The following is a 55,190-nucleotide window of genomic DNA, read 5'->3' as shown; positions in this document are numbered from 1 at the left end:
CCCCCCCCCCCCACACTTGAGAAAGTGGTAAAAGCGCAACCAACTTCACTCTCCAATATTGCACAGTTACCTATCGCAATTTCATAGTTCCGGATGTTGGTGACTTGTGGCAATCTTTTTTTGTGCGCACTGCTAAATATTTTACAGGCCATGGACATCAAGCCAGAGGGCTTGCAAAGGATTACAGCAGTTGATTTCAATGGTTTTCCCTCTAGTAGAGTTTAGTGCGTGACTTGACAACATCCGCTTGAATGCCTGAAAAAAAAAAAAGACAAAATATGCATAAGTATTAGAAAAATCCGAAAGCCGTAAGCAATAGTATGTAGATATTTTATGTGTTGATCACAACATGAAAAGCAGCATATGAGATCAGAGAGCAAATTGGATACGTGTATTGAAGGGCTCAGTATATTCAGGCATTTACTAGTAGCAACTATCAAAGTCAGTGAATATGTTCAGGAAAGTAAATGGTCTCTAGCAATATAACTGAGCAGTTAATTGCGCCCAATCTCTGCGTTTGCAGAGATTGCAGCTACATGTTGTATGCAGCCCCTGTGGAACGTAACCTGCTACAATCAAAGCTAGGCTTCTCCATGGACTTTATCAATGAAGGACTCAGGGAAAGGACAAGTCTGCCTGCACTGCTTTTTGCGGACGACACTGCACTCCTGGCAAACACAACACAAGAGCTGCAGGCACTGGTCGCAGTCTGCGCAGATGGCATGGCGCAGCTACAGCCCAACTTCAGTTCCAAAAACTCGACTGTGAAGAGATTCACAGGCTCTGCCATTACCGAACACCGATCGAAGCTGCCTGTGACCTCCAGCTACCGGTCCCTCGGTGTGCAGACTGGGGACGGACCAAACTACACAGATCAGCATGAAATACACATGAGACTGTCCTCAACATGGGCCAGACATATCCTCCGGAGGCATTGCCTCAGGAGATGTAACCAATTCCTCGTGGTACAGGAGCTGTGGAAGATGGTGCATGTACCCGAGCTAAGATTCGCAAATGCTGTGGCATGTTTGAGTGCACGGACGCATGAATGGCTTGAAACGCACGCAACGCACAGTGGGCAGGCTGGCGCCGCTATGCTATGGCAATGTTGCTAGTGAGGCGATCCAGGGGGACCTTGGGTGGTTGACCTTTAAGGCCTGAGAAGCATGCAACAAGGTGGCGTATGAGGGCGGACTCCGCCTGATGCAGCCTTACCGCTGGGCCCAGACGGTTTTCGATTATGTGCGCTGCAGCGGGTATGCACCAAGTGGACGAAGCGTCTGTAACACCTATGCAAACGATACGGCTTTTTTCGTCCACCCTGTGAATGAAGCAAGTGAGCGCATCTGGGCCCAGGCCATCAACAACCAAGTCAGACAGAAAGAGTGCAAGATGTGGTGGCTAAGAATAGAGGCCATGCTTGAGCTGTACAGGAGCTGCACACAGGAGATCCGAGCGGAGAGACTTTACGACAACGGCGTGGGCAGCACGCTCCTCTTCGAGGCGCGGGGGGGGGGAGTGCTCTTCGTACTCTTGCTCACTGCCAGCGCTTCAACATAAAGCCTGCTGAGCAAAGTGCGCCGGGTTTGTGGTGATCGTGAGGTAACTGCGGAGCACCTTTTCCTGCGCTGTGCTGGTCTCTCGCCGCAGCCGAGAGAGGGTGCCATGCTTCCACAAAAGCTCGGCTTTGTGGACGAAGCAAATACCGAGGTGCAAGAACGAAGCGGCAGCTCTCCGAGTGCCCCCTACCTTTCTATGTTGAACTATAGCTACAGCCCCACTTTTCTTCTCTCTTTTCTTGTGCATGGTCTGGGCACATGTACTGTCCACCTGTTCCGAAGGGCATGGCCACATCATCATCATCAACATAAAGCAATCGCTCGTGCGAGTGCACTAAAGTGCATGGAGCATTGTTCATTGATGTTATCACAAGCGGATTAGAAAAGCAGAAGAAAAAACAGCCACATGCCGCCGGTGGGATCCCACCGGCGGCATGTGGCTGTTTTTTCTTCTGCTTTTCTAATCAATTAGCTTTAAGCGATAACATATTCAACAACATTATAAATTGATCAACACCACAAATTAAATAAAATAAATAAAAAATCCCCTGTGCCCCTTGGTTTCTGTGGCTGTTGGCTTCTCTCATATTTATAACGAGCCCCTCATTCCCCTTTCCTTGTTTACCTCATTGAAGCAATTTCCGTACTCCCAGAATGCATTTCACCACTTTGAGTCAGTTGCTTCTTTCCTTATCCCTATTTTGCCACACGATGGCCGAGTTTGGGGCAGTTCTAGCTCGCAAACCATATTCACTTTCGGTTTCAGAGCCACAGGCCTGTGCTGCACACCTGCTCTTTTGTTCCCTCTTTATTCCCCCGTGGATAGGGACCAGAAAGATTTTTGTCTGAAGACCTCAAGTTGGAGCTGTTACTATGTTGTCTATGACATCCTTGACAATGGCGGAATTATATTTCTAGGATATAGTGCTAGTGTAGTATATTTGAGGAAGGTAACTGTAAATTGTGAGGTTTAATTACCGGAAGTGCCAAATGGACATTGATGGATGGCATGGTCTAAGGCTCTGAATTAATTTTGACTATGAGAGGTTCTTAAACATGCACCCATAATGCACAGCACGTAAGCATTTTTAACATTCGCTGCAATGAGATTGCAGCCGCTGCAACCGAATGCCCATGACCTTGGGATCAGTAGTTGAATGTCAAAGCCACTGAGCTACTGCGACGGTAAGTAATGGCCCCGTCAGTAGTAGGGAGAAATATTTTTTTCTGTAGCGACCCTAAACAGCATATTATTATTCAGTAAAAATGAAAGCAGGTATCGGAAGTGTTTTGTTTTCTTGAACTTTGCATGCACTACAGTGCTTAATGAGCAGTTTTAAAGCCACGTGTGTGTAGAATGTGCTGTCTGCATTTTTTTTTTTCAAAGTAGTGCCCCAGGATTCTGTACATTTCTTTTTTAATGAAACTGTGTAACAGTGAAGTTGAGTACTGCTTCCGCCTGTGCTTATGTACACTGTGTGTGTGCCATACTTCTATCAAAGCAGCTCAGCAAATGAAGAGGCAATAGCTGCTTGCACTTAACCTGATGGACAGTGAGCGAAGCAGTGGGTTTACTGCCTCTTGCATTTTGTACAAAAGGCTATAAGATTTCACCAGTAGGAGTGCATTACCTCTTTAAATATATCCAAATTAAATGTCTCATTGTTAGATATATGTCACTGTTCCGTGCAATGAGTATGAAAAAGGGTTACCAGCAGTACAACAACTTCAGGCATTTGGTGACAGTAAAACTAATCATTTGTGAAACACCTAAGGGCATGCTCGCCAGACTTCTCAGAGGTCATGACTTTGCAAGCTGGCTTAACCATTGCATAGCCCACAAGGCTAGCTGTCTGCTAATGCGATGCATCACTTCAATAGGCCTCGGTGACTGCTCGAAAGACGTAAAATGAGCTGCCAAAAAATAACTAAACATAAAATGCCCAGCCCACACCGGGGCAGTGTTCAAAAAACAATGCGAAACAAAGAGCTCCATCTGTGTTCCTCCCTTCCCCACAAAACATTTTTTCACAAAGCACGGCAAACCTCGCCAGTTTTATTGGAGACAATAAAACATGGATAATGAGTGCCAAGAACAACCACAATGAAGTGAAAAATTCCCAAGAGCAAAGCTTATATAATACACCCATGAATCGACTGATCCTCCAAATGTTGATAAAATGAAATCTCAAAACACACTCCAGAACTTCTCACTGCATTGCATCATGTTTAATACAAACATATCACCAAACAACTGCAGGAATCTTAATATCAGTGGCAAAATCCCAATGCACTGCAAGGGCAAGTTCTGTAATTGTAGACTAGCACTGAAAGTAAATGTGGCAAATCCTGTTCAGTAATGCTGAAAAGTGCCATAAGAAAGATTAACGTGCCAAACATAACGTTAAATGCTAGAATAACAATGCTACTTCAAGAATATTGTGCAACCACATCACCTAAGCTATGCTGTTCTTGGAAAAGAGATCAGACATACTGGGCACACAATTGGCAGCACAGAAATATGCCGTTTACATCTAAAGGAGACAGAAATTTGACAAACCAAAACACAAACAGTGGCACAGAGCATTTCTTATATTTGTACATATACGCTACAGACTACTCCTACAGCGTACAGAAAAAAAACAAGCCATTTTCCTTATGAAACAATGCTCGAGCACCAACATGGAAAGCACAGTGCACAAGCGGAGTTCTCTACTTCTGGTATGTCCATGAGCAGCTGCACTGACATCATTTGATGAAATCACAAAGCCCTGTCGAGACAGATGCATTCAGAATGTGACAGTTTGAAGAATGGTCCAGCCCGCTTTGTTTCCCTGAATGCTCTTTCTGGCAGAAGTGCCCGCACTTGCACCACAGTGACACAATAATTAGGCAAATTTTAGCAATTCTCCTGAAAGCCTTGTTCCCACAGAACATGATGCTGTGTGTGCCAAAATTTCAAACTCAATGATGCGCACAAAGTTTAGTAGGGTTTCTTTCCTTGTGGAGGGACGGCACCCGACGAGGACCTACGAGCTCGTGTACTTCGCAGGCATACAATTACGCAATTTTTTTGGGGGAAGGATCATATTGATGTGGGAACAAACTGGTCAGTGCAAGCACTGGCATAACGGTGACAAGGAACGCCATAGCAAGTGTCGGCATAAGGCACCAGAGCTTCATGCAAATGTGTGCATTTCTTTTTTGTGAGCTTTCAATTCGCTTCTCTCTCGGAACGTCTCTTCACAGTAGGTACACTTATACGGCTTTACACCTTTGTGCGTTTTCAAATGTCTCTGCAGGTTTCCACCTAGTCCAAAGGCCATGGGGCACAGCTGACAGCGGAACGGCTTCTCACCTGTGTGGGTGCGACGGTGTACAATCTGGGCACTTCTGGTTGCGAAAGCTTTGTTGCAAATGTCACACTTAAACGGACGGCTGCCCGTGTGGGTGCGGAAGTGCTTTTCCAGGCTCTCATTTAGTGCAAAGCTCTTCCCGCACAAGTGGCACTTGTATGGACGGTCCCCGGTGTGGGTACGGAGATGTACCAATAAGTGGCCTTTTTGTGCAAACCTGTTACTGCAGACGCAACACTGGTGTGGCCTCTCAGCAGGGTGGGTGCGGTAGTGAACCGACAATTCAGGTCTTGTCATGAAGCCCTTGCTGCAGTAGGTGCACTTATGCGGCATCTCACCCCCACAGACATCACCAGTTGTAGCACGGTGGCATGTGCTGGTTGTTCCACTCTGTAAATTCTGTCCAGGCGGTGCACTATGCTCCTGATGTGTGGTGGCCATGCCTGCATTGAGAAAAGCAAAGTAGTTACTTTTACATGTGGGATCCCATATGACACAGCTCTTTAGCAGCTACGGCTATTAGCACGAGAACACACATTGCAATTTTATACAAATGCCACGCCGGCATATTCGCGTCTGGCTCATAAGGCCAATCTAAAGAAAATTCAGTTTTGAAACAAGACGCTCCACATCAAGGTGCGCCTACAGTTAAAGCCAAGATTTCAACCTCAAAATAAGTGAATTACAAAAATGACCTGACATTGGAACAAAGTTAACAGCCATAGCAGGTGCGACAAGCTTGCACCATAGCCAACTTTATGAAAGGAAATATGTAAGTCTGCCGTGGTGAAGACTGTTTAAAAAAGCAAAAAGTATGAATGCTTCAATGAACATACTTCCAATCTCCGCAGAAGCACGAAGGTATGCGGACTGTCCCACGTCTTGCGGTTGCATAACTGGTGCATGCTCGATCTCCACTGAAGGTGGCCAGTCAGAAAACAGCTGAGTCTGTTCCTGCTTCACAACCGGTACTTTCATACAAAAGAAACAGAGAAGAAGGAGAGAAAGAAGAGAGACAAAAGTGAGCCGTGTGGAAAATTAATACACTGCTAATCACTATGATAAGACAGCTCATTCTGTGAAAAGCCATAGTGATGCCATGCTGATACAGCTATATTTCTCTTTGTAAATATCAGAGTATTCTTTTTTTTTTTTAATGCCAGTACTTGCCATATGGCATAAGATGGGGACTTGCATTACGCTACAAATAATCATGGAGGCTATTCTCATGGAACAACCCGATCGAACTATTACTCGTTGTCAGTATACAGGATGTTTCACCTAGGAATTTACATAAGTTTTATAAACAGGACTTTCGACTTAAACGAGGCCCTTTTTAGGCACAGCACTGTCAGCGGTGAAATGCACCAGAAAGCAACCAAGAGGTGCTATCTAGCAGGCTAGTTAACTAATACTGAATAGTTCTTTTTAACTATTACTATTGGGCTCCTAAATTATTGACAGGTGTGTAGCCCGCCATAAGTGATATCAATATGAGTTACTGATATTTCGAAAGCGTGATTACTCCTGGCACTGCGGCCCAACAAATTTTGGCTATTTCAAGACAAGTTACGTCCACTGAAGAAGTTGCGTATTTTGGTGCAGTGTAGCCAAAATTTGTTGGGCCACAGCCTTGAGGTAACTGTGCTTTTGAAATTATAAAAACTGGTCTGCATATCATTTACAGTGGGCTACACTCCTTACAATAAATAAGGAGCCTAACAGTAATAGTTAAAGTGAACTACTCAGTATTAGTTAACCAGACTGCTTGTTAGCACGCCCTAGCTGCATTCTGATGTACTACACCACTGCCAATGCTATGCCGAAAAAAAAGCTTTTCTAACTCAAATTGTGCAAAGTCTTAGGTGAAACACCCTGCATATGTGGTGCATGTCGTAATTTTTTATACAGCACTTCAGTCGCATACAAGCCAAGAATAAGGCGACTGGTAATGTTCACCGAAAGAGGCCCTTCAGTCAGTGGTCTCGACCTGTTTGACTTAACGCCATAGTTAATCCTTGGCTAATCCCCTAGCACCTGCCAGCCCCCTGCAATGCCATGCTACCAAGTGCAAGGAAGTCAACCATGACATCATGAGAGCCAGTCAACGCCAAAGGCTGGAGGGCCTCTTTTGAGCAGCAGCGCTGCGTTCTAGAGTTGTATCTGAATGTTGTCTCTCTACACTCTGAACGCACCTGTCTTATGAAGTTATATATAGCAACACTTCTTACACTCTATCAACAAGAAGCTGCTAGTGCCATATTTTATGAAGATTGCATATTTTCAGAGACATTCCTCGAGGTAGCAATCCGACTCATGTGTTTCCACACCTTAGCAGTACGTCAAACACTGCGTCTCACTTTGAATGATCACATCAGCAATACATAAGCAAGTCATGACTCTACACATTCCAGGTCATTTGGCACCACAGCTACAATATAGGGAATTAAGCAGGCACACTTATAAACAGCTGTGCCAGCGTGCATAATGTCACATTTGTGAGGTTGACCTCAGAAAGAACACGCACATTTAAGGCCATTCAACACACAGACAAGATCCAAAAACAGTGAAACCAAACAGAGATTGTGTGGCAGAGGAGCACTATCATCATCAAGAAATATACAACTCTCACTGTGGTCGATCAAAAAGCCCCATGCACAGTTACATATGTCTGCACAGTCAGACTGCGGTCCAAGATGTATTTACACTGCCCATATTTCATATCTGAGTCATCTTGCTATGCCCTTGGCTTCACACAGCTCGATGCACCTGACTTTGTGAGCAAACAGCAGACATTTGGCCACTGGGCACAGTGCGCACAAAAAAAAAGATTACCACAAGCAAGGCTCCGGAGGTATGGGGAAAAGGTCACACAAGGTGCTCCAGTCATGCGAGCACCAGTGGTGAGATTGGCAGGCCGTTCCCATTACAGTGGCACAGGGGAGGCTGGTAGAGAGGAGCCGCTCAACAGCATGCATTGCATCAATGCTGCTGTGTGCTGGTTGTTTGCCAACAGTCTGTGATCTCGCATCCTTGTCAGGAGAAGTGTATCCACATGAATGTCAGACTATCACTGACGGCATTCGACACTCATGAAAGACTTGTCTGGGGCAGCACGAATGATTGTATTTATACACTTACATACTTACACCCCCACCACCCCAGAAAGCGGTAAAGGCACAGTCAACTTCACTCCCAGTGTCCAATATTGCACCGTTACTTATCGCGATTTTATCGTTCCGGATGTTGGTGACTTGTGGCAATCTTTTTTTGAGCGCACTACTAAATATTTTACAGGCCATGGACATCAAGGCTTGCAAAAATTTACAGAAGTTGATTTCAATGATTTTCCCTCTAGTAGAGTTTAGTTCATGACTTGGCAACATCCGCTTGAATGCCTGAAAAAAAAAAAAGACAATGTGCATAAGTACTAGAATAATCCCAGTGCCATAAGCAACAGCATGTAGATATTTTATGTGTTAATCACAACATGAAAAGCACCATATGAGATCAGAGAGCAAATCACATATGTGTATTGAAAGGCTCAGTATATTCAGGCATTTAGTAGCAACTATTGAAGTGAGTGAATATGTTCAGGAAAGTAAATGGTCTCTAGCAATATAACTGAGCAGTAAATTGCGCCTAGTCTCTGTGTTTGCAACTTTTCAGCATAAATGGTTAGTTTGATATGAATGAAGAGAAGACCTCAGAGACAGTTGAGAGGTCAAAAGTAAAATGTGCCCATGTTCATGTATTCCAACACGTTGAAACTTTCAAATCTGGAAGCAGGAGCAAGGTTTTGTCACGATGACCTCATCGCATAGACTATGCCCTGGAGAGGAGCGACAGCAAAAGCTACTGCACAGTGCACTGGTACACATCGCCATAGCCACTTGCCTCATATGCCCCCTGATTGCAGCACACCCTACACTGGTGCCTCCCCACATTCCATCGGTGCCTCGAGGAAAAATTCCTGTTTAAAGCAGGTGAAAAGTGGAGCTCTCAAATCAGACATGGGATGTAACGTTTAACGACGCGGACGTTTTAACAGCTAGAAATTTCCCCATACTGTCATCACTGTGCAACACACTAAAATGTGCAAATAAAATAGATGGTCCAAAAGTTATGCACAATCAACTAGGGCAGTAATGGTAAGCTCTAGGAAATAAAATATTGTCGTAGCTCAGAGCATTGATCCTATACCACCTGACTGATGACTCATTTTACTTCTCACTTATTTGAGGAAAGCCACTAGGGATGATCAATGCAACACCTTACTATGCCAATGTGCAGTGATTGAACTCAACAGATGAGGGCATAGCTCTGCAACATCGTTCACAGTAAGCTTATGGAGACAACAAACTGAATTGAAGATATGCTTTTCATGCCTTCAGGTTTCAGTGTGATGACTACGGCATCCAGGGCAAGACAGATTTAGGTAGACCGTCACGTGTTACAAAGTCACTGATAAAGTAATCCAAAAGGACAGGTCCTTCACGAAGTGAGGCATCATGGAGCACACAGGTATTACAAAATAATCTGCGTTAACACTAACTGAAGGACTGGGATACAGAAATATTTGTGCTCGCTGGTTGCCAAGGCTGCCGGCAAGAAAGATGATCTGTGTAGATCTGAGGAGATGATCTGATCTCTATGGAATACTGTTCCGAGATGACAATGAGCTCACTGCGTATCAAGAAGTGCTGCAGCGTCCCACCTCGAGAATTTTGTGACTGTGCATTCACATCATGGACAGAAAGACATGAAGTGCAGTGAATCAGATGGATGACACATTTAGTGATATATCGAAAGAACTAACAAAGCAATGTTTCTGGCTACACAATTTCATTTCCCTAGTGCTTACCGTTATCAAGCTGCAGTGGATTGTGCATTACATTTTGACTGAACTTTATAACTGCATGTTGCTTCTACCAGAGACTCTTCCACGTAAACATTCAAGATGTTTTTAGAAATAGACAAGACAGAAACTGATTGTAAAGTCATCTCAGAGAAGCTCGTGTAAAGAAACAGCGAACAGGTCACATAAAACCAAACATTAAAACCTGATGCATTGGCGAGTGTGAACAAGGGCGTCCGCAAAACTTTTTCCGGGGGTGGGGGGTGGGGGGGGGGGGGCACCCGATGTTCGGGGATGGGGGTGGCGGTAGGTTAGCACTAAAAAGGAACTAGTGCAAAAATAATATCCGTAATTCTAGGGGGGGGGCAACCGCCCCCCCTTCCGGACACCAGAGTGTGAACACATTGACATGCGTGTGTGTGTGTGTGTGTGGGCATGCGTGAAGGTGCTCAAGGTCAATGCATCGTAGCCAAGTAACATGCGCTTCAGAGAATCGTTATTTGGGTAGGTATAAAAACAGAATAAAATGGCACCTTTTTTAAAGCAGCAGTAAAAACAGTGGCAGTACATGAGCTACAATAGTGAAGATAAGGTCCACTTTTCAACAAAAGAAACTAAACTAAGCATCTTTAAGCGCATTTATGTATCTAAGACTTATTGAAACTAGAACACGCAAATGAAAGTTAGTCCACTTAGAAAATTCAAAGCACAAAGTTGAGATTTAAGAGCGTTTAATTCATCGACTGCAAAGAATGGGTGTTACGGATCAAAACCACGCCTTGCACACATGCAGTGGAAGCTTGCATGCAACTTTTGCCCTGCCAGGAGAGCCTGCAACCGCACATTTTGATGGAGTCTTCGTTACACATACATGCTGATGACAAGGAAGGCTGGGGACCACGGCAAGGGGAGCTCCCTAAAGCCCATTTGGTAACCCTTTCGATTTTGGTCGGGTTGAAAATTCACCAAATATCCACCCCCTGCTCTTTTTCCGCCACATTTTTTACCAACGTGTCTGTGGATACCAGTGTATTTTCTTCCTCCTCAGCAGAGGCAGTTTGAACAGCAGTGCTTGTTTTCGCGAGTTTGAAGCAAAATGAAAAGTGTTGCCCCGATTGTTATTAGCTTTAATTTACTTGTACTACTGCTAACCCTTCAGACTTTCCAAGCGACAAGCACACTCTACCCACATAACAATGTTTTGGATTCATCTCTCCAGTATAGTGGAATTAAGTACAGCAATTCAGTCACTAAACACAAGTTGTCTTAAAAAAAAACTGCTTCAAGATTCAGAGACTAAGAAGCGAAAGGAGCGGAACACACATCGACCCTTTTTCGGCTGCCAGGCTCCTTTAGAAATTGACGTCAGTGCCAGGTTTTCCTTTTTGTTACCGGCTCTCTCTATCGTCATCAACACAGCAGATGCTAGAGAGTGGGCATGTTAGTGGGCATCACCTGGTTTTCCTTCAAAGCATACTAGGCTGTAGGCAATTGGCAGAGAGTAGTGCTCCGAGCACTATGACACGTGGCAACAACGAATTTTCCAATACACACGACACAACTCGTGGCACCATTCGCTTGCACACAATCCTCGGTTCCGCTCATGCATGAAAACACAAGAATATCTGTAAGAACAAGGCTAGAGCACAATTAAAATCTGCTGTTTCAGTCGCTGCTGTAGCACAGTGGACTAATGGTTCATTTTTAAATGACAACTTAGTGGTGCGTGACCTCTCTTAACTGATGCGTTTTCTTTTCTTTAAACCAAGCACTAACAGCATGAGAATTCATTTACCACTACAGCTGGGCCTACATTTAGGCTGCATTCTCAGATGCTTTTGAGCAAAATCATTATTTAAAAAAAGTCATAGTTTCAGTATCCCTTTTTTCCTACCTGTAACCAGTAATTACCTGCACACAAATCAATTACTGCTCCCTTCTGGATGTGTTTTGTACTTTAGGTTGCACTACGAGATGTTTCTGAGCGGAATTAGCAGTTTAAGAACCTTAAATACCACCTTGACTAGGCTCTTCCTAGACGACGCTACATCGCCACCTAGGAAGAGAAGGCAATGCACAATGGCGGAACACTAGCATTACATCACCAGTGTACCATATGGCGAGCTCTTCAGACACCTGGAGACACTGGAGATGCCCCAGATATGGCTGAACACCCTCTGTTGCGTCTACGCCAATACCGCAGCTAAGGCCTACAGCTGCGGGCTGAATCCCAGGAGGTGCCAGTGGAGAAGGGGCTGAAGCAAGGCTCTCCACGGTCCACCCTGCTCCACATGTTATATGCAGCACCTGTGGAAAGTAACCTGCTATAATCAAAGCTATGCGTCACCGTGGACATCGCATAATCCACAAGGCTACCTGACTGCTGATGCGATGAATCACTCCGACAGGCCTCTGTGGCTGTTCAAATGACATAGAACGCGCTGCCAAAAAATAACTAAAAATAAAATGCCCAGCTCACACCAGAGCAGTGTTCAAAAAACAAAAAACAATGTGAAACAAAGAGCTCCATCTGTGTTCCCGCCTTTCCAAAAAAACATTTTTTTCACAAAGCACGGCAAACCTCGCCAGTTTTATTGAAGACAATAAAACATGGATAATGAGTGCCAAGAACAACCACAATGAACAGAACAATTCCCAAGAGCAAACTTTATAAGATACACCCATGAATTGACTGATCCTAAAAATGCTGCTAAATATGTTGATAAAATGAAATCTCAAAACACACTCCAGAACTTCTCACTGCATTGCATTATGTTTAATACAAACAAATCACCAAATAACTGCAGGAATGTTCATATCAGTGGCAAAATCCCAATGGATTGACAGGGCAAGTTCTGTAATTGTAGACAAGCACTTAAAATAAATGTTGCAAATCCTGTTTAGTAATGCTGAAAAGTGCTATAAAAGAGATTAACATGCTAAACATAACGTTAAATGCTAGAATAACAATGCTACTTCAAGAATATTATGTAACCTCATCACCAAAGCTATGCTCTTGTAAAAGAGATCAGACATACTGGGAACACAATTAGTAGCACAAAAATTTTAATTTTTGCCGTTTAATTTTTGAAGATGCTGTTTACATCTAAAGGAGACAGAAATTTGACAAACCGAACCACAAACAGCGGCACGATGCATTTCTTACATTTGTACATATACGCTAGAGACTACTCCTACAGCGTACAAAAAAAAAACAAGCCATTTTCCTTATGAAACAATGCTCGAGCACCAACATGGAAAGCACAGTACACAAGCGGAGCTTCCTAGTTCTGGTATGTCCATAAGCAGCTGCACCGACATTATTACATGAAATCGTAAAGCACTGTCGAAACACATGCATTCAGAATGTAACACTTTGAAGAATGGTCTGGCCCCTTTTGGTTCCCGGAGTGCTCTTTCTGCCAGAAGTGCCCGCACTTGCACCACAGTGACACAATAATTAGGCAAATTTTAGCAATTCTCCTGAAAGCCTTGCTCCCACAGAAAATGATGCTGTGTGTGCCAAAATTTCAAACTCAATGATGCGCACGAAGTTTAGTAGGGTTGCTTTCCTTGTGGAGGGACGGCACCTGACGAGGACCTACAAGCTCGTGTACTTCGCAGGCATACAATTACGCAATTTTTTTTGGGAAGGATCATGTTGATGTGGGAACAAACTGGTCAGCGCAAGCACTGGCATAACGGTGACAAGGAACGCCATAACAAGTGTTGGCATAAGGCACCAGAGCTTCATGTAAATGTGTGCATTTCTTTTTTGTGAACATTCAGTTCGCTTCTCTCTCGGAACGCCTCTTCGCAGTTGTTGCACTTGAATGGTTTTGCACCTTTGTGAGTTCGCAAATGTCTCCGCAGGTTTGAACTTTGTATAAAGGCCTTGGGGCACAGCTGGCAGCGGAACGGCATCTCACCTGTGTGGGTGCGACGGTGTGCACTCAGGGTGCTGCTGGTTGTGAAACCTTTGTTGCAAATGTCACACTTGTACGGACGGCTGCCCGTGTGGGTGCGGAAGTGCTTTTCCAGGCTCTCCTTTTGTGAAAAGCTCTTCCCGCACAAGTGGCACTTGTATGGACGGTCGCCGGTGTGGGTACGGAGATGTATCAATAAGTGGCCTTTATGTTTAAACCTGTTGCCGCAGACGCAACACTGGTGTGGCCTCTCAGCAGGGTGGGAGCGGTAGTGAACCGACAATTCAGGTCTTGTCATGAAGCCCTTGCTGCAGTAGGTGCACTTATGCGGCATCTCACCCCAACAGACATCACCAGTTGTAGCACGGTGGCATGTGGGGCTTGTTCCACTCTGTAAATTCTGTCCAGGCGGTGCACTATGCTCCTGATGCGTGGCGGCCATGCCTGCATTGAGAAAACCAGAGTAGTTTCAATTACATGTGGGATCCCATATGACACAGCTCTTCATACTCCGTTTCATACTTAGCTGTCAACGCTGCCAAGGCTACGGTGCCTGTTCGCGCTCCTCGTCCGCATCGTAATCTAGTGCGTCGAAAGTGACAAGAGTAATGAACTCAAAATTAAAGTTATTTTTGGTTAATATTGCAGCATAATAATAATGGTGTTTTATTTTGCAAAAAGATTGCTTTTTCTTTAATGTTCTTCAAAACAGAGTGCCTTAGTTTTCTGGGTTTTTTTCGGCTCCTCCTGTATCAGGTTTTCGCAGCTAGGCCGGCCGGTGATGTCTTCCGCGTTCGTCTTTCGGTTTCCGAGTATGGAGAAAATGGCAACGCTATCGCCTACTCGCTTGTTTTCTTCGCCCACTGCGGCTTCAAAAACATCTCTACTCTGGCTCTTTTGGCGTCATGCAGGTCTCTTTCGCTAAAGGCATTCCATTGAGGACGAAGCGTTCGATGGCCTGTGCAGCGGAATCTCTGCTCAGGGCCTAAAAATGCAGAGCTTTCAACAATCCCCATCTCGCCGCACTAGCTCACTCCCATAACACACCGAATCCGACATCTAATACAAAACATTACTACGACCGGAAGGACTTCAAAGAATTTTCCTTGTGACAACAGCTCAAAGAGGAGACCCCAGTCAGACGCTCCTCACTTTAAAGCCGCCGAGTACACCGATCAATACAAGGTTGCCGCTAGCCGAGGCTGCTCCGAATAATCGACGCCACACTGAATTCTATCACCACACAATGATTCATTGTGTGCCGCATGCTAAAAAGTCGTTCAGTACCCGAGAAAAGCACTTCGCAATCACGTCCGTCGCCAATACACTACACTGCCTTTTCCCTTCGAGACAAGTAAACAGCGCTGTGTTTTTCAAAGTAGGTATTAGAGTTTGACAGTTTCGAGTTTCTACCTAATGAATCTTTTAAGAAAAATAAAAAAAAATTTAAAAAAAACCACCCGAGCCGGGAGTCGAACCTAGGCCCTTTGTAAAATGAACAGAAAGGCGCGCGCTTCGTACCACTCAGCCACGACGCGAGGCGGACGGATACATTTTGCTTGTTTTTTGCAGCGGACTACTTTCGTACCTTTGGCAGCGTTGACAGCTATGTATGAAACGGAGTATAGCAGCTATGGCTATTAGCACGAGAACACACATTCCAATTTTATACAAATGCCACTCCGGCACATTAGTGTCTGGATCATAACACCAATCTAGAAAAAATTCAGTTTTGAAAGAAGACGTTCCGCATCAAGGTGTGCAAACAGTTAAAGCCAACATTTCAACATCAAAATAAGTGAATTACAAAAATATTCTGAGATTGGAACCAAGTTAACGGCCATACCAAGTGCGACAAGCTTGCACCATAGCCAACTTTATGAAAGGAAACATGTAAGTCTGCCGTGGTGAAGACTGTTTAAAAAAGCAAAAAGTATGAATGCTTCTGTAAACATACTTCCAATCTCCGCAGAAGCAGGCAGGTATGCCGACTGTCCCACGTCTTGTGGTTGCATAACCGGTGCATGCTCGATCTCCACAGAAGGTGGCCGGTCAGAAAACAGCCGAGTCTGTTCCTGTTTCACAACCGGTACTTTCATACGTAAGAAACAGAGGAGAAGGAGAGAAAGAAGAGAGACAAAAGTGAGACATGTGGAAAATTGATACACTGCTAATCACTATGATAAGACAGCTCATTTTGTGAAAGCCATAGTGATGCAATGCTGATACAGCTATATTTTTCTCTTTGTAAATATCAGAGTATTCTTTTTTTTTAATGCCAGTACTTGCCATATGGCATAAAATGGGGACTTGCATTACGCTACAAATAGTCATGGAGGCTATTCTCATGGAGGAACCCGATCGAACTATTACTCGTTGTCAGTACACAGGATGTTTCACCTAGGACTTTACATAAGTTTCATAAACAGGACTTTCGACTTAAACGAGGCCCTTTTTAGGCACAGCACTGTCAGTGGTGAAATGCATCAGAAAGCAACCAAGAGGTGTTATCTAGCAGGCTAGTTAACTAATACTGAATAGTTCCTTTTTAGCTATTATTGTTAAGCTTCTAAATTATTAACAGGTGTGTAGCCCACCATAAGTGATATCCATATCAGTTTTTGAAATTTCGGAAACGTGCTTATTCTCGGCGCTGTTTCACGACAAATTTTGGCTATTTCAAGATTAATTACGTCCACTGAAGAAGTTGCGTATTTTGGTGCAGTGTAGCCAAAATTTGTTGGGCCACAGCCCTGAAGTAACTGTGCTTTTGAAATTATAAAAACTGGTCTGCATATCATTTACAGTGGGCTACACTCCTTACAATAAATAAGGAGCCTAACAGTAATAGTTAAAGTGAACTATTCAGTATTAGTTAACCAGACTGCTTGTTAGCACGCCCTAGCTGCATTTTGATGTACTACACCGCTGACAAAGCTATGCCGAAAAAAGCGCTCTTCTAACTCAAATTGTGTAAAGTCTTAGGTGAAACACCCTCTATATGTGGTGCATGTCGTATTTTTTTACAGCACTTCAGTCGCATACAAGCCAAGAATAAGGCGACTAGTAATGTTCACTGAAAGAGGCCCTTCAGTCAATGGTCTCGACCTGTCTGACTTGATGTCACAGTTAATCCTTGGTTAATCCCCTAGCACCTGCCAGCCCCCTGCAGTGTCATGCTACCAAGTGCAAGGAAGTCAACCATGACGTCATGAGAGCCAGTCAGCGCCATAGGCTGGAGGCCCTCTTTTGAGCAGCAGCGCTTCGTTCTAGAGTTGTATCTGAATGTTGTCTCTCTACACTCTGAACACACTTTGTCTTATGAAGTTATATATAGCAACACTTCTTACACTCTATCAACAAGAAGCTGCTAGTGCCATATTTTATGAAGATTGCATATTTTCAGAGACATTCCTCGAGGTAGCAATCCGACTCATGTGTTTCCACACCTTAGCAGTACGTCAAACACTGCGTCTCACTTTGAATGATCACATCAGCAATACATAAGCAAGTCATGACTCTACACATTCCAGGTCATTTGGCACCACAGCTACAATATAGGGAATTAAGCAGGCACACTTATAAACAGCTGTGCCAGCGTGCATAATGTCACATTTGTGAGGTTGACCTCAGAAAGAACACGCACATTTAAGGCCATTCAACACACAGACAAGATCCAAAAACAGTGAAACCAAACAGAGATTGTGCGGCAGAGGAGCACTATCATCATCAAGAAAAATACAAATCGCACTGTGGTCGATCAAAAAGCCCCATGCACAGTCGCACATTTCTTCACACTGAGCCTGGGGTCTGGGATGTATTTACACTGCCCATATCTCACATCTGAGTGATCTTGTTAAGCTCTTGGCTTGACACAGCTCGATGCACCTCACTTTGTGAGCAAACAGCAGACATTTTGCCACTGGGCACAGTGCGCACAAAAAAAGAGATTACCACAAGCAAGGCTCCGGAGGTATGGGGAAAAGGTCACACAAGGTGCTCCTATCACGCGAGCACCAGTGGCGAGATTGGCAGGCCGTTCCCATTATCATATCACCAGGGAGGCCTGGTAGACGGGATCCGCTCAACAGGAAGCATTGCATCAACGCTGCTGTGTGGTGGTTGTTTGCCAACAATCTGGGATCTCGCATCCTTGTCGGGAGAAGCGTATCTACATGAATGTCAGACTATCGCTGATGGCATGGTAGATGCTGAATTCGACACTCATGAAAGACTTGTCTGGGGCAGCACAAATAATTGTATTTATAAACTTACACACTTACACACCCCCGCCCCCCCACCCCATAAAGTGGTAAAGGCGCAGCCAACTTCACTCCCAGTGTCCAATAGCAACGCGATTTCATCGCTCCGGATGTTGGCGACTTGTGGCAATCTTTTTTTGTGTGCACTGCTAAATATTTTACGGGCTATGGGCATCAAGCCAGTGGGCCTGCAAAGGTTTCCAGCAGTTGATTTCAGTAGTTTTCCCTCTAGTACAGTTTAGTTCGTGACATGACAACATCTGCTTGAATGCCTGAAAAAAAAAAAGACAAAATGTGCATAAGTACTAGAAAAATCCCAATGCCAAAAGCAACACTATGTAGATATTTTGCGTTAATCACAACATGGAAAGCACCATGTTATCTTGACAAAAACTGCTTCAAGATTCAGAGACTAAGAAGCGACAGGAGCGGAACACCCATCGACCCATTTTCGGCTGCCAGGCTCCTTTAGAAATTGACGTCAGTGCCAGGTTTTCCTTTTTATTACCGCCTCTGTCTCTCGTCACCAACAAAGCAGATGCTGGAAAGTGGCCATGTTAGTGAGCATCATCTCGCTTTCCTTCAAAGCATACTAGGCTGTAGGCAATTGGCAGAGAGTAGTGCTCCGAGCACTATGACACGTGGCAACAACGAATTTTCCAATACACACGACACAACTCGTGGCACCATTCGCTTGCACACAATCCTTGGTTCCGCTCATGCATGAAAACACAAGAATATCTGTAAGAACAAGGCTAGAGCACAATTAAAATCTGCTGTTTCAGTCGCTGCTGTAGCACAGTGGACTAGTCGTTCATTTTTAAATGACAGCTTAGCGGTCCCTGCCCTCTTTTAACTGATGCGCTTTCTTTTCTTTAAACCAAGCATTAACAGCATGAGAATTCATTCACCACTCCAGCTGGGCTTATTTTTAGGCTCCATTCTCAGATGCTTTTGAGCCAAATCATTGTTTAAAAGATTATTTAAAATCATATTTTCAGTATCCTTTTTTTTCTACCCGTAAACTGCACGCAAATCAATTATTGCTCCCCTCAGGATGTGTTTTACGCTTTAGGATTCATTATGAGATGTTTTGGAGGGGAATTAGCAGTTTAAGAGCCTTAAATAGCACCTTGACTAGGCTCTTCCTAGATGACGCTACGTCACCATCTAGGAAGAGAAGGCGATGCAGAATGGCGGAACAGTGGCGTTACATCACCAGTGTACCATATGGTGAGCTCTTGAGACACCTGGAGACACTGGAGATGCCCCAAATACGGCTGAACACTCTTTGTTTCCTTTATGTCAATACCGCAGCTAAGGCCTACATCTGCGGGGCTGAATCCCAGGAGGTGCCAGTGCAGAAGGGGCTGAAACAAGGCTCGCTACTGTCCACCCTGCTCCACATGTTATATGCAGCACCTGTGGAAAGTAACCTGCTACAATCAAAGCTATGCGTTACCGTGGACATCGCATAATCCACAAGGCTAGCTGACAGCTAGTGCGATGCATCACTTCAATAGGCCTCGGTGACTGCTCATAAGACGTAAAATGAGCTGCCAAAAAATAAAAAGAAAATGCTCAGCTCACACCAGTGCAGTGTTCAAAAAAACAATTTGAAACAAAGAGCTCCATCTGTGTTCTCCCCTTTCCAACAAAACATTTTTTTCACAAAGCACGGCAAACATCACCAATTTTATTGGAGACAATAAAACATGGTTAATGAGTGCCAAGAACAACCACAATGAACAGAAAAATTCCCAAGAGCAAAGCTTATAAGATACACCCATGAATTGACTGATCCTCCAAATGTTGATAAAATGAAATCTCAAAACACACTCCAGAACTTCTCACTGCATTGCATTATGTTTAATACAAATATATCACCAAATAACTGCAGGAATGTTCATATCACTGGCAAAATCCCAATGCACTGAAAGGGCAAGTTCTGTAATTGTAGACTAGCACTGAAAGTAAATGTGGCAAATCCTCTTTAGTAATGCTGAAAAGAGCTATAAAAGAGATAAACACGCCATACATAACATTACATGCTAGAATAACAATGCCACTTCAAGAATATTATGCAACCATATCACCTAAGCTATGCTCTTGGAAAAGAGATCAGACGTACTGGGGACATAATTGGCAGCACAGAAATATGCCGTTTACATCTAAAGGAGACAGAATTTTGACAAACCAAAACACAAACAGTGGCACGGTGCATTTCTCATACTTGTACATATACACTAGAGACTACTCCTACAGCGTACAAAAAAAAAACAAGCCATTTTCCTTATGAAACAATGCTCGAGCACCAACATGGAAAGCACAGTGCACAAGCGGAGTTCTCTACTTCTGGTGTGTCCATTATCAGCTGCATCGACATTACATGAAATCACAAAGCACTATGGAGACACATGCGTTCAGAATGTGACAGTTTGAAGAATGGTCCAGCCCCCTTTGGTTCCCTGAATGCTCTTCCTGGCAGAAGTGCCCGCACTTGCACCACAGTGACACAATAATTAGGCAAATTTTAGCAATTCTCCTGAAAGCCTTGCTCCCACAGAAAATGATGCTGTGTGTGCCAAAATTTCAAACTCAATGATGCGCATGAAGTTTAGTAGGGTTTCTTTCCTTGTGGAGGGAAGGCACCCAACGAGGACCTACAAGCTCGAGTACTTCGCAGGCATACAATTCAGCAAGTTTCTTGGGGGAAGGATCATGTTGATGTGGGAACAAACTGGTCAGTGCCAGCACTGGCATAATGGTGACAAGGAACGCCATAACAAGTGTCGGCATAAGGCACCAGAGCTTCATGCAAATGTGTGCATTTCTTTTTTGTGAGCTTTCAATTCACTTCTCTCTCGGAACGCCTCTTCGCAGTTGTTGCACTTGAATGGTTTTGCACCTTTGTGAGTAAGCAAATGTCTCTTCAGGTTTCCACCTTGTATAAAGGCCATGGGGCAAAACTGGCAGCGGAACGGCATCTCACCTGTGTGGGTGCGACGGTGTGCAATCAGGATGCTGCTGGTTGTGAAACCTTTGTCGCAAATGTCACACTTGTACGGACGGCTGCCCGTGTGGGTGCGGAAGTGCTTTTCCAGGCTCTCCTTTTGTGAAAAGCTCTTCCCGCACAAGTGGCACTTGTATGGACGGTCGCCGGTGTGTGTACGGAGATGTAGCAGTAAGTGGCATTTATGTTTAAACCTGTTGCCGCAGACGCAACACTGGTGTGGCCTCTCAGCAGGGTGGGAGCGGTAGTGAATCCACAATTCAGATCTTGTCATGAAGCCCTTGCTGCAGTAGGTGCACTTGTGCGGCATCTCAACCCCACAGGCATCACCAGTTGTAGCACGGCGGCATGTGGGGCTTGTTCCACTCTGTAAATTCTGTCCAGGCGGTGCACTATGCTCCTCATGTGTGGTGGCCCTGCCTGCATTGTGAAAAGCAGAGTAGTTTCAATTACATGTGGGATCCCATGTGACACAGCTCATAAGCAGCTATGGCTATTAGCACGAGAACACACATTCCAATTTTATACAAACGCCACTCCGGCACATTAGTGTCTGGCTCATAACGCCAATCTAAAGAAAATTCAGTTTTGAAAGAAGACGTTCCGCATCAAGGTGTGCAAACAGTTAAAGCCAACATTTCAACATCAAAATAAGTGAATTACAAAAATATTCTGAGATTGGAACCAAGTTAACGGCCGTACCAGGTGCGGCAAGCTTGCACCATAGCCAACTTTATGAAAGGAAACATGCAAGTCTGCCGTGGTGAAGACTGTTTAAAAAAGAAATGCTTCTGTGAACATAATTCCAATCTCCGCAGAAGCAGGCAGGTATGCCGACTGTCCCACGTCTTGCGGTTGCATAACTGGTGCGTGCTCGATATCCACTGAAGGTGGCCGGTCAGAAAACAGCTGAGTCTGTTCCTGTTTCACAGCCGTTACTTTCATACATAAGAAACAGAGGAGAAGGAGAGAGAGAAGAGAGACAAAAGTGAGCAGTCTAGAAAATTTTGTGAAAGCCATAGTGATGCTATGATGATACAGCTATATTTCTGTTTGTAAATATCAGAGTATTCTTTTTTTTTTTTTAATGCCAGTACTTGCCATATGGTGTAAGATGGGAACTTGCAATACGCTACAAATAGTCACGAAGGCTATTCTCATGGAGGAACTCCATCAACCTTTTACTTGTCGTCAGTATACAGGATGTGTCACCAAGGACTTTACATAAGTTTTAAAAACAGAATTTTTTACTTTAAAAAGAGAGGCCTTTTTTAGGCACAGCACAGTCAGCAGTGAAATACATCAGAACACAACCAACAGGTGCTATCTAGCAGGCTGGTTAACTAATGTTGAATAGTTCTTTTTAACTATTACTATTGGGCTCCTAAATTATTGACAGGTATGTAGCCCGCCATAAGCGATATCAATATCAGTTATTGAAATTTCGAAAACGTGATTACTCTCAGCGCTGTGGCTCAAGAAATTTTGGCTATTTCAAGGCAAGTTACGTCCACTGAAAAAGTTGTGTATTTTGGTGCAGTGTAGCCAAAATTTGTTGGGCCATAGCCCCGAGGGTAACTGTGCTTTCGAAATTATAAAAACTGGTCTGGATATCATTTACAGTGGGCTGCACTCCTTTCAATAAATAAGGAGCCTAACATTAATACTAGTTAAAGTGAACTACTCAGTATTAGCACGCCCTAGCTGCATTCTGATGTACTACACCGCTGCCAATGCTATGCCGAAAAAAAAGCTCTTTTAACTCAAATTGTGTAAAGTCTTAGGTGAAACACCCTGTATATGTGGTGCATGTCGTATTTTTTATACAGCGCTTCAGTCGCATACAAGCCAAGAATAAGGCGACTAGTAATGTTCACCGAAAGAGGCCCTTCAGTCAGTGGTCTCGACCTGTTTGACATAATGTCATAGTTAATCCTTGGTTAATCCCCTAGCACCTGCCAGCCCCCTGCAATGTCATGCTACCAAGTGCAAGGAAGTCAACCATGACATCATGAGAGCCAATCAGCGCCATAGGCTGGAGGGCCTCTTTTGAGCAGCAGCGCTTCGTTCTAGAGTTGTATCTGAATGTTGTCTCTCTACACTCTGAACACACTTTGTCTTATGAAGTTATATATAGCAACACTTCTTGCACTCTGTCAACAAGAAGCTGCTAGTGCATATTTTATGAAGATTGCATATTTTCAGAGACATTCCTCGAGGCAGCAATCTGACTTATGTGTTTCAACACCTTAGCAGTACATCATACACTGCGTTTCATTTTGAATGATCACATCAGCAATACATGAGCAAGTCACAACTCCACACATTCCAGCTCATCTGACACCACAGCTACTATGTAGGGAATTAAGGAGGCCCACTTATAAACAGCTGTTCCAGCGTGCATAATGTCACATTTGTGAGGTTGATCTCAAAAAGAACACACACATTCAAGGCCATTCAACACACCCACAGAAGGCAAAAGCAGTGAAACCAAACAGAGATTGTGGTTCAGAGGAGCACTATCATCATCAAGAAAAATACAACTTGCACTGTGGTCGATCAAACAGCCCCATGCACAGTCACACATTTCTGCACACTCATACTGGAGTCCGGGATGTATTTACACTGCCCATATTTCACATCTGAGTGATCTTGCTAAGCTCTTGGCTTGACACAGCTTGATGCACCTCACTTTGAGGGCAAACAGCAGACATTTGGCCACTGGGCACAGTGCGCACAAAAAAAAGAGATTACCACAAGCAACGCTCCGGAGGTATGGGGAAATGGTCACACAAGGTGCTCCTATCACGCGAGCACCAGTGGCGAGATTGCCAGGCTGTTCCCATTATCATATCACCAGGGAGGCCTGGTAGACGGGAGCTGCTCAACAGGAAGCATTGCATCAACGCTGCTGTGTTGTGGTTGTTTGCCAACAGTCTGGGATCTCGCATCCTTGTCGGTAGAAGCGTATCTACATGAATGTCAGACCATAGCTGATGGCATGGTAGATGCTGAATTCGACACTCATGAAAAACTTGTCTGGGGCAGCAAAAATAATTGTATTTATACACTTACACACTTACACACTTACACACCCTCCCCACCCCATAAAGTGGTAAAGGCACAGCCAACTTCACTCCCAGTGTCCAATATTGTACAGTCACCTAACGCGATTTCATCGCTCCAGATGTTGGTGACTTGTGGCAAACTTTTTTTGTGTGCATTGCTAAATATTTTACGGGCTATGGGCATCAAGCCAGTGGGTCTGCAAAGGTTTCCAGGAGTTGATTTCAGTAGTTTTCCCTCTAGTACAGTTTAGTTCGTGACATGACGACATCCGCTTGAATGCCTGAAAAAAAAAAAAGACAAAATGTGCATAAGTACTAGAAAAATCCCAATGCCAAAAGCAACACATTGTAGATATTTTATGTTTTAATCACAACATGGAAAGAACCATGTTATCTTAACAAAAACTGCTTCAAGATTCAGAGACTAAGAAGCGACAGGAGGGGAACACCCATCGACCCTTTTTCCGCTGCCAGGCTCCTTTAGAAATTGACGTCAGTGCCAGGTTTTCCTTTTTGTTACCGCCTCCGTCTCTCGTCTCCAACACAGCAGATGCTGGAAAGTGGCCATGTTAGTGAGCATCATCTCGTATTCCTTCAAAGCATACTAGGCTCTAGGCAATTGGCAGAGAGTAGTGCTCCGAGCACTATGACACGTGGCAACAACGAATTTTCCAATACACACGACACAACTTCTGGCACCATTCGCTTGCGCACAATCCTTGGTTCTGCCCATGCGTGAAAACACAAGAATATCTGTAAGAACAAGGCTAGAGCACAATTAAAATCTGCTGTTTCAGTCGCTACTGTAGCACAGTGGACTAGTGGTTCGTTCTTAGACGACAGCTTAGTGGCTCGTGCCCTCTTTTAACTGATGCGCTTTCTTTTCTTTAAACCAAGCCCTAACAGCATGAGAATTCATTCATCACTCCAGCTGGGCTTATTTTTAGGCTGCATTCTCAGATGCTTTTCAGCCAAATCATTGTTTAAAAGATTATTTAAAATCATATCTTCAGTATCCTTTTTTTTTCTACCCGTAACCTGCACCCAAATCAATTACTGTTCCCTTCTGGATGTGTTTTGCACTTTAGGTTGCATTATGAGGTGTTTTTGAGCGGAATTAGCAGTTTAAGAACCTTAAATACCACCTTGACTAGGCTCTTCCTAGATGACGCTACATCACCATCTAGGAAGAGAAGGCGATGTAGAATGGTGGAACACTGGCGTTACATCACCAGTGTACCATATGGCGAGCTCTTCACTGGAGATGCCCCAGATACGGCTGAACACCCTCTGTTGCGTCTACGCCAATACCACAGCTATGGCCTACAGCTGCGGTTCTGAATTTCAGGAGGTGCCAGTGCAGAAGGGGCTGAAGCAAGGCTCTCCATGGTCTACCCCGCTCTAAATGTTATATGCAGCATCTGTGGAAAGTAACCTGCCACCAACAAAGCTACGCTTCGCAGTGGACTTTATCAATGAAAGGCTCAGGGAAAGGAAAAGTCTGTCTGCACTGGTGTTTGCGGACGACACTGCACTCCTGGCAAACACAACGTAAGAACTGCAAGCGCTGGTCACAGTCTGTGCAGATGGCATGGCGAAGCTACAGCTCAACTTTAAAGCCAAAAACTCGACTGTGAAGAGATTCGCAGGCTCTGCCATTACCAAAGACTCATTGAAGCTGCCAGGCAGCAGGTTGCTGTCTGTGACCTCCAGCTACTGGTCACTAGGTGTGCAGTTTGGTTACAGACCAAACTACACAGATCAGCATGAAATACACCTGAGACTATCCTCAACACGGGCCAGATATAACCTCTACAAGCATTGCCTCTGGAGACGTAACCAATTCCTCATGGTACAGGAGCTATGGAAGATGGTGCACGTCCCCGCACTAAGATTCGCAAATGCTGTCACATGTTTGACCGCTCTAAAGCATGAATGGCTTGAACAAACGCAACGCACGGTGGGCAGGCTAGCGTTGCTATGCCACAGCAATGTCGCCAGTGAGGCGATCCAGGGGGACCATGCGAGGTTGAGCTTCGAGGCACGCCAAGCACACGACAAGGTGGCAAACGAGGGCAGATTCCGCCTGATGCAGCTTCACCACTGGGCCCAGAAGGTTTTCGATTATGTGTGCTGCTGCGGGATATGCACCAAGCGGATGAAGCGACTGTAACACCTGTGCAAGCGATACGGCTTTTTCGTCCATCTTGTGAGTGAAGCAAGTGAGTGCATCTGGAAACAGGCCATCAACACCCAGGTCCGCCAGAAAGTGAGCAAGATGTGGAGGCTAACAATAGGGGCCAAGCCCATGCTTGAGGTGTACAGGAGCTGCAAACAGGAGATCTGAGTGGAGAGAGTTTACGACAATGGCATGGGCAGCACCCTCCTCTTCGAGGCGCGAGGGGGGAGGGGGGGCCTCTTTGTACTCTTTTTCAGTGCCAGCGCTTCGACATAAAGCCTGCAGAGCAAAGTGTGCCAGGTTTGTGGTGATCCTGAGGAAACTGCGGAGCACCTTATCCTGCGCTGTGCTGGTCGCCACGCTTCCACAAGTGCTCAGCTTCGTGAACGAAGCAAATACCGAGGTGCAAGAACGAAGCAGCAGCTCTCCGAGTGCCCCCTTTCTTTCTATGTTGAACTATAGCTACAGTCCCAGTTTTTGTCTCTCTTTTCTTGAGCATGGCCTGAGCACATGTACTACCCACCTGTTCCAAAGGGCATGGCCACATCATCATTATCATCATAGAGCAATAACCCGTGCGAGTGCACTAAGTGCATGGAGCATCGTTCATTGAAGTTATGCCAAGCGGCAATGACGAACGGATGGTGGACTTCAGATTGCATGGACGTAAATTCGAACATGGCGCGCACGGAGCGCCTGTCGGAGAGCTCCGAAATGGAACCCCCCAGCTGATCATGACAAAGGATAACAGACGATGAGCAGAGAGGGAGCGGCCTCAAAGGTAGGGCTGCAACGCGGCCGTAAAGCAGCGAAGAGTCAGGCAGCGCTGGCAATGGCAGCTTATGTTTTCGGCCAAAGCGCCGCGTGCCAGTGGGAGAAGCTCGCAGTGACGTCTTCCGCGCGCATCACGGCATCACTCCCGCCGGTGGTATCACTCCCGCTCCGGCTTGCAACCATGCAGCCGCCACCTACTGCACCGACCACACACACCACACACAGCTGAACGGGAAGCAAGTTAACAAGAGCAGCACGACGCGGCAGAAATGGGACGAACTTGTCACGAACAGGGACAAAGACTCCTCTATGGTAGGGCAGGGTCAATGTTCAAAACCCGGCTCCAAACAAAGGGGAGCGAATGCTGATGATGGGAGTGGAAACATAGAGTAATAATGAAGTTACGGGTAAAACAGATGATGATAATGATGGTTGAAAGTTTCAAAATAAACAAAGAGTTTTGAAGCGTTTAAGACGTTTTTTTTTTTCTTCTATCGGCCACTGGGAGACTGCCATAAAGTTAGCCTTCGAGGGTTTTTCTCAGCCACGTTCACAAAGAAGAATCCTCGGTGGCGTAAAAACCGAAACCACAAATTAATGGTGTCTTTTTCTTCCTCCATGCTCTCCTCAGTTCTCTCCTTCCTCCATGCTTCCCTCTATCATCAGCATCCGCTCTCCGGAGGCTATGGCTCTCCTTTAGAGGCGTGCTTGTAACATTGACTCTGCTCTACCATAGAGGGTGAAACGCCCCTACCGTAACAAGTATCCTCGACTGACCTGGGTGATTTAATTCGTGCCATTTCTGTCATGTCGTGCTACGCTTGTTGCCTTGCTTCCCGTTCAGGTGTGTGTGGTGCAGCGGGTGGCGGCTGGTTGCAAGCAGGAGCCCCGCAGCATACCACGGGCGGCATGATGTGTGCGGAGCACGTCGCTGCGAGCCTCTCCCACTGGCACGCGGCGCTTTGCTGAAAACGTACCCAGCGCTGGCTGCATCTCCGCTGCTTTCCGGCGGCGTTGCAGCCCGACCTTTGAGGCCCTCTCTGCTCACCGTCTGTTGCCCTTTGTCATGATCAGCTGGCCGGTTCCACTTCGGAGCTCACCGACAGGCGTTCCGTGCGCGCCATGTTCGAATGCGATCTGATGTCCACCATCTGTACGTCATTGCCGCTCGTCATAACCTCAATGAACGATGCTCCGTGCACTTAGTACACTCGCACCGAGGTTAGGTGAGTTATAACATGGAGGAAGGAAAGAACTCCATGGGTTATAGACCGTTTACAGCGCGCAGTTCTTCCGTTTGAGACCAGATGGCGCCACAGGTGCGCTCGGAACACGGCACCATTACTGGCCTCGTAAGTTGCCGGCGTGTACGCCTCGACGCAGCTGTGGAAATTTCGCGGGTGGTTGCCGAATGTGTTCTTTCTACGATGTGAAAAGGCAGAGGAAACAGGTGCTGTGTTGTGGATTGCAAGAATTGCGACAGAGTTAAAGGTGCGGGATGTGGCCGTTTGCGAGCTTCACGGAACCGAACTGCATAAGTATAATGCCAATGTTCACGCCCGTTCGACACGCACCCTTTCCGAACTGGCGAACGCAACAAACACGTTCGCCAGCGCTAGATAGCTAATAAAGAAAAGTTTCGATCTTGGAAAATCTGCGAGTGTAAGTGCACAACACAGCCGCATGAAGAAGCTGTTCCGCCACCGAAACCATGACGGCGTGCTTTCAGTTGTTGTGCACTGTGCTGAGACCCCATTGATCGTTAGTGATGGTGTGTGGCCATTAGTAAAAGGAGCGCCCGAAGCCGAATTAGGAACGAAAAAAAAAAAGACGATTTGCGCTCCAACATTCTGCTGATGTTTATTATGCACCGCACTGCCGTGAGAGCCGACAACGCTTACCGTCAGTCCGTGTATTACACGCCGTCTTGGTGCTACTGTTCAATTTCGCTCCAATATGTAGCGCGGTTTCCGTGGACCGTATTCGGATTACAGCATTTAGTTTACGGCTGTTGTGCTAGGCGGTTTTCACTTGCTCGCGGTTCATGCGAGACAGTCACTAAAAGTGACTCCGCACGCTCAGAGTGAAGCTGATTAATTACAACCAAAGAGACCACGAGCATTTCCATGTCCGCATATCGAGCGTCGAGCGTACCAAAACTTTTTATATGAGGCTGACGTTATTGTGAAATTCGCCTAGCATGAACGCGCTGCCATGCGCGCGTTATAACAATTATATCGCGGAATCCTTCGAAATGATTGCACGCCAGCTTGTGACGGCTGCTTGATGCATGGTACTGCTACCATGATAGTCAACCTTTGTGTGTCTATTTATATTTGTCGCCTTTCTATGTTTATCCAAACGGTAGGAAATCTTTCAGGTTTCCTAAGCACCGTTAGCAGGTTGTAAACAAATGCATACGATGTGCATGTGAGCGTTTTACAGCAGTGTCTGTACGCAGGTACACGATAGGACAACGACCTGTAAGGCCGCAGGAACATTCAACCTTGCCGTTTTATATACTGACAACAAAAAAAAAACATTAAGCAGAGCCTTCAGCGCATGCAAAGACAAGCATTCAGGCGATCCGTCCGTTCGCTCGAAGAGGCGGAGAGCTCAGCGGCTCTACGCGACATGAAGTCCTAACGCGTTTTCACATCTGAAGAGATCAAATTAGGGTTGTCACGTGTCCTTCCAAGCTTTGGCCAAACCATAGTGCCATCTTCCCTCTCCTTTACAACCGTGTCAGCCGAAACACTGCCTGTCGGAACCGAAACATCAGACGCAGCAGCCTTCGCGACGAGGCGCGCGCCGAGCGGTCAGGAGGCGAGTAATGGCGGCGTGATCACGTGATCAAAGATGGCAGCCCTCATGATACGCCGCTGTAAAGCCTGTATAACCTCCTTGACTCGCACGGGTGATGATGATGATGATGATGTGGCCATGCCCTTTGGAACAGGTGGGCAGTACATGTGCTCGGGCCGTGTACAAGAAAAGAGAGAAGAAAAGTGGGGCTGTAGCGATCGTTCAACATAGAAAGGAAGGGGGCACTCGGAGAGCTGCTGCTTCGTTCTTGCACCTCGGTATTTGCTTCGTTCACGAAGCCGAGCACTTGCGGAAGCGTGGCGCCCTCTCTTGGCTGCGGCGAGAGACCACCAAAGCGCAGGATAAGGTGCTCCGCAGTTTCCTCACGATCACCACAAACCCGGTGCACTTTGATCTGCAGGCTTTATGTCAAAGCGCTGGCAGTGAGCAAGAGTACGAAGAGGGCCCCCCCCCCCCCCCCCCCCGTGCCTCGAAGAGGAGGGTGCTGCCCACGCCATTGTCGTAAAGTCTCTCCGCTCGGATCTCCTGTTTGCAGCTTCTGTACAGCTCAAGCATGGATTTGGCCTCTATTGTTAGCCACCACATCGTGCTCTCTTTCTGTCTGACTTGGTTGTTGATGGCCTGGGCCCAGATGCGCTCACTTGCTTCATTCACAGGGTGGACGAAAAAAGCCGTATTGCTTGCACAGGTGTTGCAATCGCTTCATCCACTTGGTGCATACCCCGCTGCAGCACACATAATCGAGCACCTTCTGGCCCCAGCGGTGAGGCTGCATCAGGCGGAATCTGCCCTCATATGCCACCTTGTTGTACGCTTTGCGTGCCTCGAAGCTCTACCTCACGTGGTCCCCCTGGATCGCCTCACTGGCGACATTGCTGTGGCTTAGCAGCACCAGCCTGCCCACCATGCGTTGCGTGCGTTCAAGCCATTCATGCTTCAGAGCGGTCAAACATGTGACAGCATTTGCGAATCTTAGTGCGAGGACGTGCACCATCTTCCACAGCTCCAGTACCACGAGGAATTGGTTACATCTCCAGAGGCAATGGCTCCAGAGAATATATCTGGTCCATGTTGAGGACGGTCTCAGGTGTATTTCATGATGATCTGGGTAGTTTGGTCTAACCCCAAACTTCACATCGAGTGACCGGTAGCTGGAGGTCACAGAAAGCAACCCGCTGCCTGGCAGCTTCGATCGGTGTTCGGTAATGGCAGAGCCTGCGAATCTCTTCACAGTCGAGTTTTTGGCTTTAAAGTTGAGCTGTAGCTTCGCCATGCCATCTGCACAGACTGTGACCAGCGCTTGCAGTTCTTACGTTGTGTTTGCCAGGAGTGCAGTGTCGTCCGCAAACACCAGTGCAGACAGACTTTTCCTTTCCCTGAGCCTTTCATTGATAAAGTCCACTGTGAAGCGTAGCTTTGATGGTGGCAGGTTACTTTCCACAGATGCTGCATATAACATTTAGAGGGGGGTGGACCATGGAGAGCCTTGCTTCAGCCCCTTCTGCACTGGCACCTCCTGGAATTCAGCCCCGCAGCTGTAGGCCATAGCTGTGGTATTGGCGTAGACGCAACAGAGGGTGTTCAGCCGTATCTGGGGCATCTCCAGTGAAGAGCTCGCCATATGGTACACTGGTGATGTAACGCCAGTGTACCGCCATTCTACATCGCCTTCTCTTCCTAGATGGCGATGTAGAGTCATCTAGGAAGTGCCTAGTCAAGGTGGTATTTAAGGCTCTTAAACTGCTAATTCCCCTCCAAAACATCTCATAATGAAACCTAAAGCGTAAAACACGTCCTGAGCGGAGCGATAATTGATTTGCGTGCAGGTTGCGGGTAGGAAAAAAAAGGATACTGAAGATATGATTTTAAATAATCTTTTAAACAATGATTTGGCTCAAAAGCATCTGAGAATGCAGCCTAAAAGTAAGCCCAGCTGTAGTGGTAAATGAATTTTCATGCTGTTAATGCTCGATTTAAAGAAAAGAAAACGCATCAGTTAAAAGAGGGCAGGAACCGCTAAGCTGTCATTTAAAAATGAACGACTAGTCCACTGTGCTACAGCAGCGACTGAAACAGCAGATTTTAATTGTGCTCTTGCTTTGTTCTTACAGATATTGTTGTGTTTTCACGCATGAGCAGAACCGAAGATAGTGCGCCGACAAATACTGGGACCAGTTGTGTTGTGTGTATTGCAAAGTTCGTTGTTGGCACGTGTCATAGTGCTCAGAGCATTACTGTTTGCCAATTGCCTACAGCCTAGTATGCTTTGAAGGACGACCAGATGGTGCCCACTAACATGGCCTCTTTCTGGCATCTGCTGTGTCGGTGACTACAAACAGAGGCGGTAACAGAAAGGAAAACCTGGCACTGACATCAATTTCTAAAGGAGCCTGGCAGCCGAAAAAGGGTCGATGGGTGTTCCCCTCCTGTCGCTTCTTAGTCTCTGAATTTTGAAGCAGTTTTTGTTTAGATAATTTGTGTTCAGTCACTGGATCTCGGTGCTTAATTCTACTATACTGAAGAGATGAATCGAAAACATTGTTACTGGGTAGAGTGTGCTTGTCGCTTGGAAAGACTGAAGGGTTAGCAGTAGTACAAGTGAATTAAAACTAATAACAATCGGGGCAATACTTTTCATTTTGCTTCAAACTCACGAAAACGAGCACTGTTGTTCAAACTGCTTCTGCTGTAGAGGAAGAAGATACACTAGTATCCACAGATACTGTGGTAAAAAATGTGGCGGAAAAAGAGCAGGGGGTGGATATTTGGTGAATTTTCAGCCCTACCAAAATCGAAAGGGTTACCAATAGCCTTTGGGGAGCTCCCCTTGCCGTGGTGCCCAGCCTTCCTTGTCATCAGCATGTATGTGTAACGAAGACTCCATCAAAATATGCAGTTTCAGGCTATCCTGGCAGGGCAAAAGTTACATGAAAGCTTCCACTGCATGTGTGGAAGGCGTGGTTTTGATCGGTAGCACCCACTCTTTGCAGTCTGTGAATTAAATGCTCTTTCATCTCAACTTTGTGCTTTGAATTTTCTAAGTGGGCTAACTTTCATTTGCATGTTCTAGTTTCAATAAGTATTACTTAGGTACCTAAGTGTACTTAAGGACACTTAGTTTTAGTTTCTTTTGTTGAAAAGTGGATTTTTTCTTCACTATTGTAGCTCATGTACTGCCAGTATTTTCGCTGCTGCTTTTCTCCTCTATGCAGACACATGCGGACTAGTATTGGGGTGTGACAGGTTGTGTGAAGGCGGAGGTTTATGTGACAGCCTTTGCAATTTCCTGAGTTCCATTTATGTACACAGCCAATGCATCAGGTTTTAATGTTTAGTTTTATGTGACCTGTTCGCTGTTTCTTTACACGAGCTTCTCTGAGATGACTTTACAATCAGTTTCTGTCTTGTCTATTTCGAAAAACACCTTGAATGTTTATGTGGAAGAGTCTCTGGTAGAAGCAACATACAGTTATAAAGTTGAGTCAAAATGTAATGCACAATCTACTGCAGCTTGATAACGGTAAGCACTAGGGAAACGAAATTTTGTAGTCAGAAACATTGCATTGTAAGTTATTTCGAAATATCACTGAATGTATGATCCATCCGATTCACTGCACTTTAGATCTTTCTGTCCGTGATGTGAATGCACACTCGCAAAATTCTCGAGGTCGGTACCTGCAGCACTTCTTGATACGCGGTGAGCTCATTGTCATCTCGGAACAGTATTCCATAGAGATCAGATCATCTCCTCAGATCATCACAGATCGTCTTTCTTGCCGGCAGCCTTGGCAACCAGCGAGCACAAATATTTCTGTATCCCAGTCATTCAGTTAGTGTTAACACAGATTCTTTTGTAATACGTGTGTGCTCCATGATGTCTCACTTAGTGAAGGATCTGTCCTTTTGGATTACTTTATCAGTGACTTTGTGACATGTGATGATCTACCTAAATCTGGCTTGCCCTGGATGCCGTAGTCACCACATTGAAACCTGAAGGCATGAAAAACATATCTTCGATTCAGTTTGTTGTCTCCATAAGCTGGACACAGCTTACTATGAATGATGTTGCATAGCTATGCCCTCATTTGTTGAATTCAGTCACTGCACGTTGGCATAGTAAGGTGTTACGTTGATCATCCACAGTGGCTTTCCTCGAATAAGCGAAAAGAAAAATTAGTCATCAGTCAGGTGGTAAAGGATCAATGCTCTCAGCTACGACAATATTTTATTTCCTAGAGCTTACCATTACTGCCCTAGTTTATTGTGCATTACTTTTGGACCATCTATTTTATTTGCATATTTTAGTGTGTTGCACAGCGATGACAGTATGGGGAAATTTCTAGCTGTTAAAACGTCCATGACGTTAAACGTTAAATCCCATGTCTGATTTGAGAGCTCCACTGTTCACCTGCTTTAATAAGAATTTTTCCTCGAGGCCCCGAAGGAATGTGGGGAGGCACCACTGTAGGATATGCTGCAATCAGGGGGCATATGAGACGGGTGGCTATGGCGATGGGTGCCATTGCAGTGTGCAGTACTGCTTTTTCTGTCGCTCCTCTCCAGGGCATAATCTACGCGAGGAGGTCATCGTGACAAACCCTTGCTCCTGCTGCCAGATCAGAGCATCTTTTTGAAGGTTTCAACGTGTTGGAATACATGCACATGGGTGCATTTTACTTTTGATTTGTCAACTGTCTCTGAGGTCTTCTCTTCATTCATATCAAACTAACCATATATGCTGAAAAGTCGCAAAGCAGAGACTAGGCACAATTTACAGCTCAGTTATATTGCCAGAGACCATTTCCTTTCCTGAACATATTCACTCACTTTAATAGTTGCTACTAAATGCCTGAATATACTGAGGGTTTCAAAACAATTATCAAATTCGCTGTCTGATCTCATATGGTGCTTTCCATGTTGTGATTAACACATAAAATATCTACATGCTGTTGCTTATGGCATTGGAATTTTTCTAGTACTTATGCACATTTTGTCTTTTTTTTTTTCAGGCATTCGAGTGGATGTTGTCAAGTCACAAACTCAACTGTACTAGAGGGAAAATCATTGAAATCAACTCCTGGAAACCTTTGCAGACCCACTGGCTTGATGTCCATGGCCTGTAAAATATTTAGCAGCGCGCACAAAAAAAGATTGCCAGAAGTCACCAACATCCGGAACGATGAAATTACGATAGGTGACTGTACGATATTGGACACTGAGAGTGAAGTTGGCTGTGCCTTTACCACTTTATGGGGTGGGGGGGGGGGGGGGGGGGGTGTAAGTGTGTAAGTGTATAAATACAATCATTTGTGCTTCCCCAGACAAGTCTTTCATGAGTGTTGAATTCAGCATCTACCATGCCATCAGCGATGGTCTGACATTCAGTTGGATATACGCTCCTCCCGACAAGGATGCGAGGTCCCGGACTGTTGGCAAACAACCAGCACACAGCAGCATTGATGCAATGCACGCTGTTGAGCGGCTCCTCTCTATCAGCCTCCCTTGTGCCACTGTAATGGGAACGGCCAACCAATCTCACCACTGGTGCTCGCGTGACAGGAGCACCTTGTGTGACCTTTTCCCCATACCTCCGGAGCCTTGCTTGTGGTAATCTCTTTTTTTTTTGTGCGCACTGTGCCCAGTGGCCAAATGTCTACAGTTTGCTCACAAAGTGAGGTGCGTCGAGCTGTGTCAAGCCAAGAGCTTAGCAAGATCACTCAGATGTGAAATATGGGCAGTGTAAATACATTCTAGACCGCAGTTGAGTGTGCAGAAATGTGTGACTGTGCATGGGGCTTTTTGATTGACCACAGTGCGAGTTGTATTTCTCTTGATGATGATAGTGCTCCTCTGCCGCACAATCTCTGTTTGGTTTCACTGTGTTTGCCTTCTGTGGGTGTGTTGAATGGCCTTAAACGTGTGTGTTCTTTTTGAGGTCAACCTCACAAATGTGACATTACGCACGCTGGCACAGCTGTTTATAAGTGTGCCTCCTTAATCCCCTACATTGTAGCTGTGGTGCCAGATGAGCTGGAATGTGTGGAGTCGTGACTTGCTCATGTATTGCTGATGTGATGATTCAAAGTGAAACGCAGTGTATGATGTACTGCTAAGGTGTGGAAACACATAATTCAGATTGCTGCCTCGAGGAATGTCTGTGTAAATATGCATTCTTCATAAACTATGGCACTAGCAGCTTCTTGTTCATAGAGTGTAAGAAGTGTTGCTATATATAAGTTCTTCATAAGACAGGTGTGTTCAGAGTGTAGAGAGACAACATTCAGATACAGCTCTAGAACGGAGCGCTGCTGCTCATAGGGGGCCCTGCAGTCTATGGCGTTGATTGGCTCTCATGATGTCATGGTTTACTTCCTTGCACTTGGTAGCATGACATTGCAGGGGGCTGGCAGGTGCTAGGGGATTAACCAAGAATTGACTATGACATTATGTCAAACAGGTCGAGACCATTGACTGAAGGGCCTATTTTGGTGAACATTAGTCGCCTTATTCTTGGTTTGTATGCGACTAAAGAGCTGTATACAAGTATGACACGCACCACATATACAGGGTGTTTTACCTAAGACTTTACACAATTTGAGTTAGAAGAGCACTTTTTTCGGCATAGCATTGTCAGCAGTGCAGTGCATCAGAATGTAGCTAGGGCGTGGTAACAAGCAGTCTGGTTAACTAATACTGAATATTTAACTTTAACTATCACTGTTAGGCTCCTTATTTATTGAAAGGAGTGTAGCCCACCGTAAGTGATATCCAGATCAGTTTTATAATTTTCGAAACCACAGTTACCCTCGGGGCTGTGGCCCAACAAATTTTGGCTACATTGCACCAAAATACGCATCTTCTTGAGTGGAAGTAACTAGTCTTGAAATAGCCAAAATTTGTTGGGAACAACGCTGAGAGTAATCACATTTTTGCAATTTCAATAACTTATGCGGATATCACTTATCTTTGGCTACACAATTGTCAATAATTTAGGAGCTTAACAGTAATAGCTAAAAAGGCACTATTCAGTATTAGTTAACCAGCCTGCTAGATGGCACCTCTTCGTTGCGTTCTGATGCATTTCACTGCTGACAGTGCGGTGCCTAAAAAGGACCTCTTTGAACTCAAAAGTACTATGTTTAAAGTTATGTAAAGTCCTAGGTAAAACATTCTGTATACTAACGACAAGTAAAAGGTTGATGGAGTTCCTCCATGAGAATAGCCTTCGTGACTATTTGTAGCGTATTGCAAGTTCCCATCTTACGCCATATGGAAAGTACTGGCATTACAAAAAAAAAAGAATACTCTGATATTTACAAACAGAAATATAGTTGTATCATCATAGCATCACTATGGCTTTCACAAAATTTTCCACACGGCTCACTTTTGTCTCTCTTCTTTCTCTCCTTCTTCTCTGTTTCTTATGTATGAAAGTAACAGTTGTGAAACAGGAACAGACTCAGCTGTTTTCTGACTGGCCACATTCAGTGGAGATCGAGCATGCGCCGGTTATGCAACCGCAAGAAGTGGGACAGTCGGCATACCTGCCTGCTTCTGCGGAGATTAGAAGTATGTTCACAGAAACAGTCATACTTTTTTCTTTTTTAAACAGTCTTCACCACGGCAGACTTACATGTTTCCTTTCATAAAGTTGGCTATTGTGAAAGCTTTTCACACCTGGTATGGCCGTTAACTTAGTTCCAATGTCAGGTCATTTTTGTAATTCACTTATATTGAGGTTTAAACGTTGGCCTTAACTGTAGGCACACCTTGATGTGGAACGTTTTTTTTTCAAAATTGAATTTTCTTTAGGGCGTTATGAGCCAGACACTAATGTGCCGGCATGGCGTTTGTATAATATTGCAATGTGTGTTTTCGTGCTAATAGTTGTAGCTGCTAATGAGCTGTGTCACATGGGATCCCACATGTAAATGTAACTACTCTGCTTTTCTCAATGCAGGCATGGCCGCCGCACATCAGGAGCATAGTGCACCGCCTGGACAAAATTTACAGAGTGGAACAAGCCCCACATGCCGCCGTGCTACAACTGGTGATGTCTGTGGGGGTGAGATGCCGCATAAGTGCACCTGCTGCAGCCAGGGCTTCATGACAAGACCTGAGCTGTTGGTTCACTACCGCTCCCACCCTGATGAGAGGCCATACCAGTGTTGCATCTGCAGTAACAGGTTTGCACAAAGAGGCCACTTATTGGTACATCTCCGTACCCACACTGGGGACCGTCCATACAAGTGCCACTTGTGCGGAAAGAGCTTTGCACTAAATGAGAGCCTGGAAAAGCACTTCCGCACCCACACGGGCAGCCGTCCGTTTAAGTGTGACATTTGCAACAAAGCTTTCGCAACCAGAAGCAGTCAGATTAAACACCGTCGCACCCACACAGGTGAGAAGCCGTTCCGCTGTCAGCTGTGCCCCATGGCCTTTATACAAAGTTCAAACCTGCAGAGACATTTGCGAACTCACCAAGGTGCAAAACCATTCAAGTGCAACAGCTGCGAAGAGGCATTCCGAGAGAGAAGCGAGTTGATTGCTCACAAAAAAGAAATGCACTTATTTTAATGAAGCTCTGGTGGCTTATGCCAACACTTGTTGTTGTGCTCCTTGTCACCATTATGCCAGTGCTTGCATTGACCAGTGTGTTCCCACATCAACACAATCCTTCCCCAAAACACATAGTTGGGTGTATGGCTGCGAAATATACGCGGTCATAGCTCCTCCTTGGTTGCTTTCCCTCCACAAAAAAAGCGACCTTACTAAGTTTCGCATGCATCACTGAGATGTAAATTACGGCACACACAGCATCATTTTCTGTGGGAGCAAGGCTTTCAGGAGAATTGCTAAAATTTGCCTAATTATTGTGTCACTGTGGTGCAAGTGCGGGCACTTCTGCCAGAAAGAGCATTCCGGAAACCAAAGGCGGCTGGACCATTCTTCAAACTGTCACATTCTGAATGCATCTGTCTCGACAGTGCTTTGTGATTTCATGTAATAATGTCGATGCAGCTGATAATGGACATACCAGAACTAGAGAACTTCTCTTGTGCACTGTGCTTTCCATGTTGGTGCTCTATCATTGCTTCATATGGAAAATGGCTTGTTTTTTTTTTTGTACGCTATAGGAGTAGTCTCTAGCGTATATGTACAAATATAAGAAATGCTCCATGTCACTGTTTGTGTTTTGGTTTGTCAAATTTCTGTCTCCTTTAGATGTAAACGGCATATTTCTGTGCTACTAATTGTGTGCCCAATATGTCTGATCTCTTTTCCAAGAACAGCGTAGCTTAGGTGATGCAGTTGCACAATATTCTTGAAGTAGCATTGTTATTCTAGCATTTAACGTTATGTTTGGCATGTTGATCTCTTTTATAGCACTTTTCAGCATTACTTAACAGGATTTGCAACATTTACATTTAGTGCTAGTCTACATTTACAGAACTTGCCCTGTCAATCCATTGGTATTTTGCCACTGATATGAACATTCCTGCAGTTGTTTGGTGATATGTTTGTATAAAACATAATGCAATGCAGTGAGAAGTTCTGGAGTTTGTTTTGAGATCATTTTATCAACATTTGGAGGATCAGTCAATTTATGGGTGTATTATATAAGCTTTGCTCTTGGGAATTTTCCTGTTCATTGTGGTTGTGCTTGGCACTCATTAACCATGTTTTATTGTCTCCAATGAAATTGGCGATGTTTGCCGTGCTTTGTGAAAAAAATGTTTTGTTGGAAAGGGGAGAACACAGATGGAGCTCTTTGTTTCACATTGTTTTTTTGAACACTGCACTGGTGTGAGCTGAGCATTTTATTTTTATTTTTTGACAGTGCGTTTTATGTCATTTGAACAGCCACCGAGGCCTATTGAAGAGATGCATCGCATCAGTAGTCGGCTAGCCTTGTGGACTTGTGATGGTTAGGCCGTATTGCAAAATCATGGCACCTGAGAAGTCTGGGAAGCATGCCCATAGATGTTTTACAAATGATTAGTTTTGCTGTCACCAAATGCGTGAAGTTGTACTAGTACCCCTTTTTCTTACTCACCGCATGCAACCATGACATATGTTAATCTAAAAATGGGACATTTGATTTGGATATAATTGAATGAGTTAAAGAATTGCTACTGTTGAAATTTTATAGGCTTTTGTACAGAATGCAAGAGGCAGTAACCCACTGCTTCGCTCACTGTCCATCAGGTTAAGTGCAAGCAGCTATTGCCTCTTCATTTGCCAAGCTGCATTGAGAGAAGCATGGCACATACACAGGGTACTCAACCACAGGCTGGCAGTTTCATTAAAAAAGAAATGTACAGAAAAAAAATGCGGACTACAGCACATTGTGTACAGATTGGTTTAAAGTGGCTCATTATGTCAGAAGCACTGTAGTACATGTAAAGAACAAGAAAGAAAAGCACTGTAGTACATGTAAAGAACAAGAAAGTAAAGCACTGTAGTACATGTAAAGAACAAGAAAGAAAAAAAGACTTTCAAAATCTGCTTGGATTTTACTGAAGAATGAGGCACTGTTATGGTGTCTACAGAAAAAAATATTACGTTATCTCCTCAAGCGTAGTGTAGTACCCTCTGTGGCTCTGGCACTGATCTACTGATATCAATGTCGCGGGTATCCCAGTTGCATTGGCCGCATTTTTATCGCGGCGAATAGCAAAAATGGTCTTGTGTTGTGCAATCTCAGCACATGTTTAAGAACCTCAGATGGTCATAATTAATTCATGCCCTCCACCGTGGCATCCCTCACTGTCCATGTGTTACTTAACCCTCACAATTAACAGTTAGTTCTCTCAACTATACTGTACTAGCATATGGGCCGCTGCGGTCGCTTAATAGGTTATGGCGCTTGGCTGCTGATCGGTCGCATTTCGATGGAAGCGAAATGCGAGAGACTTGTGCACTGTGCGATGCCAGTACACGTTAAAGAACCCCAGGTGGTTGAAATAGCACTATATTCTCTAAATATATGGTTCAACCATTGTCAGGGACATCCTAGACAACACAGTAACAGCTCCAACATGAGGTCTTCAGACAAAAATCTTTCTGGTCCCCATCCATGTAAAAATAAAAAGGGAACTGGCGATCAGATGTGCAGCACAGGGCTGTGGCTCTGAATCCCAAAGTTAATATGGTTTGCGAGCTAGAACTTGTATTGAAAACTTTGTATTTATATCATTTTTACGAAGGAAAATTTTTGTACAACTGGAAGTAATAATGAACCTCCAAGAAACCACACTGGCCATTTCACGCGATGTTAATTTGTAACAGTACTGGACACTTCCGTGCCGATTCAATGTGGCAGATTGCAGTTCTCCAGAGTTCTCCCTGCACACAGCCCGTTGTGAGCGTTTCCTGCTTTACGGGTTTCATGTAGAGTTTATATAGCAGCGAAATGTAGCGAACATGTAGCGAATTGAAATTTTCGCTACATGTTCATGTGGTTAAAACCTTTTGGAAGTGCGCTTGGTGTGCTTGATGGTAATGTCGTCCCACTGTCGAGTGACGGAAAACTGAAACTTAAAACGCGGTTTCTGTTGACCACGCCCAGAGAACTGGAAATATTTAGAGGATATCCAGAAGTGGTCTTAATCTCAAACATCATTATGACAGACCCATGAAGCATCCATGCGAGCATTTGCAAGAGATCATCTACCAGTAGACATCCACTTTTCTTGCATTTTGTGAATCAGAATACCACTTTGTGCGCATTGCTGAAACGCCAACTGGTGACTTTCTGTGAAAATTCACTATTAGACACAAATTAGACCGGTTCACTGTAGTATTGAGGCAATGAACGCCATCTGGCTCATAAAGGTTTTCAAACGGTTTACGCTGCAGGATATAGGCTCCAAAGAAGCCTCATGAATGGGGCTCTGTAAGGTGCATTCTTGAGAAGCACGGTTGTGTGTACCTAATGTATTTGCATAATGGTTGCAGAAAGACAGTAGAGCAGACCATTGTGTTCTCTTTAATGAAGGGTATACTAGCAACATGATGTCATGACTTAGATTTTTCGTTTCTGCCGTCAAAATTGACTGAAATAACTTCACTCAACCACGGGCTCTAACAGGGGGGCAATGAAATGTTGCATATGTTTGCGTGCATGTGCACGCGTATATTCGGCCGTGGCCGCAACATACAGTAGTGGAAGACTAAACGCCTGCTTTGTTGACCTCCTTTTACAAAATGGCAAGTGAGCCCACTGGCTTCTGTACAAAATATGCACTGAATGCCCCGGCCAGCTGTTACCGCGTCCGTCTGTCGTCACACACAAAGCAGGCGCTCGAACATCGTAGTATTAGTGGACATCATGTGGTGGTCCTTCAGTGCACGCTAAGCTGTAAGTAATTGGCAAATAGTAATGCTCTGTGCACCGTGATGTGCAAACAATAAATTTTGCTATATGCACGACACAGCTTAAGGCGCCATTCGCCGGCGCACTATCTTCGATTGGTTCTGCGCATGCGTGAAAACACAAGAATAGTTGTGAGAATGGGCGAACGATCCGCTGTTTCAACTGCTCCTCTGGCGCAGTGGACCAGTGCATTGTTTTTGGACGCGTAAGAGGGCAACCCAAATACACTTAGTGCTTTGTGTCCATTTTTTACTGATGCGCTTTCTTTTTTTTCAACAAAGCATTAAGAGCACAGAAATTCATTTACTATTGCAGGTGTGTTCACTTTTAGGTTGCGTTATAAGATGGTTTTGAGTGAAATCATTGTTCTAACCACTGTCTAGAAATCATTTTTTCAATGTCCTTTTCTTTTTCTACCCGTAAGCAGTAATTACGTGCACATGAATCAGTTACACCGCTCCCCTCCGGATGTGCGTTATCCCTTACATTGCATTATGAGATGCTTTGGAGACAAATTATAACCGTTTAAACGCCTTATACACTTGCTTGACAACACTCTTCCTAGATGGTTCTACATCATAGTGCATAGAGCAACCTCCCGTGTGAGTGTGCATGGAGTATCGGGCTTAACGTCCCAAAGCAGCTGAGTTTTTACAATGAGGGACGCCGTAGTGGAGGGCTCTGGAGAATTTGGACCACCTGGGGTTGCTTAACTTGTACTGACATTGCACAGTACACAGGCCTCTAGCATTTCGCCTCCATCAAAATGCGATCGCCGCGGCCGGGATCGAACCCGCATCTTTCGGGTCAGCAGCCAATCGAGTACCATAACCACTAAGCTAATGCGGAGGCTTTCAACGTTCATTGGCTGCAGGGCAGTGACGAACGGATGGTGGACGTGAACACCTAAATATATCGGAGCATGGCGCGCACGGAGCACCTGTCGAGCTCCGAAATGGAACCGGCTATCTGATCAAGACAAATACAGAGGATGACAGACGGTGAGCAGTGAGGCATTAGGCTTTAAATTTCGGGCTGCAACGCGGCCGGAAAGCAGCGAAGAAGCAGCCAGCGGGGGCAGTAGCGGCATACGTTCTCTGCAAAGCGCTACGTGCCAGTGCGAGTGTGAGAGGCTCGCAGCGACGTGGTCCGCACGCATATCGTCCCCCGTGCCGTCGTATATATGTTACGGGGCTCCGGTTTGCAACCAGCCGCTACCACGCACACCACACACAATTGAATGGGAACCAAGGCAGCAAGCGTAGCATGGCAGGCACCAGAACAGTTGTAACGGGTCGTGGTTTGGAGAGCAGTGATTGACATGTGCCGCGGGCACCGCGGGTCCTTGCTGCACAGCGGCACCAGCTGCACTACGGCCAGCCACGGCTACACCCGAGTTGAACATAACCCGAATCAATCCCAGATGGCGGCGGAGGGGTTGCGGTCGCTATGAATCGAGGCATAGCCTCCTCTGTGATCGAGGGCTCGTGAAGTCACTGCGGCGACAGCGAATCAAAAACCGAAAGACTTCGCTGCAATCATGGAGCCATCTAGCACCCACCGGAGAAACCCAGCTATGCTAAGCACGGCCCGGCCGTGTGCTAAGTTATGCATAGCTAAGTTGGTGAGCATATTATCTTTGCTTGGTGCTCTCTGCTGCGAGGCAGCGCAAGACATCACCGAAAATGCGGTCGTACAGCGATCTTGACCGTGACTTGGCTATGCGAGTCCAACTCCCCGCCCTCACCGGTAGAGGGCTTGTTTCTCCGGTGGGTGCAAGATGGCGCCACGAGTTCCACTGCTGCGAAGTATTTCGGCAAGTACCCCACTTAAATGTAGTATAAAGCAAAACTGACCATCAAATGCAACCTTTGTGCGAAATTTGAGCCCCAACAAAAGTGCGGTTGGGCTGAGAGAATTTTTTTTTCGATTTTCCCTGATTTACGCAAAGTTTAGCAGCTCCACCAAAAACGTGATTCCAGTGGCGTTCACGCAAACTAACAGCGCTGCAGTCGAGTCCTGCTTCCGGCCATAGAGTAAGAAACTCTATGCTTCCGGCCCAGCGCATCGTCTGCTACACGCGGAGCGCAGAGGCTGTGCGCATGTGCTTTATATGCGATATTTGGAACGAAGCAGCTTGTTCATGTTTTGTGACACGATAATAATGTGCTGAGATTAACATAAGTGCCGCGAAGTCCGCGAAACTCCAACGAAAACCTCTTTTATGTGTGCATTGTCACGCGAACGACTTGAAGGTGATCGCTTTCATGACGGCATTTTTTTTTTTTTTCCGTGGTAAGACAATCTCTCATTCCCCTTAAAAATTGGAGTTCGAGATTAGAAGGTTGAAACAGCGAAATAATCTCGTGCTTCGTATTGGTCGTTTTGCAAATATTAACTGCGGCAGAACACTTTATCCGAGTATGCTTACCCTAAAGACTTCCTTCATTGCACATTTCTTTCCAGCTCTTGCGAGCATTTGCATGACGCATTTTCTTCCTCGCGAATATCTGGGCTAGAGGAGGAGCGTGTGGACATGCGATTTAGGAGGAAGTACTGCATGTATAGCCACAGATCTATGGCTTTAAGGTGTGCCGACTCTCATGCATTGCTTGCCTGCACAGAGCGCGAAGGCTTTCGAGACCGGCCGAGTACCTCCGCTCTGTCGCTGAGGTACGGTAGAGGTGCGAAAAAACGAATGTTGATGAGAAAGCAGTAGATATTCGGTCATTGTTGACGTACCGGAAGTGTTTCAAGTTCCTCTCGAAAACATATACTATTGCGTGAAATTACACATTAAAATAATTTGCCTTCCAAGTTGTAGAGGTGGGGAAATAACTAAACGGAGCACGATATCCTCTTTGAAGTGTAATTATGCCTTCCCTATTAAAAACGAAGAAACAATAACCATCATTCATATATACGCACCATTGAGCTTGCAATAGGGGATATTCAAAATTCCGCAAGTGCGCTTTCCCGCATAACAATGTTGCCCCAAACAAGATGGCTGACCATGCGTTTCCAGCTGAAACAAAGCAAGAAAGACTGGTTGGTTGTTTGATTCTTCCAAAATACGTTTCTTACATTCTATCCACACCTTTAGCGCTTGTCCTGTAGCTCACGTAGTTCCTTTATTGCGAAGTCGGCCGTCTTGTTTGGGGCAAATAGTTATGTGGGAAAGCGCACTTGCGGAATTTTGAATATCCCCTATTGCAGTTAGGAATCGCGAAAGGGGTTTGAAGGCATATATGATCCTACATTCGTCCGCATCTCTTACTGCTGTACTACTATCGCGTTTTTTCGATAGTGCTACCCAATCCACGTTCACACGGAACGCCCGCGTCTACTATATAGCTTCGTATATGGGACGTTTATTTTGCATGAGAAAATATCAGCGTTTTGCGTTTCTGTGCCTCGCGCCCGACTGCCTTTATCTCCTGTCACAATTAAGTTCATTTTCGCTCACAAACCACTGAGACTTAGGTACCGGTTTCAGTTAGTGAGATCACTAATTCCGGGATTGACGCTCAGCAGCAAAGGAACTGGCCAATTAAAAGATTATTAAAGCAAGAGCAGTGTGAAGAACGTACTACACCTGGGAGCTAGTCACGGGTGCTAGTTCCGATTTTCTTGTTGTAGTAGTAGCTTTCTTCCTTCACCTTTTGAAGATGTTGAAACCGATTTCATATCGTATGAGATGAGAAAAACAAATTTAAATTATGTAGCTCAAATTTTCGATCGTTTTACATGTGGCATTTCAAAAAAATATTATTTCACGGATTTAGAGGAAGATATCACAACAGCTTTTGTCTTTTGCCGGAATGGTTGCAAAGTGTGTGTGAAAGAAGGTGCATGGTGGGAATGGGTCAGTCAGGCGCGCAACGCCTGTACGGGACACCCGCGGTATATAAATGGAAGTGTCGAGGAGAAATTCGACTATTGCCCATTTGCTCGTTCGAACACATTACCGAAGTTGTCCCGAGAGGTTTTGTGACGAATTTGGCATCTTTGCATAAAGCTAATCCGGTATAGGTGTTTCACATAGAAACATTATAGTCGTGCAGTTTTCTAAGAATTGCATTAAGAGCTATACACTTTAAAACCATAATTCTCTCATACGTTCCACTGCAGCTCTTTGAGCGCGCACTACCGGGCGGCTTGTTTCGCGGTTGATCTCAGCAGTTCCATCTTATATATACGTAATTCACAATAACATTTCTCCTAAGCACTCACAACGACTTTTGCACCCGTTTCAAAGAGCCAAAAGAACACACGTTTTGACTCTGGATGATAAGCAATGAAAATAGACGTTATGATCACAACCGGAGCTTAGAGCAAATACTCATGTTTTAAACTCTCCGCTTTAATGCCGAATAGAGGTGAGCTCAATGAAAGACTATAAAGAAAACGCCCCGCGGGCATGCATGGTTACCCCGCCTCTGGTTCCTGTGTTTTGCTATGGCAGTAGCGGACGACAGCGCTCGACCGGAAGCAACACTCGACTGCAGCGCTTTTAGTTCTCGTGACCTCCACTGGGAATCGAAACTCGCCCTGCACTAGGCTCGCACTAGGACGGACGCGCAGCCAGCCGCACTGGCAAAACGAGTACGAAAGTGCTGCATTCTTTGAACTGGTGCAAAAGTGTAGCCAATCGAGCGCTGCTCTCCAAACCCCGACTCTAGAGGTGTCCTCGACCGGGTTCCTGGGTGCTTTCGCTTGCTGCGGTGGTTCCCGTTCAATTGTGTGTGGTGTGTGTTTGGATAGTGCAGCTCGGGCAGCTGGCGACGGCGCGTGCGGGCAACGTCGCTGCGAGCTCCTCGCACTGGCACACGGCGCCTTGCCGAAAACGTATGCGGCCACTGGCAGCATTGGCTGCTTCCTTACTGCATTCCGGCCGCGTTGCAGCCCGACCTTTGAGGCCTCTGCCTTCACCGTCTCTTACACTCTGTCTGTTTTGATCAGCTGGCCGGTTCGACTTCGGAGCTCTCCGATAGATGCTCCGCGCGCCATGTTCTAATACTTCGATGCTCACAATGTGACGTTACTGACGTCCACCATCCGCTCGTCATTGCCCTGCTGCGCCGCTCGTGATTACGTTTGAAGGACGATAGACATAAAATTACGATGCGCAGAAACGAACACGACCGCCTTCTTGGTTATAGAGATGCTCTGTAGGCAATAGCAACACTTCTCTTGGCCGAAAAGAAATTTTAATTTGGTTTTCTTCACAGGTGTTACTGAGACCTCACAATTCAACACCCATCGGTAGCGACATCTCCGTGACGTGCAGTCGATGCGACATAAACAACATGACGTCATGCATATACCTATGACGCGTAGCAGAGCGCCGTGACGCACAAGGCTGGATCAGCAGGATCTCGCTCACCGATCTCTCGTGTCACGACTTTCTTGACCAGTGCTCCGCAAGTTCCATGTGCTTAGTGCGATCCGTGCTCGCGACTTTGCGGCCGGTTATAATTTCTGCCTGTGTGCTTCGTTTGGTGCGGCTTCCCATCGATTCTCCTTCCGAAGCTATTTTGAGAGACTGGTCATGGTGATCAATTGTGTGGTAGATTCCTGCCCCAGTAAAGTGGGCGACGCTGTTGTGCTTCACGCTTTCCCCAGCGATGAAGAGCAACGAACAGCATGGATAAACTTTGTACGCGCCTCAGGACGCTTCCATTGGACCCCACAGAAGAAGAGCAGAATTTGCTCCCTTCATTTCTCTCCGGACTTATACAACCTGAACCCGGTGTACATGATGGAGTTTGGGTTGTCAGTGAAGCAGCTGCGCCTGAAGCCTGGCGCCGTGCCAAACATATACCCCAACCTTAACAGCATTACTCAAAACGTCGTGAGAGTGCCGAAGTCACCGAAACGCCACGTTTGTATATCAACCTGCACTTTACGCGAGGCTTCTATGTTCCTCTTGACTGACGTTTTGTTCAAATAACGCAGGTCAGCGAGGAGTCTCAGTGCACGACTGCAAGTTCACTGGCCTTCAGCTGTGACAACTTGGCGCTGGAGTCTACAAGTGCGGGTATGTGTGTTTGTCAAATGTGTCTGTTTTCTCGCTTGCATGTAAACCCCGCATTGTTTTCCTAGTCCTTATAGAATATATTTTGGTCGTTGCGCAAGAATGCACCTTACGCAGTCCACGCATTTGAGGCGGTCGTCCCACTGGCGCCGACAAGGCCTATCATGAGCTGAATAGTGTTGTTTAACGGTGTCGTTGAAGAAATAAAAAAATTTCTTAAAGGGGCTGCGAAACACTGCTTGGGGGGATACTGGCTATACTTCAGGTGGGTTCTTTATGTCACACAGATGCTGACTTAAAAAGAATTACAGGAATCGATGCACAGGAACAGGAGTTATTCAGTGGAGAAATTTCAAAATACAAGCAAACAAAACGCTGCCCTCAACTCGATTTTGGCGGGGCTTCCCACTCCTATTTCGCTCTCCCAATGACGGCACCTGGCGCAACCAATCAAAACAGCCAGCCAGAGCACGTCGCGGAAGTTTGCACTCCATGGTTGCCTGCTCTCTGTAACTCGTTTTTGCTGAGACTGGCAGCGTCGTTTCCATGCCAGAGCACCCCTGGTGGTGTATTTTTATTTTACTTGCTTTCCAGGGCTTTTATCTAAGACAAACAAGTTGTTTTTGTTGATCTAATATAAAACGCAGACAGGTGCAAAATGTGTCTATTTATTCACACAATTTGCAGTATATTTACTGTTTGTCCGATCATCAAGCTCGCGCCAGGTGATGTCATATCAGCTGCTAAAAACCGGCCACTGTGTAGCGACACCAACAGAGCCATGAAGTTGTTTTTGGGAGGACATTAAAGTATTAAAAAACGGAATATGCGCGGTATTACCGACGCTAATAGCACCATTATAACTCAATGTATGCAATCAACAGGCAAAACAGTTAACTAAGGTTGTGTTTCTGGGCCCCTTTAACGCCATAGCATTCTTCGAGTTGTGTGCCTACAAGCCGTGGTCATTACACCACTTTAAAATGATAGGAGCATGAATGTGCACCGACCGCTGAAAACACCTAAATAGTGTGCTAGCATGCTGCATATCCTAAACCAAACACAAATGCAACCGCTAGCATCAGGACAGCTCTTAGTGCTTGCTGCATACGTGACGACAGCGTCGCGAGATGTTCTTTCATGACACCTGATCAGATCCTCTGTAATCTTCAATTCAGGTATCTCGCTCAAAATCAGTGTTCTTCTGGTAATGATGACAAGATACCACGGCTAGCAGCACCTTTTTACTTTCATTTTTATTTCATTAATAAACTGTTTAACAATAATTATTGCATGCATTGTTATTGCCTCACCCCATAGATGTAACTGTGCCTGGCCTCAGCGACTCCGTGCCATGGAAAGATGAAGGGACTCAAGTCTACATTCAGGTTGCAAGGAAGAAGACACAGGCAGCTTTGAAATTAAGAACAAGGTCATTTGGCACACAAACGGATGTTGAAAGAAAGGAAATAGGTGTGTATGGACGTTTATCACTTTTGCAAGGAAATGCGATTGCGTGTTTAGAGAAGGAAGCTGGACATGCACTGCTGCCTTTGGATATGAAGGTAATTTATTCTATTCTCTAAAATGTGTGTCGCATAAAGTATATTTGGAATACAGACGAACCTGACAGTCATGTGGATGACGTTCATTTTATCCAAAGTTTGTGGTAAGTTGATTTCCTATATTGCATCAAGTAATACTGAGTCTGACAAAATTAAGTGGCATTTTTTTTTAAGTATGTTATGTGTATATGCCTTTTATGAGACCCTACCATGTCGTTTTTCAAGTTCTTCAGCCCAGCCAAGCTCTCCTCACCAAGACCCTTACTACCAGCAGCCTGCCCTAGGGACGCGATATAACTAATCGGAGTTGAAGTGTTCAAGCACATCAGTGGCAGATGTTGACCTCGTTAACCATTTAGATTTCTAGTGGTAAAGACCTCTCACCTTGCGCAAGTATCTTCATTATAGGGCGTCTTTGTGATGTTGGCGGCCGTCTCAGGCGACATCTGACGAACTGTGCATCAATGACATGTTGCCACATATCTTCATGCGTCTCATCATGTGGATTTTTGGCAGCATCGTCTGTTGTTCCTGGGCCCGCGCATTGACAAGGTAGCCTGGTGTGCTGTGCACGGAGCCTATCAGCTGCACTGTCTGCATGCTGTGTAGTTGTGGTAGCAGCACAAAACATGGAGAGACAGATGCTGTCCCATTGCTCAAAACATATTCTCATAATAGCACCAGCCGCATTCATAATAAGTGAGCGTTCATTATAGCTGCTGCCATTATAAGTGGGCCCTGTTCTACATGCAATGACTTTCTCTGTAATTTAGAAGTTGGCGTTGAGGAGTAGGAATTAGAGGTACTCTTGGACTTAAGGGGTCTCAAGTGAGACGGATTGTGAACAAACTGTGCACTGTGGCAGGTGGCTGTTAAATTAATGACTGGCCGCTAGAGGTCGCTCGGGAAGAGCAACCTATGCCGCACAAGCCCCACTGGTAGCAGCGGCTGCCATTGCAGGGTTGTGGCACATCACTTAATTGATGCACCACTGCGCCAGGAGTGGTTTGAGGAATCCCAGGAATCTGTGAATGATAAGTAGATATTGACCAATTCTATGGCAGGCTACACGCCTTTCAATAATTTTGGAGCCTAACGGTACTAGGTAAAAAGTGAACTATTCAATATTAGTTAATTAGTTAATGAGCCTGCTAGTTAGCACCTCTTGGTTGCATTCTGATGCATTTCACCGCTGACAGTGCTATGCCTAAAAAAGCACTCTTTTAAACTCAAAAAGCCTATTTTTAAAAATTATTTATAGTCTTAGATGAAACATCCTGTATACTGACAATGATTGGTTTATGTTTGGTTTATGTGGGTTTAACGTCCCAAAGTGACTCAGGCTATGAGGGACGCTGTAGTGAAGAGCTCCGGAAATTTCAACCACCTGGGGTTCTTTAACGTGCACTGACATCGCACAGAACACGGGCCTCTAGAATTTTGCCTCCATCGAAATTCGACCACCGCGGCCGGGAACGAACCCGCGTCTTTTGGGTTCAGCAGCCGAGCGCCAAAACCACTGAGCCGCCGTGGCGGCTATGTAGGAGCCCAAGCAAGTCCAAGCTTATGCCTTGTGCACGTACTGGGATTAAGAAAAGAAAAACTGGTTAGTTAAAGATTTACAAGAGGAACTATAGCTGTATTAGCACAGTATCACTATGGCTTTCACAGAATGAGATGTCTTATCATAGTGATTAGAAGTGTATCAAGTTTTCACATAGATCACTGTGTGTCTCTTCTTCCTTGCCTTCTCCTCCGTTTCTTATCTTAAAGAGGAACAGACTCAACTGTTGCCTGACCAGCTAGCTTCTGCAGATATCGAGCACGCACCAGTTATACAACAGCAAGACGTGGGACAATCGCCGTACCAGCCTGTTTCTGCGGAGATTGAAAGTATGTGCACTGAAACATTCTTAATTTTATTTTATTTTATTGCCAGGTCTAACTGCTCGTCGCGTGGTCCGTGGCCCATGGACCCCCCTGCTCCTCGAGGAACCGCCACCGCACCTAACAGATGGTGTGACGTCAGCCTCTCCGTTGCTATGGCGACGCGAGACGTCAGCTTGCTCTCTCCGCCGCAGCCAGGAGGAGCCGGTCATGCCGCTCTCCTCGAGGAGTCTCGCCATGGAAGTCACCGACGAAGAGTCTATATCTGAATCTAGTTGCTCTACTGCTTCTGAACACTTTAACTCTAAGGTGACAGCCAAGCAAGCTAGGAAGAATGCAAGAAAGAGGTTACGACGTGCCCAAGAAACGGAAGAACAACGAGAAGAACGACTGCAGAAACGACGAGAAGCCGAAGCAGCTAAACGAGCTGTATCGAGTTCAGAAGCTGGCATTAGGCAAGCTAAACGGAATGAAGCCAGGCGGAAACAACGTGCCCAGGAAACAGAGGAACAACGAGAAGAACGTTTGCGAAAACGACGAGAATCAGAAGCAGCTAAGCAAGCCACTTCAAGTTCAGAATGTGAGTCCAGCTGTGCTATACGGAATGAAGCTAGGAGACGAAGATGTGTAAATTTCGCATCAACAGGAAGCCTCTGAATGGTGATGAGTGTGAGGAGTGCCACAGACACGGATTTGCTGAACACTTGTGTGGCATACTTAACTCTCATGTCATCAAAGGGTGTCCTGCAAATGTGTTGTTCTTTACTTTTTTTTCCAGTCCGCTTTTGAGCTGTTCAGTCGATGTGTTCAAATATGGCTCATAGATGGGATGGATCAGCATTCTGGACAGGCTGAGATTGTTCGACTCTTGATCACAGATTACTGCTGTCACCAAATGACCTTTTGTTACAAGGTGCAAAAGCACTATCTTTTAGACTTTGCATGCTTGCAAGCTCTTCTGTCCCCAATTTGTTTGCAGGGCTGCGTACAGAACTGCCACCTCAAAAGTATTATCTTCCATTTGATGCAGTAGGACAGGATCTTGAAGTAGCAGGGCAAGTGGCAGCAGCAATGAAGTTGACATGTGATAGTGTAATCAAGCTTGATTTGGTGACTTCTAAATAGGCCGCAATGTAGGAGAAATCTGGCTGCAACGTTCAGTCTGCATCAACAGTTTGTAGAGTGCTTGCGCAATGTGCACCTGACAATAAAAACCAAAGCACAAGAGTCCGTGTATTTTGGGTAAAGTGCTTGAGACCACCTGGTTTGTTAGTCTCTGTGGCTCTACTATTGTGTAAGTATTGCTTTTACCACCTGCAGCTACACTTGAGGGCAGTGTGTCCCTCAGGCAGTCTATATGAGGGTGATTTGCTGGACGGCGGTCAAGTTGCCTGCTTTATTCCAAGTGTTGTATAGGTGCCATAGTGGGATACAACTTAAGAACAAAGCGGCTTTTCCCCTTCAAAGGACTCCGCTTTCCAGCCAATGGTGTGGGCCAATTCTCATGACCCTGCTAGGGTGACAATGCAGGGAGTGGTGCCACAATGGAGAGAGGGGTCTATCCCCAACTATGGAGGGGGGACTACCCCCTTTCATCTGCCACTCCCTGCATTGTCACGCTAGCAGGACAATGAAAATCGGCCGATGCCATTGGCTGGAGGGGTGGTTCTTTGACGGGGAAAAGCTGCTTCGTTCCTAAAACTTATCCGACTATAGTCAACACTCTATTTTGTGAGCACCTTGGTTCCTGTCTTTTTGTGATTTTTTGCATCCCAGGCTCATGGGTTTTTGGATTTTACTGTGCAGCCCTGGTCACCACACATGACAAGCATCGCACGCCTCCTGGAGAAAATCCGGAAGGTGAAATGTGGCTTGCAAGCCTCTATGCAGCAGATGCTGATACCAGTGTAGAAAATGGTCAAGGTAAACACAGCGACAAGCAGCTGCATCATTGTAGCTACTGCAGCAAGGACTTCAAAAGGAGATGCCACCTGGAGGAACACGTCCTCACCCACACCGGTGACCGTCCATACCAGTGCGACTCCTGTGGCAGCAGATTTGCGAAGAAGTGCAACCTGATAAAACACCTCCCCATCCACACGGGTGCTCGTCCATACCGCTGTGACTATTGCGGCATCAGGTTTGCACAGAGTGGCACATTGGTAATGCACGTCCGCAGGCACACGGGCGAAAAGCCATTCAGGTGCCAGTTGTGCCCTATGGCCTTTGCGCGAAAGGCAAACCTTGTGAGGCACATGCTAATCCACAAGGGTGAAAAACCATTCCAATGTCGCTTTTGCCCAGCAGCATTCAGGCAAAAGTCCTCTTTAAAATGCCATGAAGTGACGAAACATGCAAGCAAAATGACAGTTTCATGAGATTGTGGTGCCTTTTACTAGCATTAGCGGCGACAGGCATTGCTGGCCAACCTGTGTTGCTGTTCATTTTCTATTGTATTACCCTGACATTCACAGCCTCGTGCTTGAGGAAACACATTTTTCCCTGCCTTCAAGGAAGTGCAGCCGGCCAAACAGGCTATTGCAACCAGCCGGGCTGCTGACGTCATGGTCCGCAGGAACATGAACGTTTGAGTGCAGTGCGGCTGTGCGGGGACCCAGGGGTCTGCAAGCCCCAAACTCTTCTGCATACAATAAAGTTTCTATGATGATGATGATGCAGCCTCAAGGTAATATAGCCTTGTTTTCGTGTAGGGACTTTAAAAGTCTCTCCTTTATGTGTGAAAATAAAACAAAATTCTGTATTGCACCAGTCAGTGCAATACAGTTTGTCAAATTATTGTCTCTCCCTTGCATGTAAGTTTGAAATTTCATGGTTGTAAATATTGTGTCCTCAAAATTCTAATCACCACCATCACCACCCTGCTACTTGCTCTATTTGGCCCAGTGCATTCAGGAATCTTCTAGGGTAAAGTAAATTTGTTTTAAGGAAGTAATTACTCCTTGGCATCCACCCATGCACAGCCATACGACTACAGGGGAAAACTCTTCTGATTTCCCAGAAACGTCATAGTTGAAGGAAAAGTGGTATGTTTCTGACGTAGTTAAACCGAGTGGACTTGCGAAAGCATGTGTTTAGCCTGAATGGATTGTGGTTTTGCTTTGCTGGGTCGTCGGCACGTCTGGCGACGATATTAGACTCAGATTAAGCTCTGCCTGTTCGCGCCGCAGATGGAAGTTGATGAAAACGACGGTGTGCAATGAACAGCGCGAGAGCGTGACACGAGGCATGATCCACTGCAGCGGGTTAGAAGCCCAGTTTCGATAATATTGATTTTAATTCTGTATGGGCTGCTGCTATGCTAGGTTTGGCCAAGGCCACCCTCCCATTGGCTGCAGCTTATGCGAAACTCCTCCTAACCCGGCTTACACGAGTTACTCCAAGGCTTCACACAAGATTATTGTTTGGGACCGCGTTAAGTAATGCTTTCGCACTAAAGTTTGCCCTTGTTCGCAGATCGAAATTATGAACTGTCTGCGGCAG

The 55,190-nt window shown here is 45.5% G+C and overlaps 3 protein-coding genes across 15 annotated transcripts; 2 read left to right on the top strand and 1 right to left on the bottom strand.

Moving 5' to 3' along the window:
• Positions 1-2,171: 2,171 nt before the first annotated feature.
• On the bottom strand, positions 2,172-27,799 carry LOC149336235 (uncharacterized). Of its 4 annotated transcripts, none has more exons than XM_089552756.1 (7): positions 26,745-27,799; positions 24,139-24,323; positions 20,954-21,394; positions 15,657-15,791; positions 13,703-14,143; positions 5,752-5,886; positions 2,172-5,358 (listed from the first exon to the last, which is right to left on the bottom strand). In XM_089552756.1, exons 2-7 carry the CDS (start codon positions 24,224-24,226, stop codon positions 4,739-4,741), a joined length of 1,860 nt encoding a protein of 619 aa, XP_089408882.1. In that variant the 5' UTR covers positions 24,227-24,323; positions 26,745-27,799; the 3' UTR covers positions 2,172-4,738. The 4 variants fall into 4 exon arrangements, with proteins under 4 accessions (XP_089408882.1, XP_089408884.1, XP_089408883.1 ...); XM_089552758.1 differs by having other exon boundaries at positions 24,214-24,323; XM_089552757.1 differs by having other exon boundaries at positions 27,276-27,799.
• LOC149336234 (uncharacterized) lies at positions 27,672-39,971 on the top strand. 9 transcript variants are annotated; one of them, XM_089552769.1, is made up of 5 exons: positions 27,672-27,839; positions 31,933-32,003; positions 34,831-35,015; positions 37,256-37,390; positions 37,782-39,971. In XM_089552769.1, the coding sequence occupies exons 3-5, from the start codon at positions 34,928-34,930 to the stop codon at positions 38,396-38,398; spliced, it is 840 nt and encodes a 279-aa protein (XP_089408895.1). In that variant the 5' UTR covers positions 27,672-27,839; positions 31,933-32,003; positions 34,831-34,927; the 3' UTR covers positions 38,399-39,971. The 9 variants fall into 9 exon arrangements, with proteins under 9 accessions (XP_089408895.1, XP_089408894.1, XP_089408891.1 ...); XM_089552770.1 differs by having other exon boundaries at positions 27,701-27,776; XM_089552768.1 differs by lacking the exon at positions 31,933-32,003.
• Positions 39,972-45,166: 5,195 nt separating this feature from the next.
• Positions 45,167-54,482, top strand: LOC149336233 (uncharacterized). Of its 2 annotated transcripts, XM_089552760.1 has the most exons (5): positions 45,169-48,084; positions 48,159-48,240; positions 49,558-49,710; positions 51,742-52,269; positions 53,496-54,482. In XM_089552760.1, the coding sequence occupies exons 1-5, from the start codon at positions 47,752-47,754 to the stop codon at positions 54,065-54,067; spliced, it is 1,668 nt and encodes a 555-aa protein (XP_089408886.1). In that variant the 5' UTR covers positions 45,169-47,751; the 3' UTR covers positions 54,068-54,482. The 2 variants fall into 2 exon arrangements, with proteins under 2 accessions (XP_089408888.1, XP_089408886.1); XM_089552762.1 differs by lacking the exon at positions 51,742-52,269 and having other exon boundaries at positions 45,167-48,084.
• Positions 54,483-55,190: the final 708 nt, after the last annotated feature.

This window comes from Amblyomma mixtum, chromosome 7, assembly GCF_055824585.1.
Source record: "Amblyomma mixtum isolate Tamu chromosome 7, ASM5582458v1, whole genome shotgun sequence".
Taxonomy (NCBI): Eukaryota; Metazoa; Arthropoda; class Arachnida; order Ixodida; family Ixodidae; genus Amblyomma; species Amblyomma mixtum.
This window is presented reverse-complemented; position numbering and strand designations above follow the sequence as displayed.

Coding starts and splice junctions, on each gene's coding strand:
- LOC149336235 (XM_089552756.1), bottom strand. CDS start 24,226: ATGCCCATAGCCCGTAAAATATTTAGCAATGCACACAAAAAAAGTTTG. Junction 21,395..24,138: donor GAGCGATGAAATCGCGTTAG/GTGACTGTACAA, acceptor TTCACAATGCAG/GCAGGGCCACCACACATGAG. Junction 15,792..20,953: donor ACACCGTCGCACCCACACAG/GTGAGATGCCGT, acceptor TACGTATGAAAG/TACCGGTTGTGAAACAGGAA.
- LOC149336234 (XM_089552768.1), top strand. CDS start 34,928: ATGTCCATGGCCTGTAAAATATTTAGCAGCGCGCACAAAAAAAGATTG. Junction 35,016..37,255: donor GAACGATGAAATTACGATAG/GTGACTGTACGA, acceptor TATGTATGAAAG/TAACAGTTGTGAAACAGGAA. Junction 37,391..37,781: donor TGCTTCTGCGGAGATTAGAA/GTATGTTCACAG, acceptor TTCTCAATGCAG/GCATGGCCGCCGCACATCAG.
- LOC149336233 (XM_089552760.1), top strand. CDS start 47,752: ATGGTGATCAATTGTGTGGTAGATTCCTGCCCCAGTAAAGTGGGCGAC. Junction 48,241..49,557: donor GCTGGAGTCTACAAGTGCGG/GTATGTGTGTTT, acceptor CTCACCCCATAG/ATGTAACTGTGCCTGGCCTC. Junction 52,270..53,495: donor AGCCACTTCAAGTTCAGAAT/GTGAGTCCAGCT, acceptor TTTACTGTGCAG/CCCTGGTCACCACACATGAC.